Source organism: Chaetura pelagica, unplaced genomic scaffold (genome assembly GCF_000747805.2).
Source record: "Chaetura pelagica isolate M959 unplaced genomic scaffold, ChaPel_1.0 scaffold74, whole genome shotgun sequence".
In the NCBI taxonomy this organism is placed as follows: Eukaryota; Metazoa; Chordata; class Aves; order Apodiformes; family Apodidae; genus Chaetura; species Chaetura pelagica.
The window spans coordinates 914,040-976,894 of record NW_009952982.1 but is presented as its reverse complement, the minus strand read 5'-3'; the positions used below and the strand labels follow the sequence as shown (position 1 = coordinate 976,894).

Genomic DNA, 62,855 nt, shown 5'->3' with positions numbered 1-62,855 from the left:
GCGGCGCCGCCGGCGCCTCGGTGGGCTCGCGATAGCCGGCCGCCCGCCCCGCGCGGGGCGGGCCCGGTGCGGAGCGCCGCTCGTGGTCGGGACCCGGAGGGGCGGACGGATGCGGCGCCGCCTCTCCCCCGTCGCGTACCGCATGATCGTGGGGCACCCGGCGCTAAATCATTCGTAGACGACCTGATTCTGGGTCAGGGTTTCGTACGTAGCAGAGCAGCTCCCTCGCTGCGATCTATTGAGAATCAGCCCTCGACACAAGCTGTGTTGCCTCTCCCTCCCTCCCTCGCTCCCTCCCTCCCTCCCTCCCGGCGCGCGAGGCCGCCGCGCCCTCAGGTCCCTGTGTGCCTGGCCGCGGTTATCGCTGCTGAAGCACTGCTTTGTTCCCCTGTCAGCGCCCAGCGGCACGGTACAACTTCACGGAGGTTTGGCTTCTGCATGTATTTATTTTCTAATGTTTTAACCTGTTGCGAGGGGGCAGGGCCTTGCACAGCCCGTCAGTTAGGGAAGATGTTTTCTGCGTGTTGCCATAATCTTGTAAAACTATGTTTATCTCTTTCTGCCTTTTGTTCAGTAAAATCTCCCTGTTGTACAAAAAAGACTGGGCTTGTGAACCTGTGGAGGAGCGGGAGAGCAAGTGCTTGTTCTCCACAGATTGCAGATGATGTTTTGTTTCTTTCGTTTTCTTGGAAGCTGAATGAGACAGGAGGTTGATGGTGATGGGTTGTTGTTGCACCATGGTGTTGCTTGCCATGAGGAGCCTTTGCTCTGTGTCACCTCATGAAAACATAAACTGCTGTAAATTTTTAAAAAATCCTGCCTGTACTTGGGAGCTTTTGTAATCAACCTGTTGCATGATCCTGTTGAACTTTAGCAATGACGTGTCTTTTATTTTAGCTACTCCGTAGCATCCCTTAAATGATGCTGCTTCACTTTGTCACCCTACAGCACTTCCTGGCTTGCTTTGAGAGTTCACATGGTATCTGTTAGAACCAGGGTTAATAAAAATGGCATCACCCATTGGAGATAATGCCACTGGTGGCTGTTTTTTTTAAACAGTTTTTAAGCCGGTCCCTTTTGCCAAAATGCGTTTCCTTGCCATCCATGAGGCCATTGCCTAGCTTCTTAAGGAAGCTTTTGGTGTGATGGTATATCTGCTGCCTGGTGTTGCTGAGGCTGAATGGTGAGTGGCACCTTAGTGTGTAACCCGTAAGATAAAGGTCCATGCCAGTCCTGCACAACTCACTGCTACCAAAGATGTCTGCCTGTGGTGGAGAGAGCAGAGCATCTGTCTCTTTTGAGCTGTTGCTGAGCTCAACAGGAACTAGAAAAGTCAATGCAGAAGTTTCAGTGTATTTAGATTCTCTGAAGGTGTTTATGTGTGTGGGACAGGCAATTCCCCATGTGCAAATTGTTGGAAGCTGTGTGGGACTGTGTCACTCAGCTTTACCTGAGGCATCTGGTGACAGGTCCTTAAAGGCATAACGCTAGCTGGCTTAGATGGGTCTGGGTTCTGGTTTGCTATAGCTGCTCTTAAGTGCCACTATTTTGAGTCAGATGCCCTTGCTGAAAGCTTGGGTTGTGAGTTGGAGGAGCTCACAGCATTTGAACTCCGTCATACAATTACCATGAGATCACATCATTGCTCTGATGGTGTCCTTGAGTTCCTGACCTGGCTGTCTTTCTGTCCATTAGCTGTATTTCTGCAAAATGCATTTTTTATTTCAAACTGTTGCATATATGTTGCTTGTGGCTTTTAAAAAATGATGGCTTATCTTCTTGGTGGAATCTTTCTGCAGTGGAAGAGAATTACTCCCCCAGCTGCCTGATAAAAGTCCTGGCAGTCACTGCTGTATGTTGGCTCCAGTAAACAGTAACTTTCTATATACTTGCGATAATGTCCCATGGATGAGGTCTCATTTTACTCTGGATTCTGAAGTGGTTAGTCTTGCCTTTGGCATGTTTTTTGGGAACTTGACTGTTTTCTTTTTCCTGTCTCAAGGCAGGTGTGTTAAAGAAGGGTTTGTTCTTAGTGCAGAGAGTGGAGCACTGACCAAGAAGAAGTTTTGACAGCCCAGTTGGGGCTATGGCTCTCCTTCTTGTGGATCTAATACAAAAGCCATCTTCTGAGTAAGCAGGGAATACCAACCCAAGCAGGGAATACCAGCCCAAGATTTTTCTTCAGTGCCTTAGCTTCCCAGCCCCCTTGTGCAGAAGGGAAGTCATATGCCAGTTTAGAAGCAGACAGGACTCTGAGTCTTCTCTTCAAGTAAAACTGAAGTCTTGGCTCTGTGTATTTTCAGCACAGCCTCTGTAAGTTTGTGTTGATGGATGTGAGAGATTCTTTAGCAAGGGGGTAGAAGAAAGCTGCTTGTATTCCCTTGTCAAGCAAAAATGCTGGGTGGGAGTGGCTGGTGGAATGCTATCTGTCCCTGTTAGGAAGTTTCCAGCAGGTGTATTGCATTATTCCCAGCTAATAAGAGTTGTAGCACAACTCTAGCTGCTCACATTGCACATACACAGACCAGACAACAACTCCCTGGCTCTTGAGACAGTCCTGAAGGGACTGGGCTTTGAGCTGTCTAATTGAGTTTAATTGAGTCATGCCACAGGTAAGTTCAGTCATTGCTTCTACAAAGTTTGGCTTCTGCACTAAGGAGTGCCTTGGGCTACTTGTTTTGCATAGGAGGAAAGTATGTATTTTACATGTAACCTCTCTATCATTATTTATACCTGTATATGGTGAACTATCCTGTTAGACATTTCCAGGTGATTTGGTCACTTATAAAGCAATCATGCTGTCCCTCTCCTTTTCTTGTGCCTTTTGTTTAAGACAAGCTTAGAAAAATAAAAGGTGGATGGACTGACTCTGGAAAACAAAAAGGAGGAGCTTTGCTTTTTCATGTCCCAGTCTACTGGTGCTGTCCCCTGTGGTCTTACCAGCCTTGCTCTTGAAACCTTCTGAGAAGATTCTTTCCTACTCCCCTCCTCTGCTTTCTGCTTCTGCACTTGACACAGGATTATCTCCAGCTCTCCCTGTGTATGTGCACCGACAGCTGAGGGCCGGCAACTCCTGGAAATTACAGCTTGTCTCAGCTTCTCTGGCTATGAGGAACAGAAACCATAGTCTCCCTAGTTTAAAAGCCTTCAAGATCCTCAAGGTGAAGACCATGTTTCCTCCCATCTTGTGCGCTCATCCTGCATTTCAGACCCTGAATGTGATTTTTCCTTTGGCCACAATGAAATGGACAAAATTGTAAAATTGTCCCCTCCCCCCCCCTTTTTTTTTTTTTGGTACATGGTTTGGCAGAGCTTTCCTTCAGGATGGTGACCGTCTTTCCAATCTCTCAGAAATGAGCTTTTCTCTGCAATCCTATGCCTGAAGCCAGGGTTTGAAGGAAAAAATGAGGAATGGCAGGGCTGCAGGATGGAGATGAGGTGTTTTGTCAGTTCTGCAGAGAGCATCTCCTCATAGCATCCCTCCCCATGGCACAAAACCTGTTTGCTGCCAGGCCCTCTTGGCAGGGATCAGCACTTTAATAGCAGCACTGCTGATGGGCATTTCCGCTCTGTCCCACCTGACCATCTGCTCTGTTCATGATCTCAACATCCTGGCATCCTGGGGACTGAACTCAGTCAGTCCTGTTGGTCCTGCGTTGTGGCTGCTGCACAGCAATGAAACTCAGCAGAATGAGGTGGAGGAGAATTGCTGTTTTGCATTCCTGGCATTGCATGGCAGATTCAGAAATATCTTTTGTAGTCTGGGCTGCATTTGGGCATGAGCAGCTTGGTCTCTGTTTCTGTCATAAGTTCCTCTTGCTAGTCAGGTGGTTATGGCTCTCCAGTCTGAGCTGGGAAAATGCTGTACAGCTTGGAAGGTGCATTGCAGGCAGTATTGAAATAAGCTCAACATGGGGCTGAAAGTGTAGCCAGCTCATCTATAGAAGGATGTAAGCATAAGTGGCTGCTAATGGGACAGGATACTGGTCTAGTGGGAGAAGGAGGGGCAGTCAGGAATTACACTTTGTCAAGGTTAACAGAGATGTCTTTGGCAGCTCTTTCAATACAAGTGTATGAGTTACCAGCATAGCTGGAGTATGACAAATTCTTTGGCTCTTTCACTAATGAAATCCAGTTAAAACTAGGACCAAGAGTGGTTAGAAGTAGGAATTTCTTGGGAAAGTGGTTTCTGTTTTGAGTGAAGTGGATTGTGTTTAGAGCCTTGCTGACCTGTTACCTGCCAGAGCAACAGACATGATACCTGTGTAGTTGTATGTGCAGGAAGTGCTCTGATCCTCAGTGACCACTGCACTGCAGCAGTAAAGAAAATAAGGGGAAAGGATTTTTTTGGTCAATTGCATATGATAACAGAACCAGGTGGCAGATACCAGCCGTTTCTGGTACTCCAGCCAGTGAGCAGGACTTCTGGAGTGCTGGATGAGACAGGAATGGGTCATGGCTTGTGAACGTCAATATTTCTTCCCAGCTGGGGTGGAATCCAGAAGGGAGGAATTCATATGCCATGCCTCTCTCCCACGCCACCCTGGAAACAGTGGTGATTTGTTATTTGTCTCCATGGTCACTGCTTGCAGAGCTTCTGGGATGGTGGTGGCGGGCTGTGTGTGCAGCCACAGTGGTGTACAGCAGCGTGGAAGCTGGGCACATGGACATGTGTGGCAGGCATGCCAGCTCTGAAGCAAGAAGGGGTTTCAGGTGTGCGTGTTGATTTCTGTGTGTCAGGAACGTGTGCATGGGAAAGTGTTGGGCTTCATGCTTGTGGGTTTGGCTATTGTAGCATAGAAGTGATAAGAGCAGCCCTGCATGGAATTACAATTTGCTGAGGAGTTGAGCTGCCAGTGAGCTGGAAGCTGTGTTAGTTACAGGTCCCCCACCCTGCCGCCTTCCATCTTTATTTGTAGACAGGTGAGAGGTCTGCCGGAGGTGAGATGAGAGACTGGATGTCTCCAATTTATCTTGTCCATTTGGAGGATTTTTGGAGGTACACATTTTTTGGTATTGGGAGGACCTCTTCTGATTGGAGGAGGAGGAACTGTCAGGCTGGTTTCTGTGCCTTTTGAGTCTCAGTTTGCTGCTTTTTTCCTCCTCCTGAGCAGGGAAAGTGAAACAGTTGCAGTGGTAAAAACTGTTTTTGCTGGTGAGAGGAGCTTTACTTTGGCTGCATGTATCTCCATGTGGAAGAAAACCCCCTTATAGAAAAAAGGGGTTTTATTGTTTGCTACTTCAACAGGAATTTTGAAAAGTTTTTAGGAAAAAAAAAAGGGAGAGGAGAAGACAGCTTTGATGAAAGAAGTGAAAGTATCCAAATTAAATTACTGTAATTATATCAAAGTAATTCTTACCAAGAGTATATTTAAAAGTGTGTAAGAGGGAAGCTGGTTTCCCTATTTATGAAGGGCATAACTGCTGCAGATCAGCAGTATCTTTCCAGTTTTTGACACTGATAACCATGTCTGGGCAGCCTAGATCCACTCTCCCTGTATCACCCTGACCAAAGAGTCTTTTTTTATTTTCTTGTGTCTGTGCACATGGCAGTGGTTATCAAGTCAGATGCTGCTGCTGTATGCACGTATACCACTGCAGTGAGTTTTCTGAGTGGCAGGAAGATGGACCTGACACAAGAATGGTCATTGCTGAAACAACTTTTCATCTGAGGTCTGTAATGGCAGGCTGTTTTTCTGTGCCAGAATTGCCCTGGTTACTTCCAGCATGAATTTTAGAGTTTTATCTAAATTTTTCAAAAGCCAGAAGTGACTTTGGTTTTCTGGGTTCCTCTATTGCTTAGTGTCCTAGAGGGACTTCATTTTCAGAGTGGGCATTTAGTACTTGCTAAAACTCAGGTCAAAGTGAAGGTCGTTACTCAGTTTCTTCAGAAGCTTTTGCCTGTGTTGTTTCTGGATTTTCTCAGAGCACTTTTTGCTTTTAAAGTTTAAGGATTTGCTGAGCATCTCAAGTAATGTACAAGGGAACCATAGTGTGGACTGCTTTCCCCCTTCTGCTTACTAATGGCATGGGCTGCATTGAGAGACAGAAAATGAGTCTGCCCAAAGCTGAATGTCTCTGTCTCTTACATGCGGAGAAAAATAATAGAATAGGGGTAGTGTTTCTTGCCCTCATTGAAGACTGCAGTGGCATGAGCTTTCCTCCATCCCTCAGGCACCTCTCCCATTTTCCAGGACTTTTCAAAGATGATGGAGAGTGCTCTAGCAATGACTTCTGCCAGCTCCCTCAGCACACATGGGTGCATCCCATCAGGGCCCATGGATTTTAATATGTCCAATGTCCTTAACTGGTCTTTAACCCAATCATTTTCAATCAAGGTGAAGTCTTCCTCACTCCTGACTTCTTCGGTGCCTGGAAGATTTGAGAATCCTGAGGCTTGGCCTTAGCAATAAAGGCTGAGGCAAAGAAGGCATTTAGTAACTCCACCTTCTCCATCACCAGGGCACCCACTTCATTCAGCAGTGGGCCGACATTTCCTCTGGTCTTCCTTTTATCTCCAATGTACTTGAAGAAGCCTTTCTTCTTGTCCTTGATGTCCCTTGCCGGTTTTAATTCCAAGGAGGCCTCAGCTTTCCTTGTTGCATTCCTACACTCTCTGACCAAATTCTTTTATTCTTCGCAATTGGTCATCCCCTTCTTCCATGATCTATACATTTCTTTCTTCCACTTAATTTTGTTCATTAGTTCCCTGCTCCACCATGCAGGTCTCCTGGCTCTCTTACTTGATTTCCTACTCTTCAGGACACTTCAATCTTGAACTTGGATGAGGTGGTGCTTGAATATTAACCAACTCTCTTGGGCCCCCTTTCCTTCCAGTACCCTATCCTTTTGGAATTCTCCAAGCAGTTTCTTGAAAAGGCCAAAATTAGCTCTTCTGAAATCCAGGGTTTTGACCCTGCTAGATGTTATGCTGCTTTCTGCTGAGCTCAAAAGAGCTGTACAATGGACTACTTTTAGCCTTTAAAATTTTAGTCTGTAAAGATAACAGGAGATCAGATGAGATGATGTTGTCCCGTTGGCTTGAAAATTGACCTTCAAGTCACAGAGGGGCATGTGGAGTGTTAGGTTTAAAACTCCTTGCAGGCTTACTGGAGCTTTGTCCTATCACCCCACTCCCCTTGCCTCCTAGTTACTTATTCACATACTGGTGCCGCCCTGGCAAGCTTGCAGTTTCATCTAAAAAGAGCTGCATAAATGGTTTTAAAAACTTACAACAAAAGAACAAGGTATAATGGGGAGGAATGTTTGGGGTTTTTTTGGCCGGGATTGTTTAATTTTACTGGTAGAGTTGACCTTTTCAAGGCAGAGTTAAGCAGTGTGGATTGAGCCTTATTTCCAGCATTGCTCCTATAATAACAGGAGAGAGGCAGCTCTTAGGAACTTGAGCTTAAAGCTCTAGGAAATTAAATGTCATTTAATTTGCTCTGCACTGTGCTTGGTATTTGATCTGACTCTAGTGAAATTTTTTTAGCTCTGGAGAGGAATATAACTCCTCAAAAGCATTCGATGATCACTCCAAAACAATCTTGGAGACACAGATATCAGGATATATAGAGACTGATGGTCAGAAGAGACTTCTTGTCCATTTCTGATGCTGCATTTCTGGTAAAGTGGATAATTCCAGGTGCAAGGATGTTCCTGCTTGAGGTAGCTGTGCTGGGTAAGAAGAGAGGCTCCTGAAGATTTCACTGGTATTTCACAAGGGGTAATGGATCAAAACTGGAAGAGTGAAGATCTAGGTTAGATATTAGGAGGAAATTCTTTAATGTGAGGGTGGTGAGACACTGGCACAGGTTGCCCATGGAAGTTGCGGAAGCTGCATCCCTGGAAGTGTTCAAGGAGAGATTGGATGGGGTCTTGAGCAACCTGGTCTAGTGGGAGGTATCCTTACCTATGCAAGGAGGTTGAAACTAGATGTTCTTTAAGGCCCCTTCCAACCCAAACCATTCTATGATTTTTAGTGCTTGTTGGCTTGATCCTAGTACTGGCATTACTACAGGGCAGGGAGGTTTTGTTAGCACTTCCTAAAAGCACTGATGACCCAGTAGCTTCTCTTCTGAGATCTGAGCTGAAAATAATGCAGTGATTAGGAAGGTAATGAATAGAAAGGAATTGATGGAAAGCTGATTCTGCACCAACTGTTTTGTTTAGAAATGTGGTTTAATGCTACTGGCAAGCTCTCCTGTGCAGACAAAGCCCTGCATAAAAAAAAGAACCCAACAACAACAAAAAAACAATAAAAAAACCCCACCCTGAACCAAAACAAAAAAACCCAGAAAACACCCCACTGCCTTTAAACAGAATTTGGAAGACAGAATTTAAAATACCCTTAGCAGGCTGCAGTGAAGAGTTTGCCTTGCCTATTGGCTAACCCTGACCTGTCTAAACTAATGTTCCTTGTCATGGCAAATCCTTATTAGGATGAACTCTCTGTAAACACATGCCAGGCACTTGGTTTCTGGTGCTTTGAGTGAGTGAAAAGAGACAGTTACTGCTCCTCTCCTCAGTTCAATGACTAGTTAAGTAGTTTCTGTGTATAAATAGTGTAATGTGCTTCAGGATCATTCAGGATAAAGGATGCCTTATGAGATACAAGAGGATGTTGTTTAATGCAGAAGAGTTCCCATTGGCTGTGCGGTGTGTGCTGGTCTCCAGCCTGTCTTCCAGCTCCTGACAGGGACTGGAGACATTTGCTTCCATTGTTTATCCGCTCTGGGAGCAGTAGACAGGGGCTTTGGGCTCTCTGGATGTGGCTCAGTGCATGTTTTCTTAGGACTAGAAAGCCCTATGTAGGTTCTTTTGTTTGCTTTGTAGTGGAACAGTGCTGCTAGAGTACAGACACATGCAGTGCTGGGCATACTTGATTGCTCTTTCTCTTACACTTCCTTTTTCTTAATGGTTGTGAAATTATATTTATGTTAAGGTCCCTTTTATCCTCAAGGATCGCAAAGCCATTCATCACCTTGCCCAGGTTTGACTTACCCCTGCATAAACACTTAATTTGCAGATGTGTGTGGTACTGAACATGTAAATCCTTACAGAGTTTGAAATTTATGCTTGTTGTTATTTATGTCTCAGTAAGACCTTTTTCTGGGTAGTAAATAGTCTAATAAAAATGAATGGAAGGGCTAAGTGCTCTTCTCCTGGGGAGCAGCTCTTGTCTTGAAGAGCAGGCAGCTCCTGAGATGTATTAGGCATGCAGTTCCTTTTGAATTGAATCATCATGGTTGGAAAGGACCTCTGAGATAACCAAGTTCAACCATCAACACAAAACACAAAAACAGAAAACCAAAACCAAACCTACCAGAAAAAAAACAACACACAACCAAAACAAACAACAAAACCAAAGGGCAGACAACCACACACACCCCACCAAAAAGACCCACAACCTCAGCCACTAGAGTGGGCCCTGAAATGCCACATCTACACATTTCTTGAATACCTCCAAGGATGGTGACTCAACCACCTCCCTGGGCAGTCTGTTCCAGTGCCTGACCATTCTGTAAGTAAATAAATTATTCCTAATATCCAATCTAAACCTCCCCTGCCACAACTTCAGGCCATTTCCTCTGGTCCTGTCTTTATTCACCTGGGAGAAGAGGCCAACACCTGCCTCCTTTCAGGTAATTTTAGAGGGCAATGAAGTCTCCCCTCAGCCTCCTGTTCTACAAACTAAACAACCACAAGTCTCTCAGCCTCTCCTCGTAGGACTTGTTCTCTAGAACCTTCACCAGCTTGCTAGCTGTCCTCTGGACACACTCCAGCCCCTCAATGTCCTTATAGTTAGGGGCACAGAACTGCACACAGCACTCGAGGTGTGGCCTCAACAGTGCTGAGTACAGGGACATGATCACCTCCCTACTCCTGCTGGCCACACTATTCCTGATGCAGGCCAGGATGCTCCTGGCCTTGGCCACCTGGGCACACTGCTGGCTCATATTAAGCTGTCTGTCAGCCAGCACCCCTAGGTGCTTTTCCACCAGTCAGCTCTCCAGATACTCTTCCGCAAGCCCATAGCATTGCATTGGGTTGTTGATAAATGATGGAGAGAGGCTTAGTGAGTTCCCCACCAGCTCCCTCAGTATTCTAGGCTGGATCCCAGCAGGTCCCATAGACTTACGCATGTCCAGGTGCAGAAGCAGATCATTAACTACTTCCTCCTGTGTTATGGGGGGGGGTTGTTCTCTCTGTCCTTATTTTCCAGCTCAGGAGGCTGAACACTCTCGGGGGGAGGAGCTGATCTGACTATTAAAGTTGGAGGGAAAGAAGGCATTATGTATCTCAGCTTTTTCCTCATCCTTGGTTGCAGTGTTCCCCCCTGCATCCAGCAAGGGATTGAGATTCTCCCTGGCTCTTTTTTTTGTTGTTGATGTATTTGTAAAAACTTGTTTTGTTGTCCCTTATGTCAGTGGCCAAACTGAGTTCCAGCTGGGCTTTTGCCTTGCTCTTGGCCTAATACCCTTTCCCCTTGTGATACAGGGTTTTTCCCATCCATTGTCAGCAGGCCTGGTGTCCTGTAAATCAAATCATGGTCAGAAACCCCAAAGTCGTGCTGGTAGCGTCATTGCTGGTAGCCAGCATTGATCTGTTGGGGTTCTTGTTCACCTTTTCATCATTCCCTGGAACTGGAGGGATAGAGGAGAACACAACTTGTGTTCCTGATGCCTTAACCAATCACCCCAAGGCTCTGAAGTCTTTCTTCATTACCCTCAGACTTCTCTCTACCTCATCACTGTCTACCTGAAAGATTGAAAGAGGGTAGTAATCCAAGGACCGTACCAGACCAGGAATTTTCCTGGTTATATACCTAACTTGGGTCCCAGGGAGGCAGCAGACTTCCCTATGGGAAGGGTCCAGCTGGTGTATGGGACCCTCAGTTCCCCTCAAAAGGGAATCTCCTGTAACAATTAGCCTCCTCTTGCTCTTAACAGAAGCAGTCTTAATGCATGGAGCTGACAGCTTTGGCAACTCCTTGGATGGGGCTTTATCAGGATCCTCATTTCCTTGGTCCTCTATTTCCAGAGCCCCGTATCTGTTCTGTAAGGGCACCTGGGGAGGTGGAGGAGGCCTGGAGGGGACATACCTGCTACCCTGACCAGGGACAAGAGGACAGGAGATCCTCTACTGCTTGTGGAGCCTCTAACCGCTGCCTTTTCCCAAAGGATGGAAGGGTGTGGCTCCACCAGGCTATTATTTTTTTTTTTTTACATTCCCCAATAGTCCTTAATCTCTCCACTTCCTCTTTCAGCTCTACCATCAGGCTGAGCAGATCATTTACCTGGTCATCGCAGTACACACGGGTGTTGTCTTTGCTGTCCTCTGGCAAGAGTGACAGTCTTAGACATTCCATGCAGCCCAACACCTGGATGGCTGAGTGTTTCCGAGATATCTCAGTCTGGGTCGCCACATTTTTTTTGACTGTGGCTTTAGCCTGAGTGGAGACCATAGTCGGATTTTTTCTGTGAGGGTGAGCGCTTCCAGTCCAGCTAGCCCACCTGCCCGCCCTGCCCGCACAAGCTGCTGCCCCATTTGCCCGCCCTGCTCCCCGTGCTCCGGCCGCTCCTGCTCCCTGGGACTGCTCCTCTACCTGAAGTTTGTCCCACCCATGCTCAGTTGGAGCCGCTGCTTGTCAGGAGCTCGTCCCGCTCGGGTTGGGGGGCAGAGCGAAGGGCTGGGGCGCTCTCTCCCCTTGTGCTCTTGCTGCTTTTTTTTTGCTGCTAAGAAAGGGTTCCCTGGTGTGATTCTCTGCTCTGGCGCCCTTTGCTTCAGTGACGCCGGTGAAATTAGTAATATCCTTCAGGTATCCTTGCTGGATACCTGGCTCTGCCAGGGTGAACATCTCTCTTGAAGATTCTATTAAAAACACAGCAACTAGAGCCCAGGGTAGAGGAAAGGAGGGAACTGGCAAGCATCCCAGAGGTCACAGAGGGACTCTGATACACCTGTGGAGGTGATGCCTAGTCTTAGAGTGACGGGGTGAGATTCTCCCAAGCTCCCAGATGGGATCTCTCTTACCCTCTGTAAGTTCTTCAGAAAGGGGCTTCTTCAGTTGAGAGTAGGTAGGGCCAAGCAAGGTCTTTTGAAGATCTTGCTACTTGTTGAATGTCTGTGGGTTTCTAAGTTGTCTCCACCTCTCCCAGAACTATTGTACACACTCCTGGTAGGAGCAGGAAAACATTGCTTTGTATTCCAGACTTCTCAGCAGCCCCTAAGAAGCTCAGATTATGTCCTTTTGTGCTGGGTACTTTACAGACAAAGATGATTATTCCATGCCCTCAGAAGCATGTGATAAGTTTAGACAACAGGAAGAAGGAGAATAAAGGCAGTTTCCAAGCTATGGTCTGGGGAATTTCATTCAACAGTGCCAAATGAGTTCAGTTTTCATGTGAAGGGTCAGGGAAGAGAGTTTTGGACCAAAATCTGTTCTGTGTGCCTGCCCCACACACCAATATAAATGACAGTTCCTGAAAAAGAGCTTCTTCACCTCACTGGGTGTCTGGCTCATTTTGCCTTCTCCCCAGCCCTAGAGGTACAAGTAATTTAATGTTCCAGCATGTTGCAACATGCTGAGGTGGAAAGCAAAGTGTTTAGCTTTGCATCCTGAGTCAGCTTTTGTTTCTAAAGGGTAGGAGTGTGGGAGCAGCATGAAGAAGATGAGTAAATGAAGTGGCACAAGGTCTGCTTGGGGAGAGTTTGGGCCCAGCTTAAGGACTGAGGATGCATCAGAGCTGTTGCTTGCTTTTCAGGTGATTGCTGCCTACACCTTCCCTCCTCTCCCCAGTTCCTCAGAAAGCTTCATTGTCTGATCTTTAATGATTCTAGGATTTTTGTTTATTCTACTTAGCAATGGCTCAAGTGCTGGGATTTCCACTGTTTCTCTCAAGGTATTTTTATGATCTAGAGGCTACATAGTCATCTGAAGTAACAAGTTTCTAGCTCTTACCAGAGCATTCCTTTTCATAGGGGATGGAATCTGATCAGGGGTTATCCAAGCTGATTATAAATGAATTTGTGCTTCCCATACTATGCAAGGTAAAGGCATACAGGAGTTTCCCCTTGAAGATTATAGGAAGTTAAAATGGTCAGGAATTGTATTAAATTTGATCTGCTAATAAAAAGTAACTTTTTTCTTTCCTGGGTGGTTTGCAAACACCCCATTATCCTACGCAGGCAAGTCAGGAAGGATTACTGCCTCTGTACCCCGGTATGGGCAATAGGTAAGAATTTACCTATTTACACAGCCTTAGGCTGTGTCAGGGTGTAGATCAAAGGATCACTAAGTCAGCATCCAAACAGACAGGTTAGGGAGGAAAAATGGCTGTTTTCTCCTCTCCATCCTGCCGCAGGCTATGCCAATGAAAACAGATTGCAGAGAGAACTGAACCTGCTTGCTGTGGGATGAGGGTGAGATGGCTGAAGATGTGACAATACAAACAATTGCAAAACATTTGAGATTCTCTGTCTTAGAAAAGCAGGGGCTTTAAAGAGCTAGAGGCTGTTTTCCAATACAACTACCTTAGGCAGCCTAGCTGCCTCCACAATAATGGACTTGCCAAGGTTAGAGGGATGGGGTACTAGCACGGGCCCTCAGCCTGTTGCCTTGCAGCATGCTGGCTACACTGGAGCACACTTGAAGTCTTATAGAGTCATGTCAGGGATTCCTGAGGTAATAGGAGACAACTGGGATGCACCAGTGAAGTATCTCAAAGGAGTTAAGCAGTGTTCCTCTAAAAAGGTAACACAGCCAACAGCCCAGTTGAAGTGCCTTGTACCAGTGCAGTCAGCATGGGCAACAAACAGACCATAGCTGAAACTTGGTGGGACAAATCCCATGACAGCAGTGTGGCTATCAACGTCTACAAGCTACTCAGAAGGGAGAGACTGAATGATTGCCCTCTACATCAAGAAATGAATAGATTGTGAAGAACTGTTTCTGAAGAGTAGCCATGAGCAGGTTGAAATCTTATGAATAAGAAGTCTTGTGGCTGGTGTTTACTACAGGCTGCCTTATCAAGAGGGGGGGCCTATATCTGAAGCCTTCTTACTCTAGCTACAGGATGCATCATGCTTGCAGGCTCTTGTCCTGTTGGGAGACTTAAGCTACCTCAACAGCTGCTGGAAAAGTAGCACAGCAAGCTGGAGGCAATCAAGGAGACTCTTGGAGTGCACTAAAGATAACTTCTTAAGCCAGGTAATAGACAGTCCTACCAGAGAGGATGTGTTACTGTGCCTGCTCATCACCAGCACACGAGCTAATCAGTGATGTCAAGATGGGAGGCAGCCTGGGCTGCAGTTATCATGCACTGGTGGAGTTTGCAGTCCTGAGGGATAGGAGTCAGGTGAAAAAATAAAGTCAGGACCCTGCATTTTAGGAAAGCAAACTTCCATGTGTTCAAGGAGTTAGTCAATAGTATCTTCTGCAAAATTCCCCCTGGGGACAAGAGAGCAGAACAGAACTGGCAGATCTTTAAGGATGCTTTCCATAGACTACAAGAACTGTTGATCCCCGGGTGCAAGAAGTGAGGAAAGGACAGCAAGAAAGCAGCATGAATGAGTCAAGACCAACTAGTCAAACTAAAGGGCAAGAAGGGAAAGCACAGACAACGAAAGTAGGGACAGGTATCCTGGGAAGAGTATTAGGACATTGCCTGTTTGTGTAGGGATGGAGTCAGGAAGGCCAAGGCGTGGCTGGAGCTGAACTTCGCAAGGGATCCAAAGAATAATAATAAGGTATGTCAGAATAATAATAAGTAGGTATGTCAGCCAGAAAAGGAAGGTCAAGGAAAATGTACCCTCCCTGATGAATGTGACTGGCAAGCTGGTAACAATGGATGAAGAGAAGGCTGGGGTACTCAGCAACTTTTTTCCTCAGTCTTCACTGGCAATCCTTCTTCCCACACCTCTTGAGTGTGGACTTCAAGGCAGGGACTAGGGAAGCAAAGTCCCTCCCACTGTAAGAGAAAATCATGTTCAAGACCCCTGAGGAACCTGAACATAAGTCTATGGGGCTCAGGAAGATGCATTCAAGAGTCCTGAGGCAACTGGCTGATGTAGTTGCCAAGCCACTCTCCATGATACTTGAAAAGTCATGTCAGTCAGGTCACCCTCAGCCTTCCCTCTACATTGGAGATACATGGATTTGATAGTTGGGGAAAAGCCCCAGGGGTGGCTCCTGTGAGGAGCTGGTGAAAGCTCCCCTGGCTCCAGAAATCTGGCCCTGCCTCTGGCTAAGGCCAAGCACATCATCGACAATGGATGCACCTCTACAATTAACATATTCAAGAAGAGGAAAACCACTGCTGTTAGACCTCAGGGCAGAGGAGACTGGAAGGTGAGAGCAATACCTGTAGAGATACCAAGGTGGGTAAGGAAGGAGGGGGAGGAGGTGCCCAAGCAGATGATCCCCTGCAGCTCATGGTGAAAGGACAGGCTGTCCCCCTGCAGCCCAAGGAGGACCACAGTGGAGCAGATGTGGACCTGCAGCCGTGGAGGACCCTGCACCCAAAGCAGGCTGTGACTCTGTGGGAAGCCTGTGCTGGAGCAGACTGTTCCTGAAGAACTGCACCTTATGGGAGGGACTCATGGCAGAGGGGTTCGTAAAGGACACTCTCTGATGGGAGGGACCCTGCTGTGGAACTGGGGAAGACACTGAGGAGTCCTTCTCCCTGGGGAGGAGAGAGCAGCAGAAAAAAATGTGACAAACTGACTGTAAACCCCAGTCTATGTTCCCTTGTGCTTCTGAGGGGGAGGATGTAAGAGAAATCAGGAGCAAAGTAATCTGGGCCCAGGAAGAAGGGAGGGATAAGGTGAAGTATGTAAGCTCTGTTCTTTGTTTTCTTTATCCTGTTTGCATCTGATAAGTGATAAATTAAATTGATTTTTCCCCAAGTTGAGTCTGTTTTGCCTGTGACTGTAATTGTTGAGATAAACACTACCTGTACTTGTCTCAACCCATGGGTTTCTTAGTTGGATTTTCCCCTCTGTGTCCCACAGTGGGGGGTGAGGGAGGTGAGAAAGTGGGCATGTGGTACTTTTTTGGATAAGGAATTGGCTGGACAGTTGCAGTAGTACTCAACAGCTCAAGGCCTGAATTGAGATCTGTGACAAGTGCTGTCTGTCAGGGATCTGTACTGAGAACGGTACTGTTTAAAACAGGATCGTAGAATGGTTTGAGTTGGAAGGGACCTTAAGGATCATTGAGTTCCAACCTCTCTACCATGGGCAGGGACACCTCCCACTAAACCAGGTTCCTCAAAGTCCCATCTAACCTGCCATTAAACACTTCCAGGGATGGGGCTTCTACAACCTCCTTTGGCAACCTGTTCCAGTATCTTCCTACCCTCACAATGAATAATTTCTTCCTAGTGTCTAACCTAAATCTACCCACTTTCAGTTTTGATCCATTACCCCTTGTCCTGTTAGCACATGCCCTTGTAAGAAGTCCCTCCCCAGCTTTCCTGTAGGCCCCTGCAGATACTAGAAGGCTCCTATAAGCTTTCCATGGAGGCTTCTCTTTTCCAGGCTGGAGAGGTGCTCCAGCTGCATGGCCCTCCGCTGCACTTGCTCCAACAGCTCCGTGTCCTTTCTGTGCTGGGGGCTCCAGAACTGAACACAGTGCTCCAGGTGGGGTCTCACAAGAGTGGAGTAGAGGGAGAGAATCACCTCCCTTGACCTGCTGGCCACATTTGTGCTGCACCTCAGGTTACAGTTGGCCTTCTGAGCTGCAACCACATGTTGCCAGCTCATGTTGAGCTTGTTGTCAGCCAGCACCCCTAAGTCCTTCTCTGCAGGGCTGTTCTTAATCCATTCTCTACCCAACTTGTATCTGTGCTTGGGATTGCCTCTACCCAGGTGCAGGACCTTGCACTTGGCATTGTTGAATTTCATGGGTTGGCATGGGCCCACATCTGGATGGCCTTCCTTGTCTACAGTGTGTCAACCACACCACACAGCTTGGTGTCATCAGCAAACCTCCTGAGGGTGCGCTCAATTCCACTGTCTATATTGCCAACAAAGATGTAAAACAGCCTCGGTCCCAATACCAACCCTTGAAGAACTCCACTCATCACTGGTCTCCATTTGGACATCAAGCTGTTGACCACTATTCTTTGAATGCAAACATCCAACCAATTCCTTATCCACTGAGTGGTCCATCCCTTGAATTAATATCTCTCCATTTTAGAGACCAGAATGTCATGCAGGACAGTGTTGAATACTTTGCACAAGTCTAGGTAGATTACATCGGTTGTTCTCCCCTAGTCCACTGATGCTGCAACCCCATTGGTGTACTTGATGGTGAAGCGCATTATCAGATACTGATTCTTGGAATAATCTTTTACGTGGTTCATGTCTCTGCATTTCTTTTCTGTTCTTCAGCTTTCTACTTTCCTGAATCTAGCAGTGCTCCAGCAGAGATCCAGCAGAGCCAACCAGAAGAGAGGGTGTGGAAGAAAGCACTTGAAGAGGACTGAACGTTTGCACTGGTGCAGTGAGCTGCTTTGGTGGGAAAGGTGAGTTTCAAGCATGTTGACCCATGTTGGCTGTCAGTTTGGGGTGGATGGTGGCACTGGGTGGTTGTGTAAATCAGAGCTGTTAACCTGCATGCTTTAGAGTTCTGCTCTGGGAAAGGCTTTACTTAATGACTTCTGGCTGGGCTCTGTGAGATGTGCTGGCAAGTTGATAAGCAGCTGAAGGCCTTTTCTGAGAATTTTCAGGGAGGTAGGTAAAGCAGCAGTGATAATATTTTCATCTTACAGAGGGGGAACTTAGATCATGCTTTCAAAGGTTGGTGTTTAGCCTTGCTGAAGAATCAGGTCTTCGGTTAGTTTGCTGAAGGTTATATGTTACTCGCCTATACCTACAATGCATATACCAAGAGGAGGACATCTGCTTTGTTTGCTAAGAGGTGCCTCAGGGCCAGGGTTATCTGGCACAGCTCAGATAGACTTCAGAGTAGCTGAACCTTACCCTCCACACTAGCAGTGTGCTCTCTGAGGGTGTGTGAGGTGTCTGTATTGGTAGGGGGTTAACAGAGTTAAACTTGCAGTCCTTTGGAAGCTTTTATAGCAGCATAGGTGCAGTGGGATATTCTGCATCAAGTCTTTTTTGTGTGTGTTAGCAAAGATGTTAGAAGTTATCTAGCTGCTGGCATACAAGTTATTTATGGAATAGATGTCACTGATGTGTTGGATACCAATTTTTTTCCTCTCATTCAAAAATCAATACTTAAAAATAGTGGTGTTTTTAATGGCCTGGGAACTATTTCATTTGCTTTAGCACTGTTTCTTTCCCATCTGTCAGATGCTGCTTTAGAGCAGGTTGTGTAGAAAAAGCCTGCAGGCCTGGCTTTCTTTGCTATTTGGTTAAGTAGAGTTACTGTGCAAGTTGAGGCAAATGTATCAAGCAATGTCTGTGCTGACTAAAGGAGGGTCTAGCCAGCAGGACTCTGTGTGTGTGCGCGCGCGTGCAGGCACGCATACCATGTGCTTCTTGAGCTGGGATGTAGGTGTGTGGCTGTGTGTGCCTTTGGGCCTGCAAATATAAAAATAAAGTGGTCTGATGTGGGACACCAGAGCAAGTCCTGCCATTGAGATTTTAGGTGGCTCAGTGCAACAGAAAAATTATGCAATGCTTGTATTTCCCGAAGCTCAGCACCCAGATCTGGAGCCAAACTGCTGAACTTCTGGTGCATTTCTGTTGTCCAGTTTGTCCTAAGGATTCAGTCTCAGTAGGATGAGAGACTGAGAAAGTCAGGTAATGGAATGGTTTAGCTTTTGAAGTGACTCCTGCCTTGCCTGGCAGTATGCATCATGTGTTCTTGCCCAACTGTGAGGTTGTGGATTGTGGTCAGATAGGGCAGGATGTGCTCATCTTTCTTTTTTCCTTTTTTCTTTTTTTTTTGAGATCTTTGTGTAGGTGGGTCACCTTTTCCTTCTTGCTCTTAATGTAAGTGCTTCACTATTACTCTGTTCTCTTGTACTTCTGTCCCGAATGGAGCTAGATAGCAGACAAAATGTATATACACAACACAAGATTTATTGCAAACAGTACTGGAGTCTTAACAACTGAACTAAAAAAGGCACAGTCTGAATTTTATGAGTGTTGGGATATTATGGTAGCAGAACAGAACATTAAAGCAATAATGCAAAAGGTATCTTAACAATAAAATGCACAACTAATAGTTAGTTGGCAGAAGTTAACCATTTAAATGTTAGCAACTTACTTAATAGTAGGCCTCATATTAGATCTAAAACAATGTTTAAAGTAACACCTAGGCCCGGTGATAATACAATAATGACAATTATCTAAAAGGATCCTAAGGTCTTACAGTTCTAGAACTTAACAGTGAAAGAAAACTGGCTCATTAAATATATGAGTTGATACCTCTCATCCTTTTACGGGTATAGCCAGGTGTCCCTTGTCTCATTTTTCAGCCTCTGAGGAGTAAGCACTCTAGCAGGTGTCCCCGCTGGAGAGGAGAAGGTCCAGCACACCTCCTAGAGAAAGTGTATGGGAGTCTTTCCAATCAAAGATGGGACCAGGCCTTTCTAGAATAAAGTGGGTTGACTGCTGTCATTTAGGTACTTAGCCATAGCTGCAAAATTTCTTATTGGAGAACAAAAGGCAAAGAGTGGAAATACCCAAGAAGGCCCTTTTCTCACCAAGCAAACTCTTCTGTTATCTGTTCATTCTTGTTTTGTCTCTGTTTTGGTCTGCCTGTGGCTAGGCTGTGCTTCCTGTTCTTCAACACCAGAGAGCAGCTGATGTTACAGACATCAACTTGGCTGTCTGTCTGTACTTCCAAGGTTGTTGCCAGTTCGGAGCTTGCCTAGGCAAGCACTTTTGAGGCAGTGTAATTGTGTTGCTATGGGGCTTTTGCCAACACACCCATCACCTGGACCCTGTCATTTCTCAAAGTTGGCATTCTTCTATCAGCAGGAGTTCTCAGTGCAGAGCTTTACAACGTCACTAGGTTTAGAGAAAGATGAGGGTCTTTTGCTGGGGAGGAAGAGCAGAGGCAAGGAACAGACCAAGACACTTGCCCAAGGCCATGCAGAAGGTTTGTCTCAGAATGGAGAATCGGTTTCACACTGTTCACATCCCAGTTTCTTGAATTAATCTTCAAATTATCACCCCTCCCTTTCATATGCAGGGTCTGTAACACTGAGTTTGTCCTGTTTTTTTACTCCCACCTTTCACCATTTGACTCAGGTCCGACAACAATGCTCTCGATCCCCTTCCCCCCCCACCCAGGTAGGGAAGGAGAGAGAGAAAAAGAGAGAGACTTGGCTGGATTGAAAACTAAACTACACAGTTTTAATTAAAACACTAATAAATGATACAAGAAAATATATACAATTATATACAGATATATTCAGGTATGGGCAAAAGCCTCTCACCTCCCCCCACCCCAGCAACTCCCACAACACTTCCCTGAGCTGGGAAGAGTCCCGAGGAATCCCGGAGCTGCTGCTGGAAAAGAGCAGAGAGTTATGGGGGTCAGGAGATCTCGAGCCTAAGGGTCAACGGCGATGGATGAGCAGAGTCCTCCCCGGACGCTGGCCATGGATGGAAGAGAAGGGAAGAAGAAGAAGGAAGGAAGTTGTCTTCTGTGATCTCTGACCTTCCTCTGAGCTTACGTAGATATATGGAATGGAATATCTTTGGCCAGTTTTGCTGTCTGTCTAACTCAGCCTCCTACAGGGGGGTCACAGATCTCCCCATAGTGTCTGAGCCGGCAGAGTGAAGGTGCGGCCTTGAAGCCTCAGTAGTTAGAGAAACATTCCACTGTCTTATCAGCCTAGCAGAACACACTGTTGCTAGTTACAAGAAAGCTTACTGAAGAAAAAAAAATCAGTAAAAAGAAAAATTGGCTTCATCCTGGCTCAAACCAGGACACCACCTTTTGTTTTCATTAGAGCATTATTTCTGCTTGTCACATTGCAGTATGTGTAGGCATAGTAGAATCTGTTGTTGATTTCTGGAAAATTATATAAAAATACATTTCTTCATTTTATGACTAAACTTCGCAGCCTGTATCCTGTGATAGCTTGCTTAAATGTAACTTGCTGGTGAAGCTACTGTCTATTGGACTGGACCAAGTGAACTTGATTATGGAATTGTTTTTGGTGGTCTTCTAACCACCTTTTCAGTTAGCAAGGCACTTCCCATTACGATGATTCTTTTGTCTAATTAGTGTTTATATGCATTTGTAAGTACACCCCATGGCATACGTCACCAGTTTCTCTCCCTTGGAGAGCTCTTCAGTAATAATCAATACAATTCAGAATAGACCTTTGCCTTTTTGCTTTAAAATAGAATTTAACTATAGTGTTAATTAATGTTACTTGTTCTTGTCTGGTTTCAAGAGTGATTTATGTCACTTCTGAGGGTCTGTTATGAAGACAGCTGAAACCAAGAGACCATAGTCACATCAGTGAATTTAGGCTGAGACCCCCTATGTTCATGCTGGTGCTGGGCACAGATCAGCACCTCTGTGCTATTTGAGACCATGAGGCCCAGAGCCCAAAGTCACCCTTAGTCTGTGAGGCAGATTGTGGCTCACCTTTCCACTGCCTGGGCTCTTGGGGAAAGGCATTTCAGTGGTGTCTCTGATGGCTTTCCCTGAAGATGCACATAGTTACCTAAAGCCTGACCCAGTCTTTGCAGGCGATGGGTGGTGGCAGGTCACGCTATGTGAGACAAGAAGCACAAACCCATGATTTCCAAAAAGAGGATCTGGAGCGATCTCTCTTCCCCTGAACAGCTCACTGAGTGAGTCATTAGGCATGCAGAGGCAGCCAGTGCCATCAGCTCTGCTCTTGGTGAGGAAGGATAGATCAAACAGGAGACAGCCCTGATTCCTTTCTGATTCGTGTTCTGCCATCCTTGTGTGAATCACTTAGCTTTATAAACCTGCAGCTGTTTCCTGCCAGCTTTCTGGAAGCAGATAGATTCTCTCCTCCCAGCAGTAAAGCCAAGCCTTCTGAAAGGCCTGTAGGCAGCACTCAGTGGAGCAGGAACAAGTTAGTATCCCTCACTAGGAGCCAGCAATTGTATGGGGATATGTGGAAACACCTGTAGTGGCATTTTTTTATTTTTTGAGAAGAAAAGGGAAAGGTTCCTGAAATCCTCTAGAACAAGAAGGTAACTGGGCCAAGAAGCTGGCCCAAAAACAACAAGCATTGTTAACATGCACTGGCTATCAATTATATGAACCAGGGTAAGACTCAACAAACCTGTAGTGCATTTTACTCTGCATGTGGCCCTTATGTAAGCAGGGATGGTCAAAAAGCCAAGTGCAGCCCTTAGAATCTCTTACTGGAAGGACATCTCTAGGCTGTGGGCTGAGGTACCTATTTTGGGTTGTGCAGGCGTGTGTGGCTGTGGGAGCCTGCCTCACTGCTTCTGTTCCTGTTCTGTGGTTAAATTAAGCCTCTGGGAGCTATAAATCTGTCACCTTCCATGAATGTTGCATTCACCTGGCCTTTTCTCGTTCAGAATTTACAAGTTTGTGCTGTGCATATGGTGCCACCAGCACCCGTTCCTCCTCACTGCCCTGGGTCTTTTTGTGCTGCAACATGGTTATTAATCTGAGCGTTGCTGGAGATTCCGGTATCTTCTGAAGATAGAATTGAAGAGTGATTTCTTCATTCTTCTTGATATATGCCATAATCTTAGAGCTGCTCCCTTTGTCAGTGAAACACCTTTCTGCTGCCAACTGTTGTTGCCATATGTTATTCTAGAGAAACATTCTTGTGAAATAGTGATAGTGGACTGGCATGGGTAGGATTGCTGGTATGTTCTCACCTTTGCCTTCCCTGTTAGCTAAAGCACAGGCCCGGCTGAGGTATTTCAGTGAGCTGACATGAAGCAAACACAAACAGTTTCCTGTAAATAAAATGTAGTTATGTTGCAGTTGGATAGGGCATTTGTTGTTCCCAGTTAAACTTGTAAAGATTAAAAATACCCCAAACTGAGAGAGCGATCTATTTAAGGCAGCTGTAACTAATGCCAGTGAGGCAAAGAATATTCTTTGGAGACAGATTACTCCATAAATATCAGAGGTTTCTCTTGCTGCCTTCAGAAGCAGCAGTTACAGGATACAGTCAAGAGTCAGATACTCAAATTTTCTGGATGGCTGGTCTGGGATTTCATTTATTTCAGTTCAAATAGGAAGAAGTGAACATGAACTATACTGACATTTCTTCACCATAACATTGGTCAGTTTGTGCTTTTGGCTTGACCAATGGTATGATCCTTCCACTGGAAGTATTGATCTAAAGGAAAATGAATCTTCAGGAGTTGACTGTAGGATGGGCAGAGAGGAGAAAGATGAAGGCAGTACAGGAAGGCCACTCGATGGTACCATCTTCCTCCCTCATTGCATGAAGTCTCATGCTGTGTGGTCACCCAAATGAATACAAGAGCTCTATATCTAAGCAAGCACTGTCTAGCATCCTTGAAGTCACTTGAGCGGCTTGCTCAACTGGCTTACTTCAGCAGATGATCGGAATTAAGAGTTCTTGCAGGAGGAGAGTAGTAATGCTGGCCTTTTGGGAGAAGGGTATGATGGCTGACTGATTTTTCTGATTATTTTGTTTGGGTTTTTTTTCCCAGAAACTTGCTGAGCCAGAAAGATGCGTGAGTATACAGAACAGAAGGAAACATGTGGGACCATCTGTCTCAAGTACCTGCTCTTCATCTTCAACTTCTTTTTCTGGGTAAGAAGCTTCAGTTTTATTTCAGAGGCACTGAGATGGCACTATGGTTTTGGTGTAAGGAATGCAAAAATCTTGGGCTTCACGGAACCACACAGAATCACAGAATGGTAGGGGTTGAAAGGGACCTCTAGTCCAACACCCCTGCTAGAGCAGGATCTCCTAGAGCAGGTTACACAGGAACATGTCCAGGCAGGTTTTGAATGTCTCCAGGGATGGAGACTCCACAACCTCCCTGGGAAGCTTGTTCCTCAGAATAAAGAAGTATTTTCTTTTATTCAGGTTAAACCTTATGTTTACCAGTTTGTGACCATTGCCCCTTGTTCTGTCACTGGACACCACTGAGAAGAGTCTGGTCCCATCCTCCTGACACCTGCTGTTTAGATATTTGAAAGTGTTTATGAGATCCCCCCTCAGCCTCCTTTTCTCTAAGCTAGACAGACCCACCTTGAAGCCCAGCCCCTCCCAGTGCACTGAGCCTTGCTCCTGGTCTAGTGAGACTTTATAGAGCTGAGGCATATCCTGATATTCCAATCCAGTTGTTCTGGGAGGTGAAGAAGTTCATGCCTCAGATGCTTCTCATTTGCTTGCTTCTCTCTTTACCTAGCTGGCTGGTGGGGCTGTTATGGCAGTGGGCATCTGGACCCTAGCTGAGAAGAGTGACTACATCAGCCTGCTCTCCTCCAGCACATATTCTGCAACTGCTTATATTCTGGTGGTGGCTGGGGTGGTTGTCATGGTCACTGGCATCCTTGGTTGCTGTGCCACTTTCAAAGAACGTCGGAATTTGCTAAGAGTGGTAAGTTTTCCTTGCTTGCTTTTTTTGGTGGAGGATTCACCCCATTTTAACATGAACCATACTGGGAGGGAAACACCTTAGTTGTGTTCTGCACCAACCTCATTTATTTGCCCTAGAGCAGTGCTGTCCTTGTCCTTGGCAGCAGGTTCTACTGCAGAGCATTTGCTTTTATCCACCCAAAGAATATGCTTACTACTGCATGGTTCAGAAGTACATAGTATAGTTTTTAACGTCCATGTAAGAATGTCTGTTTGAAACGATTCAAAACAAAATCTCCTAGCTTTTGACTCTCTTCTTCCCTGTCCATCTATTACTCTTTTTGGAAAGTGAGAAGAGAGAAGAAGGTGCAAGAGATGTGTAATGAAACTGCCTTTTACTGAAACTAGGTTCAAGCAAAATTAGGACGCTTTTTTACTTGGTTGTCAAAAATCAAAACATTTCCTATTAATGTTTTCTTTAGTTTCAGAAAAGTTATTTTAGTTTTGCTTCCACAAAAAAGCTACATTCTTTTGATAATTTGCTGTCTCTTCTAGACCTTTTCTTGTGTTACTTCGTGAGCTCCCTGCTCACCCTCTGCCCTAGGGTTTCTATTCTGCTTTCTCTTAAATCTCACTTTTAGTCTGGAGTGGGACAGCAGTCCCTTTTAATATGTGGTCTACAGTGGTGAGTGCAGTTACTGAAATAACAATCAAAACAACAATAACAGTTGCTCTTTGCTTTCACAGTTACAGAAAAGAATACTTAAGCAACTCTTCACCAGTTTCTTCCTTTGCAAATCTGTGTTCAGCCGACCGTACCGTTTCCTCTCGTTCATTTGGACAGAGGAGCAGAAATAGGAGTCATGAGCAAGCCTCGTGCTTGTACCACTGTGTTGAAAACCTAATAATCTCTGTGAGAGGCAGAGTAGGGCCAGGAAGAGAAACTAAACTGCAGAGAACACAATACATGCATTACTGGTGCTTTTTCATTAGGCTCCTGGTCTGTAGCAGTCTGTTTTGGCTCTGCTTCACCTACTTGCCTTGCCAAAAAGATCTCCCTTTGTCTTTTTGCCTCAGCCAGAAGCTATAGATAAAAATCCAGTGGACTTTTCTTTGTTGTTCTGCAACACAAAACTAATAATTGTCTCTTGGGAACAAAAAGTTAGCCTATGTCCCTACACCACACATCCTTTCAGAATGGCTGGTCCTGACAGGCCTATTGTCTCTTCTTGCTTGTCTTCTGCTTTGGTTGCCAGTGAGTAATCTGCACAAAAAAGATAGGGCTGTACTTGCCAGGACTGGGTGAGACTGACTGGGGGCCTGTGCCAGCTCTGAGCTCAGACAGCAATCCTGACAGCTTCACAGTAAGTGCCCTGGGGTCTGTGCCAGCCTGTCCCAATATCTCTCTGTACCAGAGGCCCACATAAATATGGGAGGAAGTGCTGTAAGTGGCACTCTCCACTATCCCCAGTGCCACCTTGGTGCTTACAAAAATCAATTATTGACAGCTTTTTTAAGTGCTGTTTGTAAAATCTATATATGTTTTTTAGTTTGTTTTGCAATTGGAGACTCAGATACGAGTTTATTTGTGCCTTTCTACCCAACTATGGGTGTTATGGGCCCATTTCAAGGCTTTTCATAGTATTTAATTACTCATCACTCACAGCTGTGCTACTATTTTTATGTCATTGCATATTTGCCTTCCTCATTCCTCTTTAGCCAGATGATGTGCTGGGGCTTGGGCAGCAGATGTACCTTATCTGACTCTGTGAGCAGGCAAGGCAGTGGTTCTGCAGCTGGTGGTGATGCTGCAGTCAAGCTTTTTACCAGCACAGAAACCGCTACTGTGTTACACTTGAGTTGAGACGCAGGCTTTCATACACAAAGGCCTGTAAGCAGGAGTCTGGGGAAAGTACTCATCAAATAGAAGACCCTGCAGGTAAAGGAGAAGGGGGTATTCTTCAGGCTTGGCCCCTCACACTGCCACATATAGCTAGTTACCATGGATAGGGTGAAATGAATGCATTGGTTATGATTTCTGTTCTTGCTGCATTTTCCACCTGGAGCCCTCCCACTGAAGTGGTGCTGCTTTTTCATGTAGTGGAAAGATCTTTCCAGAGATCAGTTTGGATTTTTGGTGGGTTGACCTATACTTTGAGTTATTCATGGAAAACACACTGAAGCTTGGCACTTCACTCAAACACTTGAAGCTGGATGGGAGAAACCTGCATCCTGTAGATCTGAGAAGACATCAGGCAGCTAGAGTAAGCTTGAAGAAAGCCAGAGACAGCTTGGAGCCAGAGTAAGAGTAAGTTTTGCCCAGAGCCCACCCAGGTCCAGGCATGTGTCTACTGCCAGCCTTTGGGTGATCCCACATTTCTGACTTGTTCTTCAACCTGTTAGGAAGCCAGCAGGGCATGTCCCCGCAGCTCTATGCCAGAGCTGGCCTGCTACTCCCAGAGAAGACCTGTGTAAGAAAGCCCTGCAATGCCTAATGAAGAGCAAGGCGAACAGCACTGTGCTCTGTGTGTCTCTAGAGTGAAAGCTGCTGCTCCCCTATTTCAGCATGATACTTGGAAGTGGCCTGGAGAGAATGACGCGATTGAGATAATAGTGATGCAGTGTATCAGCAGAGACAGGCTGGACACGTGAGTGGCAGATGCAGTAATCTCCCTTACAAGGTTTTACAAAAGGGCCTTGTGACTCAATTTTGTTAAGGTCTGCTGAGTACATATTTTTTGTCTATCCACCATAAGCCAGCACAGTGAGCCAAACTGTTGTGAAACAACTCAGCTCTACCTGAATGCCTCTGACATGATGACACAGAGCCTGGAAAAATAAACAAACTTGTCAGTTCATTAGTTGTTCTCGGCATCTTTCCATGCTCCCTGCCCCTTTGGCAGAGAAATGATGTCAGAGCAGTTAGGGTGTAAGAGTTACCCCCCCCCCCCCCAAAATAGGCAGCTTTTGTATCAAAACATGCGATCCTTTATTGCCCCCTTTCAGCCTCCTGTCTTGGGACCAGCTTTATCTATCCCACACTCTACTGGGTGACTCATTCCCAGGGTGTGAATGGTACCTTGTACAGGCATTTGCAGAGACTGTCAGTGTTTGGCTGCCTCTGCAGAGATGGTCAGTGTAAGTCAGTGTTTGGCTGCCTCAGCCACTAGGAGAGAGTGTGGGGCTGGAGATTGAAAGCCTGAGATTGTATGCTCAAATTAAAGCCTGATCTGCAGATAAAACCCAGCTGTCCATTGTTCACAGCTGCTGAATCCTAAGCGGGGTGAAAGAGGAAGACTGTGTCTGTGACGTTTTAGTCCCGTGAAGGGGCTTGGAAATATCCAGCAAAGGAATGAGGGTGCACAGTGGGAGTGTAAACCTTATGCAAGAAAAGGCATCCATGCTGTGTGGGTCAGCTTGCTGTGTCCAGGTCTTCAAAGATGTTTAATATACAATTATATTTGAAGGGAGCTGTTTGCAACAGCTGTTTCTTAAGCTCAGGGGTAAATCAGAAAATGGGAGATACTTTATTTATTCTGTCCTGTGGAGGCCAATTTAGCATGAGGTCCTTGTTATGGCTGGAACTGATGTTTCTTCAGCTTTATCTACAGAAAATTTAGTTCAGTAGCAGTCACAAAGCAGCCTGGATCTGTAAAGAAACTTCATTGCTCATCAGGAGCTGTGTGTCTGAACTGGGGTCCTCCTTGAAAACCTCTCTTTGACCCTAAGGAGGGAGTGGCCACATTGCCATCTGTCTTCAGGCCTGCCCAATCTTTATGATTGAGTACACATGTTCCTCCTCATAGGTTTGGTTTCACTTCCTGTTTATGTATAGGAAGTGCTCCCAAAAAGTTTTATGTACTGTTAATTTAATTCTCCTTGTGGTAAGCAGGGCACATTCCTTTCCATATCACTACCATTAAGCCCTTTTGAGAAACAGTGATGTTCCTCTCTTGCTCTTCTAAGAGCTCTTCTCACTTTAGTGTTGCGATACTGAGCTTTTTTTCCCCCTAGATCCTAGTTCAGCAGAGCATATAGTCACAGTCCTGAGTGTGAAACAGTGCTAAAGTCCATCTGCTTCAGATGTGCTCTTAAGCCTGTGTTTGAGCCCCACAGAAGTCACTGGAGCAGAAATCTGTGGTTTATGCTTATGCTTAAATGGTCTTCTATATCCTTGGTGAAATGGGTCTTTTGTTGCTTTATTGAATTGTAATTATAACATACAGTGCTTCATATCGTGTAGGGTTTTTTGGCTTTGTTTTTTGTGTGTTTTTTTAATCTGGGATTGTTCCTTTCCTACCGTCTTGGGGTCTTAAATCCAGTCTCTGCCTTTGAACACTGCTGCAGAAAAGCATCAATGCAGACAGTCTTGCATTTTACCAGTTAATGAAAAGCTAGGTCCCAGCATCTCCTTACATTCTGTTCTAATGTCCTGCTATTCCCATTATTTTACAGTACTTCATATTGTTGCTGTGCATCTTTCTACTGGAGATTATTGCTGGAATCCTGGCCTATATCTACTACCAGCAGGTGGGTGAACATTAGTCCTTAGAGACTCAAACCAGGGAAACGACAGGTTACATCCATCCATTTCTCCAGCCAAAATTGTGCTTGGGGTATTGAGACCAAGGGTCCGGTCGTGGTTGACCTTTCCACATGTAGTCACACCCTCCCCATAAGGAAGACCTTGGATTAGTTCATGTTCTTGACAGAGTGGTCGGAGTTACTCTGTGGCAACTGCTCAGCCTTGCTGCAGTTGTGCGCTGTTTTTCTGCAAAGCCTTAGAGAAGACAGTTTTTGAGGCTGTGTAGACCTGAGAACTCTCCTAATGTCCTCCAGGGCGTAGTACAAGCAACTGAAATGTTAGTGTCACTTAGTGTATTCAGGACATAGGAACAGTTCCTGTTGTGTCCTGTTGGATTGTATGGCAAGAGTCATATGTTTGAACTGGCAAAGATAAAACTGGCAAAGTTAAGATCAGAGGTCAAGAAGTTTTTGAGAGCTTTACATCCAGCCCAGATGAGGGGTTGGAGAACAGCACAGCTGCAATTTTAGCTTGGCACTTTTTGCAGTTACAGAGAGCAGAGGCTTTAGTCGTAACATTGCTTTCAAAGGGAGTTTAGCCACAAAGACACAAACGGCCTGGGAAGTTGGTATCACATCTGAAATTTGTTTGGAAGCAGCAAATTAGGATTGTTGTCAAGTGCCTGTCTGAAAAGCAGCTGGGGCATCCCTTCTTGTTGGTTTCACTGCCAGGATTCCTTGCCATTGCTTTGTTGCTTGGGCCTTCTGTGCTTTGCCTCACTAGGATGGGCACTGATGGTTTGCAAAGAGCCAAATAACTGTTCTGGCCCCTACCAGGAGGGATGTGGCATGAGTGCATGTATTTAAGAGGGAAACATCAGTCCTGGCAGGCATAGCAAGAAGCTGAGGTCTGTCCATTCATCCATGCAAATGCATGAAGTTTATATATGATAGTAGTTGAAGGAGAGCTGATCATTAGGTTGAAATAAGGGACAACATATTTGGAGCTATACCTTTGAGTGCCTTAGATAGATCACTTCAGGGAGTCTGATCAATAGCTACACTTCCCCTTGTCCTTTGACAAACCCCTCTTCTTTGCTGCTTGCAGGCTCCTTGCTCTGTTTGCCACTGTTTTTATTTCAGCCCTTGCTTTGGTGTCTAAAGCTTGCATGTGTGTGTCTAAAATGTTTCTTTTGTTATCTCTATACCGTGCTTCAGTACTTCCCTGTGAGTCTGCAGGTAACTGCTTTTCTCCCAAGTAATAATTCTGCTAATGAACTCTTTTATTTGCCTCTGATGCCTTCCAGCTGCTGAAGCTTTTCCTTTCTTTTTGTTACACTAAGTCCTTTGCACTTCTCTAGAGCTTACCTGCCCAGGATCTCAAAGCATTTTGCAAAAACTAGTGAATGAAGCTCCTTATCATCTTTGTGAGGTAGGTTGTTGTCCCTGTTTGACACATGGGGTTGGAAAAATGGGGAGAATGAGGACAATAAAAAAAAATAGGGAGAAAAAACTGCAGACTGCATTTTGCACAGTTCAGCGTAATCAAATGTATTTATTACTTGCAGCATAGAATAAAAGGTGTATAGAGAGGCTACCCACCTGTTTCATTCATTGACCCCATCTAAAATGCATGTTGGTGTTGTTTATTGGTATAGAAAACTTATAATTTCACAGGTTTTGGTCTAAAGCAATGTTACTGTATGAACCAGGATCACTAAAAAGAGATACAGCTGTCACCTGGATAGGTGAAAAAGAATTCAGCTAGATTAAAAGAGCTTCCACATGAATAAATGTTTGAATCTAGTCAACATCAAACATACCAGTGGTTTATGATGATACTTTCGGAAACTCTGTACTTCCAAAATCAGACTTTGTCTCCCAGACACTGTTATAAAGAAAGGCCTTGCAGTACTTCTGCAGTCACACATTTAACTCCCTCCTGTGGGGAGGATGCTGATGCCTGAGCTATTCAGACTACATGGCTTTAGTGCAGTGTGCCCACAACTCTGATTTCTTCCTGCTCCTGGACAAAGTCAATTGGTTTTTAGTATTTCGTCCCAGGCTTCAGAGGGAGAGCACTGCATGTGGTCTCATAGGCATATTTATATATAAGCAGGCACAGTTTTGTATTCTCTTTCAATGCAGGCATGTCTTGGCAATCATATGTATTCAAAGTGAGGATACACATAGTGATGCGTAGCTCAGGCTGAAATTTCATCCTTCCAGTTATTAAAATGGAGGCATGATCTATAATCAGTTGGAAATAAGCCTGTCCAGTCTTGGAGATGATCTTGAAGTAAGCTGTAGTTTTCACTAGGCTGTCTGTTTTTCTCTTGGAACAAAGGTTGTTGAATTCTGTGTAGGGCTCTTGTTTGCTCTGAGGGGTGAGTTTGTCTTGTAATTTTATTCTTCTTGTCTCTTCCCTTCAGCTAAGCATGGAACTGAAGCAAAATTTGAAGAACACTATGACCCAGAAGTATCGGCAGGAGGGAGAAGAGAGCGTTACCAGCGCAGTAGACAAACTGCAGCAGGAGGTAGGTATCTCTAGAAGCAGGGAGAATTCAATTGCAGGGTTTGCTATAAAACACACAAAAGGCATTGTGTGCTCTTGACATCAAACATAAAGATGTTTCTTCTGTATCTGAGTGTTCATTCTGCTGCTTCTGATTGAAGACAAGGTTGGGTGGGATGTGAGGCCTGGGCCATGCAACTGGCAGAATTGCAGGGTGTGATCTCTGAATTGCATGCCCAGTAGCACTGGGGAAGCAACATCTGAATTGCTCCCAGAGTGAACACTCTGATAGATGTTTCTATTTTCCACTTCAAAGCTTTGAAGAAATTGCTGAGAAAATCATTAAGCTCCTCAGTACCCTAGAAAGCAAGCTATAATGAAAGAAGAGCCTTCTTGCTGCTGTTACTAGCTGTGCCTTGTGCAGGGGTGGTTCGGGTTAGGGTTCTTACAGTTCTGACTGGCTTTCTCACAAAAGGGACCCTTCTGCACAGGCACTTTCAAAGCATGGGGCCTATTATACACATTAGGTGCATTTGCAATAGTAACTGTTATATAGTAACTGTAACCCAGTTATCACTATTGATGTTCTCCAGTCCAGTGGTTAATAGCTGAGACAGGTGCAGGTGCACTGTGGTTATAGTTCATCCTAGCAGTAAACAAAAGCACAGCTGCTGAAAGATGAGTGAAGCTGATACTTAATGGCCATTTTGGGGACCCTTAATGCAAAAGTCACTAATAATTGTAGTATCCTAAAAAAAACCCCAAAACAAACAAACAAAAAAAACCCCACCCTTAGATAGCTGGAGTCTCTGAGGGAGGCTGGAGGGAGGAGATTGCAGTGCTTGCAGGCTCAGCCTTTGCTCTGTCTGCATGCAGTTCAAGTGTTGTGGCAGCAACAACTACACAGACTGGGCTGACAGCCTGTGGATCAAATCTTCAGAGGCCAGTGGACGGAAAGTCCCAGACAGCTGCTGCAAGACAATAACCGACTTGTGTGGCCGAAGAGACCATCCTTCCAACATCTACAAGGAGGTAAAGAGCAAAAGGGCTTCAAACTTGCCTAAAGAGGGTGGGCAAGGGAGTAAGGGTGTTGGGTGGATGCTCTTAAAAGTCAGTAAGATTCCTTAGAAAGCAGAAGTATTTTTTCTAGTTGGGCATTCAGCTGTCTAGGGTACTATTTTATATGCAGACACAGAAAAGAATAAAAAATCATTTGTTACGATATAGTATACTAGTGATAGGGGAAGTGGGAGAGGTTGTTGGTTCTGGCAGGAGTCTTAGTTTTGAGCCCTGCATTTGACACAACTTCCTGTCATTGGAATTACTCAGTGAAGTGTAATTGGAGATACTTTTGGTCCTTGACTGAGATAGGAAGGATTTGATCTACAGCATGAAGAAACAGTGTAGGAAGAAAGAGAGCCATGTAGCAGACAGATTAGGCCAGTTTCAGTGGACTGCAGTTTGGACTGAAAAGAGGGCTGGAGTTCAGATAGAGGGGCTTGTCTTTTTCTAGAAGAAGCAGATTGAATCCCACACTAGATGAGTAAGTAAACAGGTAGCTCTCAGACCATTTATTCTTCTGGTTTGCATAAGGCTATTAAAGGTTCTTGCATTTATTTTGGCACCCTCCTGTCCTGTCACCTGGCTTTAACTTACCTCCTGTGACACTATATATGGGGTAGCATAGTCCTTTTTCTCATCAGTATAACCAGCACTTTGACTGGCTGTATTGAGCCTGGGGAGCAACAGTTTATTCTTTGTTCCTGTCCCACTTACAATTAAGTAGGGCTGTGGGTGAAGAGATAGCCCCTTCAAAGCAAGTATTCCTTCTTGCAGTCTGTGCTTGGAGCAGGATTCGGAAGACGGGTGTGAATAGCACCTGCCATTAAGCCAAGCAACTCAAACAGCTAATCCCCATCAAGCTTTGGGAAATCAACAGGGAGTCTTTCAGATCTGCCATATCCCTCTTATGTCCAGCTGCTTGGCTGGGCTTTGCTTTTCAGGAAGAAGGCTTTCCCATAAAGTTTGTGCCTTTCCAGGCAAGATCCAGTAAGAAAATGCAGGAAAGAATTCAAGGGCTGATGAAGTTTTAGAGATTGTAAACCCACAACTGTTTGATGGGGAGGGTTGACAATTTTCATCCTCTCTCTGTGCTGCATGAAGCTGGAAGTGGCTGCCCAGCTGTATTATTGAGAGGCCCTGTAGGCTGCCAAATTTATTGGGCTAGCTCTAGAGGAGAAAAAGCTGTAAGAGAATGTTTGCATCTACAGTCAGATGCTGCATATTTTAATATGAGGTCTCAGTCAGAGTTCAGTGGGATTTTAGCATCTTTGGGAGAGAAAAACTGAGAAAAGCATCAGATCAAGGAACATGAGTAACTTCTTCATATCGGGGCGGCTAGGGGTGACTCTTAAAAGCTAATGCTGGCATGGAAAGTGAGGCTTTTGACTTCCCTCCCTGGAGAGCTATCTGCTCACTCCTTCCCCCTGCCTGCCCGAGTGTAGCTGTCTGTTAATAGTAAACTCCTGGAGCAGGAGGTTCACCAGCACCCTTGGGGCACTGCTGTAGCCTACAGAAATAAATCTGTTTCATGTTACTATGGAGAACCTGCTTCAACAAATTAAACAGCTTAATTATTTAAAAGGAACTCTTCCAAAAAACCCAAACCAAAACAACAGAAACAGCAAATGCTCTTACTGATTTATTTTTGCCTTATGACAACAAAAACTTGGGCCTGAAAGAAGAAGGGAAAGATCATGCTGCCAGCCAAGGATGCAGTTGCAAGGCAGAGGCGGGCAGAGCTTGGCTTTCCAGGTCCACAGTGAAACTCATTTGTGTCATAAATAGCAGTGTGAAGAATTTATTCTTGAAAGGCTTCTGTCATGTTAAAGGTCATGGTACTGGATCCACTTAGCAACACAGGAGGCTAAAATGAAGCTGCTTTTCCATGTCCCTATTTCACCCTGCAGAGTGGTTGCATTACCAAGCTGGAAAACTTCATTCAAGAGCACCTAAAAATCATCGGGGCAGTGGGGATCAGCATTGCTTGTGTGCAGGTAAAAGGGCTGAGTGGAGTTTTGCGGGTGCTGGGTGGAAGTTCAAGGAACCCTAGAGCTGAAGGATGTAAAAAATCAGGTGTTTTAGGCTCTTTCCTGCCTGGCAAGGAGAAGCTGCCCGGTGTTTCGCGGGGACCCGAGGATTTACTAGCTCCAGAGCAAAAGCTTCTGGTGTGTAAAATCTGCTTCTAGTGAAGGAGTTCAAGCTGCTCCAGGTGTGTGGGAAAGGCAGTGCTGGTTGTGGCAGGCGGTTTGGCAGCCTCAGAGAGCCCTCTTGTGGGGATGTACTGTGATTGCCCGCGCCGTTGAGGACCCGGTCTGGAGCAGTTTCCTACCCCAGATTATCAGAATTATTTTAAGTCATCCAGATTTTCTCCCTCAGTTATGCCATATTGAGGAACGGCTCTGTGGCTCTGCAAATATGGGAGAGGGTGAGGAATAAAGGGATAGGATATGGATGCCCTCTACTCCCATTTTAGAGGGGAGGGCACAATATATTTTCTTTCAAATGCAGATGTCTCTGGAAGTTCCTCATCTTGCTCTTTGTCTTGGCAAGTAGCTAATTTACATGCCAGAGAAACTGCCGGTGATTAATTGTGAGCATTAGCACAGATTATGTTCTCTTAGCCTACTTATTGCAGTCTGGAGTTCCGGTATCCCCAGGCAGGAGATAGTTGCCACTCCAGACTGTTAGTTTGCAAGCTGCTGCCTCCATTGCATCAATTCTGTTTTTTCATGCATTCTTCTCTTCTCTTTGCCCCTGTAGATCTTTGGGATGATATTCACCTGCTGCCTGTACAAGAGTTTAAAGCCAGAACCATATTAATAGCTGTGGGAACTCTGTTGTTCCTCCTCTGCCACTCCACTTAGCGCCTGCCAGCCCGACCACTCTCCACCACCGCTACCACAGAAATGTCTGTAACTTGAGGACGTGGCTCTGTAATTAAATTCCTCTCAAACCATGCACCACCTTACAGGGCCTTGCTGGGGGAAGTCACCTCCTTGTTGTGTACAAGGCAGCCAGGATTTCATCAGGTCCTCTTCATTGTCAAGAAACAAAAGGCCTGTGGATTTTCTGCTAGAAGCTTTAATGAAACAGTGCCTTGATATAACTACGAAGCAAGATTTATCCAGGGCCCTTTCTTTTGATGCTTTTCCTGAGCCAACTTGAAGGTATCAGGATGCTATACAAGAACCATAATATATTCTCTGAGAAGTGTTTTAGCAGCACCAGACATTGACTGTGAGAACAGATGATGCTTCTGTGCTGAGCTGGAGCCAGGGCTGAGTCTCTCATAGACGGAAGATTTCTCTCCCTCTTCCCAAGTGTGCACCAGTGTCCTAACACACCTGTTCGCTGCCCGAGAGGATGCCTGCTTGTTTGCTTGGGGTAGGAGCTACTCTCCCTGCGGATCAGAAGCACAACTTGGTGAAGCTGAAATCTTGTCATGACTCTGATGTTGCCTCAGGATTTCTCAGCAATCCTTCCTCTTCCTTGAAGCTTCCCCCAGTACAGTGCCATTAGGAGCCACAAGAGGCCTTTGACACCTAGTGATTCTGGAGCAAAGATGATGGACTACTTTCTAATTCTTTTGGGTTAGTTTGTTTTATTGAGTGGCTTCCAGTGTGAGTAAGACAACTTTGTTTCCCCCTGCCCATACCCTGCTGAGGTTTGGTGAAGAACCGGTCTCTTTTTGAAGCTGGCATATCTTGCTACATGTTGGCCTGCTCAGTTAGACAAAATACCTTCTCATATGTCTTACGTGTTGAGAGATTCCCTTGGCTAGATTTTTTCTAATTAAAACATCCAGGCTTGTCTCTCTTAGGCAGAAGATTAATATATACAAATGTTTTATCAGCTTCCTAAGGGCTTTTCCATCAGCTAAGTGTTTTCTGGCTTTGTTGAGATCTGGAAGTCCACTTTACTGGTTACTGGTGAGAAGGTCAGGGGAGTCAAGGATCAGTGTATACTAGTTGCCCCAATGTACTTGGTAAATTGGTAGTGCTGACTGTGTCTGCTGCAGAGGAATAGGTTTAATTAAATATTTTCCCTGCATTGGGATCCTGTATACTTACAGGATATAGACATCATTGCTGCTGTGGACTTGATGCCATCGTGATGCCAACACAGTCTTAGTCTGAATTCATAGGATCTTGTGTGCCTCTTACCTTGTTCTCACCTTCCTGGTGTACTTGTTACACCCATGAAGCAGGAAGGGCTATGGGGTTTTGGTGTTTCTAAGCAGTGAAGATAAGCCCTTTTATAAACAACTACATTTATTCTCTCTCCTGGCCTTTTAGTGGTGCTAGCTGAGCTCTGTCCTTTGACAGCAGACAGTTAACATAAGCAAAATCACCCAGACCCCTTGCAGCATTGTGGGGTTTTTAGTTCACAGAGCAGAAATCTTCAACTTAGGCTAAAGAGTGACAAGTTAAAATTCAGAGCAGATTGATCTGAAATTCCACCATCAACATCAGACCCATTAAATAATCCTTAACTAATGCAGAAAGAGAGATGGAGGAACTGAGGTGTATCCTTGGTTCCACAGCAGCAGTAAAGGGTAAAGAAATCTAAATTATTGTGTAATGGTCTAAAGGAGAAATCTCAACATTATTTCTTGTTTTATAATTGAGTTTCTGACAAGTATTGACTACTAACTAAGTGTTACTTAAGCGTATTTTCATATCTGCCTTTGCCCAGTCCCCTCAAATATGTTTTACTGGTTTGGGAGAGATCAGGAAGCCTGAGATATGGTAGGTTGGCTTGTGTCCATTGAGTTGTTTTATACTTTTTCTTTGTATAATAGTATTAATTGCTTTTTTTTTTCTTAACTCAGTTTATGTTGCTGGCCAATAGAAAAATAAAGCTTACAATTCTGTACTTATTCCATGTAGTAAAACTGAAGGGGTACTGTGAACCAGATGGGTTATATGGATTCCTCAGATCCTTGAGGAGCTAGCTCCTCAGCAGCAGAAGCTGGTCTGAGGGACCAGGCTGGGAAAGCAGCTGGGGAAGAATCTGTTGCACGTCACCTAAATTGCCAACCTGGGTGTGATGTGCTGCAGACTGGTTGTTGGTGTTACACCCTGAGAGTTGAAGTTGCAGGATCTCAGGTATGACACACCAGCCACGATCTGCACACAGATGTGTGCTCACCCAGAACTGCTTCAGGGTCTGTAGTACACCTTACTGCACTCACTGGGGCACTTGGTGACCTCTTTTAGCCTTGTAACACAGGCTGCCCTTTCTTGTCATGTGCAGAGCACTGAGGCAGACAGAACAGGGCCTTTGCCATTGGGTAATTTTACATTCACCTTGCTGGCCCAGCTGCTGCTGGCAGATGCACTCCTGAGATGCATTTGGTAAGGCAGGAATGTGGTTGCATCCATTTATGAGACCTTGTCCCAGGTCTTGCTCAGCTCTGGCTGCCTGTTTTCAGGACAGGTGAGTTGAAGGTGGAGAAAAACGAAGAAGGAAGGTCTTATCCTGAAGGGCTGTTTACTGAGGTGGTGTGGGAGGAGCAGGGCAGGCTGGGCTCCTGCCCACATGCTTGTAGCAGGGGCATAGAAGGTGACATGAATGGCTCTGTGTTAACAGTGTGTCCCAGACAGCTGCTGGGCCACCTTGGCTGTTCTGCAACAGGAGAGAGAAATGCCTGCAACTCCCCATTTGGTGCCTTGTCCTGTTTCTGTGTGTCATAGGGGTTCAGTGTGACTCCAGCCACCCTTTCCCACCCTCAAAGGGAAATTAGCCTCCCTTCTACACAACTGTCAAGGGGTGGCATCTGTGAAGTTTGTTGTACAGTGTCTTTCAGCATGTGGCAATTGCTTAAAAGTAATTTCTTGTTTGAATTGGCTTCTTCTGCAGTGTCTGTGATCAAGGTGCAATTGTCATCTTTCCACGTCCCTGAGGGCTGTGCAGCCTAGGTTTCTTGGTGCTACTGCCTCTCTTGAGGTGGGAGTGCAGATTTCTCCCCATCTGGATCTGGAGATTTGAGCTGTACTGATTGCCCTTTGCAGCAGTTGGTGGTCCCCTTTCTTAGGGTGCCCAGATGGTCAGTACAATTTCACAGAATTACCTTGGTTGGAAAAGACCTTCAAGATCATTTGAGTCCAACCATTAATCTAAAACTGACAAGTCCTTAACTAAACCATATCCTTAAGTACTATGTCTCTTAAATACTTCCAGGGATCGTGACTACACCACTGCCCTGGGCAACCTGTTCCAACGCCTGATAACCCTTTCAGTGAGTAAATTTGTCCTAATTTGCTCAAGAATAAAAGGGAAAACATGTAGCAGTAAGCAGTTTCTGAAGGCTCCAGCCCTGGGGCGGTTACCCTGTTCTTGCAATTTCAAATAAGATACAAGTAGTTCACCAGTTCACGAACATGCCCCCTCCGCCCCTGCCCTTTAATTGCGAGGAATTTTTCCCCCAGGGAGGCCTTGGTGCCCCTTTCTTTGGCTTTATGAAGCCTCCCTTTGGCAATGGTTATAATGACCTTTCTTTCCTGCTTTTTGAGCTGGGACTGAGCAGGGCTGTGACAGTGGAATAAGAAAGAGGAGCAGCAGGCGCCGATGCTGTCCTCCCTGGCAAGATACCACAAATACATCCTGCTTGGGAAATGGCAAAGGGGAATGCTCCTTTCCTCACGTGAAACCTCCCTAAGCTTCCAGGTGTACTTGTGTGTGTGCATCCCTGGGTGAAGCTGCTGGGTGCCCTGTGCTGCTCCTTATCACACAGCACAGAGCAGTGACAAGAGATGCCTCAAGCAGCAGCATCACTCAACTGGGGCATGAGTGTAAGTTGAGACCAACAACTTCTCCTCTGGCATGGCTGGTTTTGCTGTGGGGGTCCTGCCTGGCTCCCTTACTATTAAAGAGGGGCTCTTGGGGCTGCTGGCTGCACTGTGACTCCTGTCCTTGGCAAGCTGCTTCTGCAGGAGGTGCATGTCTGCCTCCTACCTTCCTGCACCAAAGTTCCATCAGGAAAAGAGGTGGTGGTTGTGCTGGCCTCTGCCCAGCTAGCCAAGGAGGCATTACATGCCTTCAGGAGTTACATACTCCTTGTTTGGAGGGAGCATGATGCTCTCGAATGAGCATGTTCATCTCACATGAACAGCAGGAATTTCCAAATTACTTCAGTGACTTCTGGTGGCACAGCAGGTTGTCAGGCACACAGGGGTTTTGAAGTCCTCTTGCTCCCTGCAAAGGGAGCTGCTCCTCTTTTCTTGGCTACCTGCCATTAGGAGAAAATATGCTGCATGTGCTGAGGCCATCAAGATCAGCAGCCTTCTCTCCTGATTACTGCTCCCTCCTGCAGAAAAGGAATGGCTGAGCATCATGCATTTCCAGGCTTCATTTTTTTGAGTAGATGACAAGGGAAGAGCAATTTCTGCCTGCACATAGGTTAGAGAGAGTCCAGTGTCCCAGCAGGGCCTGACCCTGCATATGGCTACTGTTCCCCTGACTTGAGACAGCAAAAGCCAGCCCTCCCCCCTTACAGTCCCAGAGGCAGCTTTGGTGCCTGCAGCACATGTCTCCAATAGCTATGAAGGAAGTGTGGGGGTAATACCAAGCCCCTGGCACCCTTCTCTGGTTAAAGGCCAACCCAAACCTGGCATTGACTGCAGGGTGCAGTATGTGTCAAGCAATGCTTCACAAACTTGACCATCTGTGTGTGTACACAGATAGCTGTATCTGTATATCTCTTCCATGCTGGAGGATTTCCACTGCCTGCAGGAACAGGTGAGTTTTTTATTTCTTACTTTGCTCAGAAATGCTGAAGCCCTTTTACTTGAGAAATATGCCACTATAGAAATGTGCTTACTCCTTCCAGAGTTGTGGTCCCTCTCTTCCTTCCCAGGAGAGGAATGTCTTCTCCCCTGGTGGTGCAGGTGGCAGCCAGGGATGTTCCCTACCTGCCAACACTCACAGCCTCATCCTCCTCTCTCAAAAAGACTCCTCAGCCCAAGATTAGTGAGGGACCAAGGTGAATTAGTCACCAAGGTGAATATGCTGAGTTGGAAGGGACCCATCAGGATCATCAAGTTCAAATCCTGTCCCTGTGTAGGGCACCCCAAGAATCACACCATGTGCCTGAGAACATCATCCAAATGCTTCTTGAACTCAGGCAGGCTTGGTGCTGTGACCACTTCCCTCAGGACTTTGTTCCACTGCTCAACCACCCTCTGGGTGGAAAACTTTTTCCTGATATCTAACCTACACCTCCCCTGATCCAGCTTCCTGCCATTTCCCCGAGTCCTGTCACTGGTCACAGGAGTGAAGAGATCAGTACCTGCCCCATCTCGTCCCCTTGTGAGGAAGCCATAGACTGCAATGAGGTCACCCCTCAGCTCCTCTTCTCCAAACTGAATAATCCAAGTGATCTCAGCTCTCTCAGAAGGAAAAAGAGAGAGACTTTGCTGGATTGAAAACTAAACTACACAGCTTTATTTAAACACCATGATAAAAGAAAATATATCCAATTATATACAAATATGTTCAGATATGTGCAAAAGCCTCTCGCCTCCTCCCACCCCCAGCAACTCCCATAGCACTCCCCTGAGCTGGAACAGTCCTGAAAAATACTGGAGCTGCTGCTGGAGAAAGCAGAGAGTGATGAGGGTAAGGAGAGCTTGAGCCTGGGGGTCGATGGTGATGGATGGACGGAGTACTCCCTGGATGCCGGCCATGGATGGAAGAGAAGGGAAGAAGAAGGAAGGAAGTTGTCTTCTGTGATCTCTGACCTTCCTCTGAGTTTATGTAGATACGTAGAATGGAATATCTGTGGTCAATTTTGCTGTCTGTCTAACTCAGCCTCCTAGGGGGGGGTCACAGATCTCCCTGTAGTGTCTGAGCTGGCAGAGTGAAGGTGCGACCTTGAAGCCTCAGTAGTTAGAAAAACATTCCATTGTTAGTAGTCTTAGTTGGAACACTCTGGTACTAGTTAAAAGAAAGCTCACTGAAGGAAAAAAAAATAATCAGTAAAAGGAAAATTGGCTTCATGCTATCTCAAACCAGGACAGATGGACTTGCAAATCCTGATGATGTTCCGTGCAACACACAGATGTTCCTGAGGTTTGCACAGGCTGTACCACCAGCATGTGCCCATATATTCTCCTTCATGGGATGCTTTGAAGATGGTGCAAAACCAACTGTGTGTGAGGTGGCTTTCAAAGCACAACAGTATGGAGACATAATCTCTGATTCCCATCAGTTCCACACCACAGCCATTGAACAAATGACTAGCAAAAAGAATAACATGCAGAACAGACAGGGAGGTAAACCCCAGAATCTCCCTAGAGACAACTGGTCACATGTTGCAGCCATTAAGAGAAGTCCTGCTATGAGACAGCAGTGAGAGAGACAGGACCCACTGTGATCCCACCTGTAGGGTCTCTTGAAAAATTACTTTAAAGAGAACATGAGAATGTGGGACAAGAAACCCAATTATATTCTCCAGATACGCATGCAAGAGCTACTAAACAGAACAAAGACAGGAGACAGTTCTTCCAAGAAGAAGGCTTCACCAGTCACCACCCAGAATAGTGCATTGACCTTTAATGCTCAATACTAGAGGTGTCCTGTCTCCAGCCAGGGCAAGGAGAGGGGCAACTGAGTTTACTGGACTGTGTGGATTAGATGGCCTGGCACATTAGAACTACAAAGGTATGAAGCCCTCGTGGACACTGGTGCACAGTGCACCCTAATACCATCGAATCAGAAAGGGCCAGAATCACAGGAGGATCTCAAGAACTGACTCTTGTGGAGGCCAGTGTGAGCCTCAGTGCTAAAAAGTGGCAAATGCACCCTATAGTGACTGGCCCAGATGCCCGTGCATCCTTGTCATAGGCTATCTCAAAAAAGGATATTTCTGTGACCCAAAATTGTACCAATGGGCCTTTGGTATAGCAGCTGTAGAGACTGAGGACACTGAACAGCTGCATACTTTGCCTGGCCTTTCAGATGACCCTTCTGTAGTGGGGTTGCTGAAGATCGAAGACCAACAGGTGCCAATTGCCACTTCCATGGTGTGTAGACGACAATATCGCACCAACAGAGACTCTGTGATCCCCATTCATAAGCTGATCCGGCAATTGGAAAGCCGGTGAATGATCAGCAGGACTCACTCACCCTTCAACTGCCCTTTTGGCTAGTGTGAAAGCCTGATGGTGAGTGGAGGCTGACAGTGGACTATCGTGGCCTGAATGAGGTGACACCACTGCTCAGTGCTGCTGTGCCTGACATGCTAGAACTTCAGTATGAGCTGGAGTTGAAGGCAGCCAGGGAGTGTTGCCACTACTGACATTGCTCATGCCTTTTTCTCTATTCCTCTAGCACCAGAGTGCAGGCCACAGTTTGTTTTCTCCTGGAGGAGAGTCCAATACATCTGGAATCAACTGCCCCAGGGGTGGAAACACAGCTCAACCATTTTCCATGGACTGATCCACACTGCACTGGAGAAGGGTGGAGCTCCAGAACACCTGCAGTACATTGACAACATCATTGTGTGGTGACATACCAGAAGAAGTCTTTGAGAAAGGTAAAAAAAGATCATCCATATTCTTCTGGAAGCTGGTTTTGCTGTGAAAAGAAGGTCAAGGGACCTACGCAAGAGATCCAGTTCCTGAGTATTAGATGGAAAGATGGATGTCTCCAGATTCCAATGGATGTGATTAACAAAATAACAGCTGTGGCCCCACCATCTACTAAAAAGGACGCTCAAATCAATCTTTTTAGAAACTGTTGTTGTCTGGAGAATGCACATTCCAGGTTACAGTGAAATTGTGATACTTCTCTATGAGGTGACCCAAAAGAAGAGTGACTTTAAGTGGGGTCCTGAACAACAGAGAGATTTTGAGCACATTAAAAAGGAGATTGTGCACGCAATGGCCCTTGGACCAGTTCGAGTGGGGCCAGACATCAAGAATGTGCTCTACACCACAGCCGGGTACAAAGGACCTACCTGGAGCCTCTGGCAGAAAGCACTAGGAGAGACTCGAAGGTGACCCCTGGGATTTTGGAGCTGGAGCTACAGAGGTGCCAAGGCCAACTGCCTGACAACTGACAAGGAGATACTTGCAGCATATGAAGGAGTTAGAGCCACTGAGGAAGTGATCGGCACTGAAGCGCAGCACCTCCTGGCGCCCAGATTACCAGTGCTGAGATTCATGTTCCAGAGTAACCTTTCTCCTGTCCATCATGCCACCGATGTGACTTGGAGTAAATGGACTGCTTTGATCACCCAGTGAGCTCAAATAGGAAGACCTAATTGTCCAGGTATTGTAGAAGCAATTACAAACTGGCCAGAAGGCACCCACTTTGGAATGCCACCACAAGAAGTGGTGAGATGAGTCAAGAAGCTCCACCATTTGATCATCTGCCAGAGACTGAGAAACAATTTGCTCTTTTCACCGATGGCTCCTTTCGTCTTGTAGGGAACTGCCAGAAGTGGAAAGCTGCCCTGGGGAGTCCTACACGATTGGTTGCTCAAGTAGCTGAAGGAGAAGGTGAATCAAGTCAGTTTGCAGAGGTAAAAGCCATCCAGCTGGCTTTGCACATTGCCAAACAAGATGAGTGGCCAAGACTATTTCTACATGGATTCATGGATGGCAGCAAATGCCTTGTGAGGTTGGCTAAAACAGTGGCAGCAGAACAATTGGCAGCGAAAGGGTAAACCTACTAGGGCTGCTGATCTGTGGAAAGACATTGCAGCTCGGATAGAGAAGTAAAAGTCCATCATGTAGATGCACACGTGCCTCTGAGTTGAGCCACTGAGGAACATTGACACAACCAACAAGCAGATGAGGCTGCTCAAGTGTTCCAAATAGACTGGGAACACAAGGGTGAGCTCTTTCTGGCTCAATGGGCCCATGATGCTTCAGGTCATCAGGGCAGAGATGCAACATACAAGTGGGCTCGTGACCAAGAGGTGGACTTAAACCATGGACACTATTGCGCAGGTGATCCACGACTGTGAGACGTGTGCTGCAATTAAGCAGGCAAAACGGTTGAAACCTTTGTGGCATGCGGGGAGGTGGTCAAAGTGCAGGTATGGAGAGGCTTGGTAAATTTATTATATCACACTGCCTCAGACCTGCCAGGGTAAGTGCTATGTGCTTACAATGGTGGAAACAAGTACAGGATGGTTGGAAACATATCCTGTGCCTCATGCCACAGCCAGGAATACTATCCTGGGCCTTGCAAAGCAAATCTTGTGGAGACATGGACTCCAGAATGAATTGAGTCAGACTATGGGACTCATTTCAAGAACAGTCTTGTGACTGACTGGGCTAAAGAGCATGGTATTGAGTGGATCTACCATATCCCATACTATGCAAAAGCCTCAGGGAAAGTTGAAAGGTACAATGGTTTGTTGAAGGATACCCTGAAGGCAGCGGGTGGTGGAACTTTCAAAAACTGGGACAAAAATTTGGCGAAGGCCACCTGGTTAGTTAATACCAGGAGATCCATCAATTGGGCTAGGCCTGCTCAATCAGACTTTTACATACTACAGATGGGGATAAACAACAAAAAAAGCCCCCCCCACTCCTGTATGTTATTCAAACATATTATACAGTTCACTTACTATAGTTAATTGCACTGGATGGGACTATTAAAAAAGTTCTACAAATGTGGTCTCTTGGTGCCCTTTTCACAAAAAAAAACCCCAAACAAACCCAGCATTGCCTTCTGGAAGTGAACTGAATTTAAATGAACATGGATGAGAAGAAGCAGCTTTTCACAAGAGCTGTGGGTCGCCAGGTATGCAGTTAAGGGGTTAGGGTGCGGACTGGGAATACGGGAGTTTGGGATTGTGTGCCTAATTTGCCTGGAGGTTTGAGGACACCTTGCATTGGGGTTTTTGGCAGAGCTCAATGACCACTTTAGTGAAATTACCAGATATTCAGATGTTATCGGTGCTGGTGCTGGATGGGCACACAGCACCACAAGAGTCATCTGTCCTGCACCTGCAGAAGTGAGAGCTGAGCTCGTTGGCACCTGTGAGCCTGCTGCCAGAGCCTGCTAAGCACAGCAGACAAATTAATTCCTGTCACTGTTTCTTTTTCCCTTCTAATAATATTTCTTTTTCCCTGTCACCTTTGATTGAAAACTTCTTTGTAGTGTCTGCATAAGCAGTGACAAGCCCCACACAGTCCTCGTTGCAGCAGCACCACTGAAGTGCTGCCTTTAGTCTAAGGAATGATAACAAGTATTGCTGCAAAGGAGTTAGGATCATACAAAACTGCTGAGTTCTGGTGGCACTCCTCTTTTGAAACGAACAATGGGAAACACAAATCAGTGTCAAACTGCCTCTGGTTTAGCATCAGCAATTCTAGTTTTGCATAGCCTGGAGATTTGAGCAAACTTGATTCTGCTCTTGCAGGCAGAAGTTTCTACAATGTAAATGCTAATAACTTCTCCTCTCCATGCACTGATAGAGAAATGGTCTTATTTCACCACTTCAGGATTCAGAGTCCTTCCCGGAGACAGGGTCCAAGGATGCTTGTTGTCTCCTGGGGGGGACCACCTGCTGCCAGGCTGTGGCTTAACTCAATGTAGGAGCCAGGCTAGAGCAGAGAAGCAGTTATTGTTTGAGAAGAGGGAGGCAACACTGCAGGTGGCCTGAGCTGGTAAGGAGCAACAGTGGCATAGTAATGTCACTGGCTTTATCTCCAGCAGCTCAGCAACAAGCTCTTTCCCACACAGGAGCTGTAGGATGACCTGGAGATGAGGGATGCATTCTGTCTGGTGGGATCAAGGGATAAATAAACCCTGCAGTGAACAAAGCAAATGTTACCTCCTCTCAGCTATGTCCAGTTGTTATTTCCAAGAGCAAATGCAATCCCACTGTTACACAGGTGAGTGCTAATTTTTATGTCTTCTACCAGAGTGAAGGGAGCAAGAGATGGTCCTAGGGCCAGAGTAAACATTGGTCCTGCTGGGCAAGTGATATAGAAATGGGGGAGGGGGGGGGGGGGGGTGGGAGGAAAACAGAGAATCTTTCTGCTGTGCCCATCTCTGTGATGATATTTTGCAGCTGGCCTCTTCTGCAGCTGGACTGAAACATCCATTTGAACTTGCTGTCAAATATTTGCCTACTGAGGAGGCTCATTCCTCTCACAATACTCAAAGAGAAAAATCTCTGACGTTTCCTGGAGAGGGGAGACCTCATCTTGATCTGTTCTGACACAGTGAGGGATGCCACCTCAAGCAGGTCTGGGGAAGGTGGACTGGAAAAGGAGCAAATGGAAAAAGTGGGTTTCCAAAGGAGCAGCCATGATGAGGCAAGAGCGGGGTCCCTTCCCAAAGTGAAGCAGTGCTGCCCCCTTCCTGTGGTTCCCTCCTGTCAGTACTGAAATACCTTGGGAACTACTTGTTCTGCATCCTGGGCTGCAGCACCCCAAAATAATGGAGAGGAATAAGCCAGCAGAAATAGGTGGTATACATGTAACAGGAGTGTGAGCAAGGCTTAAGGTGCGTATGGGTCCTGGTAGACTTGGGTATGAAGTTGGGTAGCACACTCCATATCTCTGATGTCTTCTAAGCCAGAAGACCTACCCAAGGCCAGATGTGTTGTTAGGTGCAGACAGACATCTTGTGTTTTCAGCCAAACTCCTTGAGATCATACGCCCCTTTCTTTGGAGAGATCATCTGACCTGAAGCTGGGAAGATGCCTTCTTCCTCACCACAGGTTCTGGTGTGTTGATTTTATACATGCATACACTCTATAACTCATACCGACTGCCAACTGCACATCATGACACCAGGTGGTACATCAGCCATGGCTCCCTACTGTCTCAGCATGTGTTGGGAGGTCAACAAGTACCCTCCTTCCCAGCTGCAGGGGTGATACTGATTGGGCCAGCCTGCAGGCTGAGTCCATGCTGATAGAGGCTGAGGAGCCTGGTTGGCAGGTTTAATTTGGGGCTGCTGTTTGCTGCACTTTCAAAGCTAAGGCTGAGGAATTGCCTGCAAGTGAGGTCAACCTTAGCCATGATGCTCCCGACTCTGACCTCCTTATGGTCGTCCAGAGCTTGGTGGGGATGCTGGCTTCTTCCAGCTGGTAAGCCAGTGGTGTCTGCCCTCTCTTGCAAGTCTGTTTCCACCAGTTGCAGCCACAGCTTGCTGGTGGCACTGTGGGAGGCTGCTGCCTAAAGCTGGGAGGGTGAGTAGCAGAGCCAGGATCAGGCACATGTCATTTAATCCAGCACCCTATCCACATGCTGTCCAGTCTGTACACCATTCAAACCCAGTCTGTATCATATCTGCCTAAAAGTTTCCTGGGGACCTGGGGCTCAGCTGCTCCCTGGAATAGTAGTTCACATTACCTCTGTAACTCGGGCACTCACATGGCTTTAATACAACTTTTTAAAGTATGCATTTGTATCTAGTAAGCCCTTGAGTACAGCAGAGTCCCTTTTATATTGAAATTCAGGCTCCTCAATAACATTTTATTATGAGGCTTGCTATTTTTGGTATTACTGTTACTCTCTTATGAGTGAAGCATCTAACATCCTTCAATATGAAATCATTAAGGGCACAGCAGAGTTCATTACAGGGGCATTTCTGGAGATTACGAACAAATCAATACCACATACTAATATCACAGCCTCGTACCTGCCTTCAGTTGCAAATAGCACATTCAGAAAGGCAGATACTCTTCTGGCTTCTTGTGCTCTTCTTCCAATATCTTATTTACTGTTTTCCCCCAAGCCATTGTAATGAATTTATACGTAGACAAAATCCAAAGGTTGTTTTTCCTTAAGCTACCTGAATTTTGTAGCTTTTAAAATAGAGAAGAAAGAAATAACCAGCTTAAGTTTGTGATATTACAGTAACTTCACATGCAGTATGACTTCCTTACTTCTGCCAGCAGAGCCCCCTGGAAGCAGATGTGCAGAAGGGAGCAAAGGCCTGAAGCTTCTCTGGTTACATTTAGCAGATCCCATTCAAAGTTTAGAATAAGTTTCAGGTGTTTTGAGTTGGGAAAATACATGGCTTAGAAGGTAAAAAGGATGAGGATCATTTATAAGATTACTTCAATAGAAGGAAGAGCTCTGCTGATCCAGTATCCTCTGGAGGAGTCACCTTCTTTTGTGAAAATCTGCCCTGGGCTGAGATGTGGAAGCAGCTGGAATTTTTTGGTCTCCTGGACATTGCTGCATCAGCAGGGAGTGAGGGTAAATAGCACTGTCTGGGGCAGTATGGCCTCCATGAAGGACCTTCACTCAGGCAGTGTGTGACCATCTTGATCCTCAGTGAAGGCTCCATCTTTGCTCTGGGCAACACAGATCTATGTCCTGGCCCAAAGCCAAAGCAGGTTTGCCCACGTGTGGTTTGAGACAAGGCTAAAAAGGGTTTAATTGTGTTCAGCATGGGGCTTTGGCGTGGACAGGGGATGCCAGGCTGTCAGGAGCCACCAGCTGTCTCTCATGTTTCAAGATGAATGGGAGTTTGTCCATGTTCCTGCTCCCAGCCATTGCAGCAAATGATCTGGTTCAGTAGCAGCTTGGGTGGCTGACATGGAAGCTGCTGAGACCAATGGCATTTGTTTCTTGTTATTTATTAGAAGTAATTATTCATCAGTGGAATTTAATTTTTACTTTTTTGCCTTTTAAAAATGTTGCTTGATGGAGGAAAGCAGCCATTTATCTAGAGTTTTCTTCCAGCTGTTCTGACAATAGCAATAAAAAAAATCAAGGTGAAGTGTGGAGCTTTAGGCCATCTCTGTAATGATCTGAAGTGTTCAAGCTCTTATTCATGTTGTCATTTACTAGCTGGTTCCTGGAGGAAGACCTCCTAGCCAAAATGCTATTGCTCCTTTAAAAACCTGAAGTTAGTAGTGGCTTCAGCTGCACAGCTCGTTACAAGGAAAGGTCTGCAGCTGAGAGCAGTGGTTATCTTTTTGTTTTTAGATTTTCAGGGGCGATTTCAGCAAAACCTCTTGTTATATCTCAAGTCCCAGTGGTAGCTATTCCATAAGTTCTGCATTTCCACTTTCTTTGGAAACAGGAGGCTTGAGGGTTTGGCTGTATCACAAACTGTTCCTGTATGAGTGCTGGGCAGAGCCTGTTATCTGGTGGTTAGTGGCTGGTGAATGTTGGTAGGAGCACATTCGGTTGCACCAGTGCAGTGTTTCACTGTGAGTAGCTGACACTGCTCTGATTACCATTTATGCTGTTTTTCCATCAAGTGGATGTTTTATCCATTCTCTCTTAGCATTGTCTGAGGAGGAGCATGCTTTCCCATGTGCTACCAAAGGGAAGACTTAGAAGGAGAAAAAAAAGGGGAGGATGTGGGGGGAAGAAGGTAGCTTTGAGTAAGTAGCTGGAGATAATTGGGCTTTAGAAGTGTTCTTTTCCTTTCTGGATCAGACACTATTGGATACTGATCACCATCAGCAGTGATGCTGCTGATCTTGGAATTGCTGCACAAGCTCAGGGCAGCAGTTTTCCATCAGCAGTTCCTGCACTGGGTGGGCTCTGCTAACAGTCAAAAAGCATTTTTACAATCTATTTTAGGGCAGTATGTGATAGGGATCCTTGATAAGAGGTAGGACAGAAGACACTGAGGGTTGAGTGAGATCAGGCTTCTCCTTGTTCCCCATCTCTGATGGTTTCTGAAGGGTGAGATGAGTGTCATCTCAGGCAGGGAACCTGCAACACTGCACCGGTGGCTTGCTCATGGCCTGGGTAACAAGCCTGTTTGCTCTTGTCAAGGTCTGTCCCTAAATATACACCTAAATGTGATGTGTTTTTCTGACTTTGAAAGACACGAGCAATGATGTTGCAATGACATGGAGATGGGCAAAGGGTTGATGTTTGCCCTTGCTGGTGTTCACTGAGGCTTCTTTGCTGAGGCTCCCTTGCCAAGGCAAACAACTCTGGTGCAGACACATCTGCAAGGGCAGCTTTTTCTGAGTTTCCCTGAGCTAGGGAAGTGCATATAGCGTGGGGATAGAGCTGCCTAAGGAGGCATGGATGGAGCCCATCCCCCTCTCCCCCAGAAGGCAGCCCAGGGAGTGGAGTGGTGTGGAGCTCCTTCGATGGGCACAGCTGCACGGGTCAGGGGCACTCATTGGACCTCACCCACAAGGCAGAAATCCAGGCTGCAGTGAATCCACAGCCTGTAGCCAAACAGCCAATGACTACCCCACCAGCACACACAGAAAGAAGTAAGTAACAAAGAGGAATGGAAATTTTCAAAGGTAAAACCCAGCAGGAGGAAGAGACCTCCCTCAAAGCCTGAGGTGCCCTGCAGAACCATTTCACAGCTCTGCAGCCTGAGGGGGGAAGAACTCTTCTGTATCAGCTAAGTTGCTGCAGTCCAGTAAGACTTAAAATTTCAAAGTCCCACTGACTATTATCCACTCTGACCATTTCACCTGGGCAGCAGTGGTGTAGCCAGGAGCAATCTGAAGACCACAAAGGATTACAGAGCTCTGGGAGTGGCAGTGAAGGACTCAGGACCACAGGTAGTCTTTTCATCAGTCCTCCCAGTCAGAGGGAACGAGCTTGTAAGGGCAAATAAATAAACAGTCAAGGGAGTGGTGTCACAGCCTTCAGATGTAGCCTACAGCTGTTTAGACCGTGGAACTCTCTTCAAGAAACCTGGTCTCCTGAGGACAGATGGGGTCCATCTCTTAGAGAAGGGGGAGACCATATTTGGCCACATGCTTACCAATTCTTGCTGGGTGAGGGGATCCTCAGTCCATCCCACTGCCACCATTTTGAGGCCAATGCCACTAATAGGTACCCTGGGCCTGGAGAAGGATCACAGACCAGCAGGAGAACCCCTGAAATGCAGCAGAAGGTAATCCCAGCCAGTAAGAGAGCTCCAATGGGGCCTCAACTTAAATGTCTCCATGCAAATACATGTAGCACTGAGAACAAATGAGGAGTTACAGATGTGTGCATGCCTGCAGGGCTATGATGATTTTGGCATCACTGAGACATGGTGAGATTGTTCCTGTGACTGAAGCCTGGGAATGGATAGACACAAGCTCCTCAGGAATTACAGGCAAGGAAGAAGAGAAGGAGGTGTCACCCTCTGCATCAGTGGAGTCCATGAAGCTCCAGCTGGGGATGGGAAAGGAGCTGATCCAGAGCTTATAGGTCAGGGTTAAAGGGAAGACAGGGATAGGTGATATAGTGGGGGTCTGTTAGAGGCCACCTGACCAGGAGGACCAAGTGGATGAGGCCCTCTATAGGCAGATACAGGCTCTATAGGAGCAGCTTAGTGTTCACAGGCCCTAGTCCTCGTGGGGGATTTCAACCACTCTGACATGTGCTGGAAGGACAACACAGCAAGGCATTAGCGATCCAGGAAGTTCCTGGAATGCATTGACTGCTATTTCCTTCTCCATAGGATACAGGAGCCAATGAGGAGAGGCTGTGGCAGAGCCCTGCCCTTGCCACAGGTGCTGGGGTTGTTACATTATCTGTTAAGCTCTCTGGAGATGGCAAAAAACCCCTGATGTTCCCACCTTAGGTCAGAGTGGGTGGTACTGAGACTGATTTCTGGCCTTAACCCCTGTAGGGCTGTGGACCTGCCAGCAGACAGAGTGGTACCTGCTTTTCACAGGCAATTTGAGAATTGCCAGGGGGGAGCCCTCTTGCCAATGAACAGGGTCCCAGCCATGGGGTGTCTCGACCCAGGTAGAATAACAAATGAATGACCACAGGTTAGATGTGACTTGGTCTATAAAAACAGAGTTCCCTGCTGGGAAGCTGGTTGGGTTTCCCTTGGAGTAGCAGGTCTGCCAGGAAGCCTACCCCCTTAGGTTGGGACACCACCTAAGGACACTTTTCAGGGTTGAATGACTTCATCTTTGGTGAGTGATATATTTCTTCTAGATATATCTTTAAGCCTTGTCCCTGCTGGGCAAGTGATTCTGAGCACTTGAGGGGGAGGTTTTCCCTTTTGTCTGAGTGAGTGTGCACATGTGGGATTATTATTCTTGTTATCCAGGTTAAGATTATTGATGTTAAGTCTAGTCAAAAAAGCTTAGGAATTCCTAAGTAGTCATGGTGTAGTGTATTAATATTCCCAAATGACATCTGAATCTGTGGTATTCTTTTAGATTTATCAGAGGGCTAAATAGTGTTGCTTGGAATAAATAGTCAGCTCCTGTGTGTTTCTGGGTGACTCAGTCACAGTGGTGTAATGCTGGACCTTGTTCTTACTAACAGGGACAGGTTGGTGGGTAAAATCAAGCCTCATCCTGGGCTGCACCAGAAGTGTGGCCAGCAGGTCAAGGCCTCTTTACTCTGCTCCTGTGAGACCCTACCTGGAGTACTGTGTTCAGTTCTGGAGCCCCAAATATAAGAAGTCATGGAGCTGTTGGAGGTGGGCCACAAAGATGATGAGAGGGCTGGAGCACCTCTCCTATGAAGACAGGCTGAAAGAGTTGGGGCTGTTCAGCCTGGAGAAGAGAAGGCTCCAGGGAAACCTTGTAGGGGCCTTCCAGTACCTGAAGGGAGCTACCAGAAAGCAGAGGAGGGACTTAGTACAAGGGTTTGTACTCAGAGGACAATGGCTTTAAAACTGGTAGAGGGTAGATTTAGATTAGACATGAGGAAGAAGTTCTTCACTCACTGTGAGGGTAGTGAAACACTGGTACAAGTTGCCCACAGGAGCTGTGATGTCCCCTCCTTGTAAGTGTTCAAGGAGAGATTGGATAGAACTTTGAGCAACCTGATCTAGTGGGAGGTGACCATTCCCCTGGCAGGGGGATTGGAACTAAGTGATATTTAAGGTCCCTTCCAAACCATTTTGTGATTCTAGGTGAGCAGCCTGGAGGAAGACAAGAGCATGGAATGGGATGGACACAAAATACACCAGCATTGGAAAAAACATTTCCATTGACCTTCATGCACATGGACTGGGTCTCTGTGGAGATATTAGTAAGGACAGTAACATTTATGTTTCTGAAGAAATTCGAGTGTGATGAACTACTAGTAAATGTGGGAAGCAGCAGCTCAAGAAAGGTCAGCACCTAAAGGTGGGTGCTGAGCTCAGCTCTCTGCTGGCACTGATTGATTTCCATTTTTATTTTTAAAGTATTTAATTTATTGGAGTGCTCCAAGTAGACATGATTTTAAAAGGAGGTCTGATTCCTGAAAAGCAGCTATTCAGTATTCATTCTTCCTAGCTTGCTCCAAATCCAGCCCTTGGGGTGGTGTGTGGTTTAATTCAAAATTGTTAGTGCCTATGGAAAGTCTTGATCACAGCCTTTGGTGCTTGCCTTGAAGTTTGCTGTTAACTGCTGGTTTCTTGCACTCCCCAAAGTATTCAGACTTCTAGGTTTTTGGCTGCTATTCCATGCCTTTCTTTGATCGCTGTTAGTTCAGCTCCTGAAAGAAGGAAATAATGGACCTGTTTTATTAAAACACTTGTTTCATATTTGAGAGGGATAAATGAATAACTTTCCTGCATGAATTTTCTAGCTTAGCTGCTTAAGACACAATAACACAGTGTTTGTTGCAGGAACAGGTGCACCTGGAAGGAAAGTGTGGGGAAACCTGTGTGGTGTTTGGCAACTCCATGTCTTCACGCCACCTCTGTGTGACCTCCAAGCACAAGGCAAAGTGTAGGTCATAAAAATGCATAACTGACAAGCACTGGAAGATGGGCATTTGTGGAGAAGGAGAAATATGATTAGGGTAGGAAACCTAATGCTCTCTGCATGTCTTTGCTCTACATTCCCTAGTTCTTTAAGGAAGCGTCAAGGAGAAAGAGATAAGGCTTTAAATGACACCTACTCCCACATAAATATTGTGCTAAGACCAAGAGCTAGCCCAAAGTGAAGGTTGCCTTTGCAGCTCCCCCTGAATGGCTGGAGTCATGGAAGCCAAAGGTAATTTTTTATTTTTTATTTTTTTAATGGCCTTATGTGCTGAAGGTGCACACAGTTGAGGTCTGCAGCAAGATCTGAAAGCTGTTTTGAGTATCTGAGGCTTGGGCACCTCAAACAGCTTTTCTTAGCAGAACTTAACAAAACTAATCCCTGGACAAACCCTGGACACTCAAGTGGGGTAAGGCACCACATGACACCAGGCTGTTTTAAGTCACATTCAAGTTAATTAAAAGACTCCCACAGACTTCATCAGCAACACATCAAGCCATGCAGCACAGCAAAGCCAAAGTCTCAGCCATGAGATTCCTGTCCTTGGATTTCAACACATCTATTGTGCTGTCCTTATTGAACAATTTAAAATGTTTTATCAGTGGCTGGAGGAATTGAATAAAAATTGGATCTGAAACCAAATCTGTGATGTAAATCATGGCAAAAATGCACTGAAGGGGAAATCATCATCTGAGCAGTCAGATGCAGGTTGAAACAACATTATTTTGGAGATGTATCAACTGACAAGTTCCAGAAATAAGAAAATCTTACTGGCTAATTAAGTTCAAATGGGTGTACATGCATCTGTTCAGAGAGAGGACTAAGAAGAAATGCTATTTTCTCACTAGGATCAATACTGAAGTTAGAACCTATTTGGAGTTAAGCTGCTTTTAGATGCAAATAGGCTATTTGGGTTTGGGTTTTTTTTTGGGAATCGTTTTTTCCTATAGAACTATTTGCAGGGAAAGAGGTAGTGTGTGTTCTGGATTCTCATAGTTCATTACCAATGAAATGTAGATTTGTAGCCACAGGGCTAGTTAAACATCTCTGTGGAAACATAGAGCTATGGGGTTTATGTTCTGGTTGTAATCGGGTCTTTCAGAGTTTAATTTTCCTTTGTATAGACAAGAAGTACATACAAGAAGTCAGACTTTAGTATCCAGTTCCAGGCTGCATTTGACAAAAGGTCATGGGAAAAACAAAAACCCAGCACACATCTGTCTCAGTAAATCACCCTGGGGTAAGATCCTAGCAAGAGGCTGTTTTCCAGAGCAAAACTCCTTTTGAAATACAAGGCTGTTACAGACAGGCGTGAAAGCATTTCAATTCCTTCCTGCAGATGGACTCAGAATCATGATCAACAGGGTTTTTTTATTTAAAGCTGTCATTTCCAGGTACATACAACCTTGGTGCTGATGCTCCAGGTAGAAGTGAGATACTGGACTCCACAAGCAGATTCCTCTGATCTTTCATGACCTCATCTTCCATTGTGTGCTGCTCAGGCACTATTTCATCATTATTATGGTAGTGATGTGTGAAAGTCTTGTCTGAGGCCACCTTGGCCCCAGGGAGGCTGCACCTGGGTGATGTGTTCATTTGTTACACTTCTGATTGTGCTTGCTTGCTTTTCCAGTATCAGGTTAGTGTGATCCCTGCAACAGTCTCACAAAACAGATTTCCAAAATGCTTCATATAGAAAGTGGATAAATTACTGCAAAGAAGTGGTAAGACTTTATTTTTTTTCCCCCAGAAATCTTCTAATTGACAGATTTCTGCATGTAATTAAGGGCTGCATAACCGCCTTTTTTTTATATATATATTTTTTTGCCACTTCTGCCTACCTGTTGATTCTACTAAGGGCTCCTTTTTATTAACATTCAGGGAAAACAGAGGCTTTTTTTTACTAAGCATGTGTCTCCCCCATTAGCTTTAAAAAGTACAGTTGTTGTAAGTACATTTAATGGCTTTTCTCAAAAAGATCTGGCAAGTTAGAGAGCTGATCCAATACACTTATCTTATGAACAGCTGCAGAAGCAAGCACAGGAGAAATGGCAGCAAAAAGGGAATTACTTTCCTAGTTACCAAAGAGCAGGGATAAAAGCTGAGATTTATAGCAATGCATTGAAAAGTTCACTTACTCTTTAAAGAACAGAATTTATGCTCTGCCAGTGTTCCTAAGCCTCCCAAGGACAAAACTCTTGAGACAACCTTTCATAGGAACACGAAGAACCATTTGCTTTGCCACATAACAGAATTATCTTTTTTTGGTCAATGCTGCGTTTGCAAACTCCCAAGGAAAAGCTGTGATGGAGACAGGTTGTCACATGCTGTGTGAGCTAATATTAATGCCTCTGGTGACTTAGTTTTGCTACCTGAGCTTTTTTGTTCCTCCTTGTGTAACTAACATCTGTCTGTCTGACAAGAGGAGCACCAGACTATGACTGGCTTCCGCTTCACCCTTTTTTCTATCTGAAAAGCAGTGATGAAAGCAACCAAGGTGGTTTCTCTCTTTCCTTTGAGTTTTTGAATGAGGCCTGCTGTGTTTTTGCAAATTGCATCTTCATTGCAGTATTTAAGAGCCATAGCTTTCATATCAGGTACCTTGGCAGCAGCTTTGAAAAGGAACATGTTATTCCAAAGCAGAAAGCTAAATTAGAAAAATGCTTTTGCAGATATATAAGAGTCCTATTGGCTCATCTAATCCAGTTCTTTGGCTCTGATGCAGGACAGCTTTCTGCACGGCAGAATGCACAGCTGCCTCTGCCAGACACACCAAGCTGGAGCTGCTGTGCTTTCTCAGCACAGCTCATAGAATCAGAGCTGGGCCTGGCATTTTGATCGTTCTGTGAACAACCCAGCATGTATTTCCATGTAACGCTCCACTGAAACATGGAAAAGTGCCCTACATGAGTACAATATATAATATTTCAGTGTCCCTTTTAAAAAATATCTGAAAAATAAGTGAAGGATTTTTAAGTGCATTTAGCTAACTAATACAGCAGGTCTGAACAACATAAGCTATCCAACCAACCATGCTGGAATTGCTTAATTCTCTTTTCATTTGGATAAAACATATGGTTTTAAAATGTCTTCAGTGAAGAACTGCTGAATATGGGAAACATCCACTCTTACCTTGTACTAAATAGAAACCGAAGTTCAAGTGTAAAGATCAGTGGGGGTGACAGCCAAGTGCAAGCTGTTCTTTAACTTATTTTGTGAGCCAGTCTAGTTTTAATGTTTGTGCATACAAGCTTGACCCAGTAAGCATATGAAATAATTACCATCTCTGGAAGGCCAGGTTTTGTTCAAGCCAACTTCAGATACAGGGAAGAATCCAGAGACACTTCTTACCCAGCACCCAGTAGGTGTGTGCCAAAAGTTTAACTGCACCAAGGCTGCAAATTAAGGGAGTCTCACCTGTTCCAGACTATTTTCTTCAAGGCTGTTGTAACAGGCGATTTGTTCTACATTTCCATATGGGCTAATGATGCATTTAAACAGAACCCTAAGCGTGCACAGATACAGGCTCTGGACTCCTTCATTTTCAGGTAGGGTGAGTATGTCTCTCTGTGCACACAACACTGGAGTAATTTATTTTCTGGATGTCAGACAACAGCATGAAACATGGTTCAGCTTTCAAGCTGATTGTGAGACAAAAAGGCAAGACCTTTTGGCAAGGTCAGTGCCTGGCTCTGAGTGTAGGTAACCTACACAAGCCCTGCATGTTCAGCTGATGGTGTTCCATTCCACTAGGAGAGCTGAGCACCCTCCTTTTGGCCAGGCCAGTACCACACTACAATGTGAAACCAATAAAATTACTAAAAAGTGGAAAGCTTGCATGTGTACCAGCTACAGAATGGTGCAGGTGCTTGGCAAGATCAAGACTTTGATCCTGTTCACACCAGCATGTGTAAAATCTCACATCCAGTGCCTTCTGTGGGAACACTCATACATGTTCTATCTAAATGAAGGGCACTGCACCATGTGATTTTATAATAAAGCAGCACCAATTAAAAAATTGGGGTAGAGTCTGCAAGTTGGCTTTAACTACAGTAGAAAGCACACACAGCTAGCTCCAGAAGCTTTCGCATCCATTCTTGCCACTTACCCACTTCACTGTTGCTGGAACCCCTGAGGTTCCACTGATTCTAAGCCTCTTCCCTGCCACACTGAATTGAATACTTAATAGCACTCCTAACCTCAAAGTAACCAGCACAAGCAAATGACAAGATAAAAGCATACATTTGATCCAGAAACTGTAGAAAGGCTAAAGGGAAAGACCTCCTCCGTTCAACATTTTTTATTAAATATAATTTCTCTAAATGAACAAATGTTTATTTTAGAAGCATCTAAAAGTTCACTAAACAACTCTAAACACATACTTAAAAGGAAGCATTCAAACTTTAAATTTAAGCTCCAACTCTTGGTTAAATGGACTTCATCTTTTGTTTCCCTAAAAGAGGCTAGTGGATTGGGGCAGTATTTTCTCCAGAAAGTAAACATCTCTCAATGTTTCTGCTACAGGTGGCTTTCACAATAGACTGCCTGAAGTCCAGTTTGAAGTTTAGAATTAGAGATCCGTTCCACATGGCTTGCAGCATAGTACATTTTTCATGTAATTTCTCCAGGGGTGCATAATTTAAAAGCTTCTCAATCAGATCCACGTGGGCTAGCAGCATTCGCCGGCAGCAGTATCTCTTCAAACCAAGGGCATCCAGGGCATCTCTATTAGTAAACAACAATTAAAAAAAAATAAAATGGATAAAGTGAGTCAGAACCACTTGTGTGTGTTCCTAAGCGACATACTGATTACTTTGAGCTTAGTCATAGAGGAAAACTAGTTTGCAGTTCAAACAAAGAAGTAGAAATTCAGCATGTGGTATTAATGTTCTTTTCCATTTACTGCTTTTGACAGGATGTTTGCCCGTTCTCTGGCCTGCCAAGACCACATGATCTTGTGTTGAAGATAGCATCTAGCTGACGCAGCTATGGGATTTTCAGGTAAGTCTGCAAAACTTCCATAGGAACAGACTAATTCTTAGAAATTTCCTCTTCTTAACTACCCCAATTGTAAGGGATTTTTGCCCATAAAATAGCAAGGTAACTGAGAAGAAAATATTTTAGTTTTGGAAAGAAAGTTTTTGTCTTCACAGTAAATCAGTCTTCCTTTTACAAACATCTGTCTACCAAAAAAAGAGAGGAGCTCATTTGGTTAAAAGTCTGATCAATCAAGAGGTGTGAATGTAGTAACAAAAACACAGTTCTGAAAAATGGGCAGTCATTTCCATTTCTTTTAAAATCCTGGACAGTTTATAATTACCTGTGCTGGCCACAGCTCTTGCTAGTTGTATGTTAGAAGGTAGAACAAAGACAGTAGACAGTCACCTGACACAGGAATAAGGAATAGCATCTCCAAGCAGTTATCCATGCTATTGTTAGCATAAGCACCATTGTAACAGAACATTTTTGTATAACCAAGGATGATACTTGGCTACTTTATGAGATAAATTTGTCATCTAAGCCATGTTAAAAGGTGAGAGATAGACAGAAACGAAAATAACTCAAAATGCAAACTATCCTATATATGGATGGGATACTAATTCTGAAGAAAGGTAGAATCCTTTCCACTTCCCATATAAGAAGCCATTCAGTTATACAACCTGTTCCCCAAAAATAAACACACAAATATGTGCAGACTACTCAATAAAAAAAAAAAGGTGTTTTACCGTCTTTCCACTTAATTCCTTCTGAGAGACTGCTCAAAGTTTGTACATTTGGGTGGAGAATGTATGAGGCTGTCACTGCTAGTCTAAACCACTGCATGTCTTCAATGGATATTGCTATCAGAACTCCTAAAGATTAGTGACGCTATTCAAGCTCTCCAGCACCAACCTATTAACCATACAGCTGTTCTGATACTCCTTTGGAATTTGACATGAATTAAATATGACTAAGTCAGACATTTAGGTCTATATGATGCAGTAGAACAAGCCAGCATTTGCTGAAACCTGTAATTCTCCTCTAAGAAGCTGATAGATACTTTTCTACTTCCTTGATTTGGTACACATGACTGAAAGGAAGCCTCCTAAGCTGGGCCATGGTAAAAGGTTGTTTGGCTTCAAGCAGTATGGTTTAACTTCATGGAGTCAAACTCCAGCCGCTTTTCTGATTATGTCAGTCTTTTTAACAGTAACAGTAACTCAAAGGCTTAAAGAGCAGGGTTATTCATTTTAGGACTAGCAGTTGCATAAGTTATTTAAGAGAAGGGATGTTTTTTAAAAAAAGTACGTTTATAATAATATCACATGGTATCTAAACACTTGAGGACAAAAGTACCTGATGTCTGTTGTTACTTAAGAGCTATCTGGAAAGTTCTGAACTCTGAAATGCAGTTATCAGAGACACAAAATGCTAACATTAACCACAACTTTAGAGGTCGTACTATACATTTCAGCTACAACAACTTCAGTTGTATTTCCCTGTTTCCTCTGATTTCCAAGAACTTGTGGGGAAAAAAAAAAGCCATTTTAAGGAAGAAACAGAAAGGTGTGGAGATTTTTTTAACCACAAATTGCTCAGACAAGTTTATTTCTTCCATTTTGTCTATCCATTTCTGTGCTGGTTTGGCGGGATTTTTGGTAGCTCGGGAAGGGCCCCACGGGTGGCTCCAGTAAGAATCTGAGAAGCTTCCCCTGCTCCTAAACCAACCAAGGAGCCATTAGAGGGACAATAGATGTGCCTCAGTGATTAACAAACTGCCGTAAGAGCTGAGCATAGCGAGCAGTTAAAAAAGAAAAGCTGTGCTGGTGAGGTGAAAAGCAGTGCTGGGGTGATGATCCTGGTGGTTTATGAGAAAGAAGGGGAAGAAGGTGCCCAAGCAGAAGTTATCCTGCTTGGTGAGATGGCAGCTGTGCCCCTGCATTCATGGAGGAACGTGGTGGAACATTCCCTGAAGGCACCAGGAACGTGGCTAGTGGATGCTGATTGTGCAGCTTTGGAAGTCCCTGGTGCCAGGGGAGTTTGTTCCCAAAGCAGCCCGTGACTCTGTGGGAAGCCCAGGCTGGAGCAGCTCCGGACCTCGTGGGAAGGACTCATGAAGGAGAGGTTCATGGAGGACTCTCTCCCATGGGAGGGACCCCATGGGGAAGCAGGGGAGGACTGTAAGGAATCCTTCCTGAGGAAGAAGGAGTGGCAGGGACCAACAGCCTCTGAACTAATTCTAAACCCCCTCCCCTGTCCCTCTGTGCTGCTGGGGGAAAGGAGGGAGAGAAACCAGGAACAAAGGGATTTTTGCCCCAGGAGGGGTGGGGTAACATGCAAGCTCTGCTCTTTTTGTTGCAGAGATTAATCATAACTTCCTACAAGTTTGCATGCGGCTCAAGACTCAAAGCTTTCCTTCCCTGCTTGTTCTGTCTTCCACTGTTTAACATGTGATAAAATAGCATCCTAAACTGTTAGAACATTTTCAGATTTACTTTAGAGAAAAGGCAGTGAAATCTATGTTGCTCTGATAGTTCATAGACATAAGTCCATTAAAAAACCTATTAGTAAACCTAACCATGTGAATGCAAACTAAACTCTTTTCTTTCTACTTAACAGTTTCAGCATCATTTCAGAAAGTCTCTCGAACTTCTAAGTATTTTTCAGTCCTTTGAAGCGCAAACATCTATTTTTTTCCTCTTCATACTTAAACTTGATGACACTGCCAATATTTCTCAAGAGGGTTCTTCTCAAACCCTTCTGAAGTAGTGCCACCACAGCTAGACCCTCCCTGAACTATTAAAAGACAATTCTGGCTATGCAAAGCATGCACAGGCTTCTTAGCAGTTTGGTATTTAGAGCAATTAAACTTCCCCTTCTCCCCAGCAAACCTGGACTTTCAAATAAGGTTAGCAATTCTAGGTAGCTAATATGAAATGCTTTTAAGAAAATCCACGAGTAGCAAACCTTTCTAACAACCTTAGTTACTCCTTATACTTGTAACTTCTCTCCCCCTTCAAAAAACCCACACTGCTGTCAAATCTGATTGTACTGCTTGTTTCTTTCCTTTCCATTCCATACAGTTAAATATTTGAGGCTGTTTTGGCTATAAAGGTTATGGCTTAGCAACTCCTGTATTACTACTCAGAAAAATTTAGCAGGGTAACAAGAACTTTTATTACCCACCATCATTCATAACCGCTGATAACAGCCACAGAATATACCTGTAGTTTTTAGCCTCTTCATAGCTGCTTTGTACCACCATGTTCCTGCCCTTAGTGCAATCCCATCTAAAATCTGAGCCAGAGAACACAGAGAAATAATACCCACCCTTCTGTATATTCTGCTTGCAGAAGGCCCAGATAGGCTTCCCACTTGTTTCCAACTATTTTGCCACATGTGAAACACCGCACGGGAATGATCATTTTTGCACCGCAGCTGTAACATTAAAAAAAACCCAAAACAAACAGTTTCAGACCTCTGATCGCTTAGCAAATATCACATGAAAACACCAGAAATTGAGACCTGCTACAAGCCTCGAGAGGCAGCTCAGCAGACTCCGCGGCAGCAAGAGAAAGGCCTGGCTACGGCCGCGCCGAGGGGCGGCAGCGCCGCTCCGCCCTGCGCTCCC

General features: G+C 45.3%; 1 protein-coding gene across 1 annotated transcript; it reads left to right on the top strand.

Annotated features, from left to right (window-relative positions):
- Positions 1-17,516: 17,516 nt before the first annotated feature.
- CD151 (CD151 molecule (Raph blood group)) lies at positions 17,517-35,802 on the top strand. The gene is made up of 8 exons (XM_009996416.1): positions 17,517-17,531; positions 23,641-23,744; positions 24,349-24,540; positions 28,974-29,048; positions 31,475-31,579; positions 32,434-32,589; positions 34,527-34,613; positions 35,380-35,802. The coding sequence occupies exons 2-8, from the start codon at positions 23,661-23,663 to the stop codon at positions 35,437-35,439; spliced, it is 759 nt and encodes a 252-aa protein (XP_009994718.1). The 5' UTR covers positions 17,517-17,531; positions 23,641-23,660; the 3' UTR covers positions 35,440-35,802.
- Positions 35,803-62,855: the final 27,053 nt, after the last annotated feature.

Excerpts from the sequence above, each read along its gene's own strand:
- CD151 (XM_009996416.1), top strand. The coding sequence starts at position 23,661 with ATGCGTGAGTATACAGAACAGAAGGAAACATGTGGGACCATCTGTCTC. Across the intron at positions 29,049-31,474 it reads CCTATATCTACTACCAGCAG|CTAAGCATGGAACTGAAGCA; the intron begins GTGGGTGAACAT and ends TCTTCCCTTCAG. Across the intron at positions 31,580-32,433 it reads TAGACAAACTGCAGCAGGAG|TTCAAGTGTTGTGGCAGCAA; the intron begins GTAGGTATCTCT and ends GTCTGCATGCAG.